Below are 60,948 nucleotides of genomic sequence, written 5' to 3'. Positions count from 1 at the left end.
AAGGACTTATTTTTCTAGAAAATATAGTATAACATAATATTTTGACTAAATATGAAAAAATTAAAAAATATTTCAATTTTCTTTTTATGTCAATAATTAATATAACGTTAAATCTGTCGCCGATATATTTAGCGATAGGTTATCAAAAATATTTGTTAGCTATAAGTAATTTAACAAAAGATTAGTGATGAAATTTATAGCTAATCGAGTACTTTTTGTTGTGTATGCTCAATTTCAAATAAAATATATGATAATTTTTCAAAGAAAATAGAGGCGGGTTATATTAAGATTTGGGCTTCATGTTCAATCTTAACCCAACAGCAACAGCCCAATTACCCCAAAATAAAGGCCCATGGTCGGGCAAGAAATAATCCATGTGATAACTCATGCTTTGGGTTTACTTCATTTTAATGAAATTTTGAGAAATTTGGGTTCGAAAACCATTGTTAAAAAGAAATATAATTTAGTGATGGAGCAAATTTTATAGTTAAACAATAAAATTTATCGCTAATTTTGTTTAGCTACGAATTAGAGATGGATTTTTATTAGCTACGAAAGTCTTCTTTATTTTTTTAATTTTTAAAATTTTATGCTAAGTTAAAAACAGAAAAACACAAATTGAAGTGAAAGAAATATACTGTGATCGGAAATTTTAAAATTTTTATCAAAACAAAAAAGTAAAATTAAAAATATGTTGTGTCCTACAAAGTGTTTGGCACGCTGTTCATAGTGTTTGGCCGGCCATCTTTGAAAGGACAAGTATGAATTTTTTTTGATAGAAATCATCAAGTGTTTTTTATTTTCGTTGACATTTAAATATGAAGTTTCAATCCATTTTATTCATTACTAGGTTATCCTCTTCAGTGTGTTAAATCTATAAAATTTAACTACTCAAAAAAATATGGTAAATGACTTACTATAACATATAAAATTACATCGCTAATGTAAAAAAAAAAAACTTATATCAATATATATGTCTTTTTTTAAAAAAAATAACTCCTATTGTAATTTGATCTGCTATTGCAAGTTGTCTACCTTATTTTTTAAAAGATACTAGTTCAACCAGCGACTACGTTAGAATTTCACTAAAGCATTCCAAAATATAATCTGGTAGCACTCTTGAGTGCGCTAAAACTATAAGATTTAACTAAAAAAAAATATTGTAAATGACTTGTTATAACATATAAAATTACATCGCTAATGTAAAAAAAAACTTATATCAATATATATGTCTTTTTTTTTAAAAAAAAACTCCTATTGTAATTTGATCTACTATTGCAAGTTGTCTACCTTATTTTTTAAAAGATACTAGTTCAACCAGCGATTAAGTTAGAATTTCACTAAAGCATTCCAAAATATAACCTGGTAGCACTCTTGAGTGCATTAAATCTATAAGATTTAACTAAAAAAATATTGTAAATGACTTGTTATAACATATAAAATTACATCGCTAATGTAAAAAAAACTTATATCATCAATAAATATAAAAAAAATAATTTAAAAATAACTTCAAATTTGACCTGCTATTGCAAGTTGTCAACCTTATTTCTTAAAAAGTACTAGTTCAACCAGTGACTAAGTTAGAATTTCACTAAAGCATTTCAAAATATAACTAGGTAAACTCATGAAGTTAATGAGATTTAACATCTGTTATATTTATATAAAAATATTTTTGATCTTGTATATGTAATATAGTTTTCCTCCAAAGAGTCTTCTGATTCCCTAGCTTCCACATATCCCTTTCCAAATATTATTTTATTTGATCAACAATCACTAATTTAAGTATTATTACTATACTTTATTTATCATTATTCCTATACATCCTATCAGACGAATCTAGATTGATGATAGATAGACCTCTATGGTTGTGGAATAGAGTGTGGAAAGTAAAAATGGGAAAAATTATGGGCTTTGTTAATGGCTATGCTAGTGGTCCTAACTTTGGTGATCAATTTAATTCTCGAAGAAAACAATTTTTATAGTAAATGAATGTGTTTGTTAAACATGAAAAATTCAATCTACTACTCATGATAATTATAATGTGCAGTTAACAAATGAAAATATCACAAATAGACAAAATTTCTTGATTTTACATTTTACTTGGAAGTCAATTTTGGAACTCAAATAATTGGAATATCATATGACAAGCCCTTGGATCATGATCATGTGAAATAGGACAGTTTTGGTGGCCTAGTCGAAATTTCCTTTTTAAACTTCAATAGGTATTTTGTGAAAATTATGATTGAGTGATGGCAACACGTGCACCAATGATGGATATATCAAACGATAATAATTCGTAAAGAGTACGATGTAAGCAGATCTTATGTCAATATTTATGGGGTAGAGTGATTCTTTCAAATAGACCCTCGACTTATAAAGAAGTGTAATCAAAGAGTGAAGGAAAAATAACGACAATAAAATAGCAAGATAAATAAAACAAAAGAAGCAACAGGTAAAAATGAAAGTGAAGAGTAAGGTGCTACGCGAAAACTAATTAATGCTACTAACTAAGGAGAAGATGAGAAGAGTATTCTACCCCCACATAAAAATACGACAACACTCAACTACATGATACTTTTTTATCCTAATTCTCGACCTCCAAACCTTTCTATCTAGGGCTTTGTCCTCGGTAAGCTAAATATATGTCATGTCCTATCTAATCAATTCTTCGTAGTTCTTTTTCATCCTACCTCTACCTCTTCCAAAACCTGTTATAGCCAATCCCCTCACATCTCCTTATTAATGTATCCTCATCGTCTCTTTACTAGCCAATACTCTGTTTGTACAATAAATTAGATCTAACCACCAGTATATATAACTTATCTTTAAATCTTGGTGACAGATTTATATCACATAGTACCCCGACGTGAGTCTCCCTTTATCCACTCCGCTTCAATATGATGTGCGACATCAATACTAATCTCCCTATTTTCTAAAATTATATACCCAAAATACTTGAAACTATCTCACTTAAATATAACTTGCGCATTAATCTCACTTTCGCCTCCATGTTATACATTACATCACTAAATTAACATTTCAAATACTATGTTTTTAATCTTTCTTATAAATTGGTATTGACCACTACATAGAAAAACTAAAAAAAAATAATCATTCCACATGATAATTTTGGTTGCATCACTCTAAGTAAAGGATGTTTTAACTCTAATACTTAAAAGTTAATAGGATAGTGGATTTCAAAATTTAAATTTATAATTTTATTTTAATTTTTTCTTTTTTAAAAAAAAAAGGAAGATCCTCTGGATCGGGGGATTGAACCCGACGTGAATCGAACACGCAACCTTCTGATCTGGAGTCAGACGCGCTACCATTGCGCCACGGATCCGTAGGTGACAACCACTGCACTAAATTTATTAAATTATTCTTCAAAACTGTGCTTTATTTCATTTTCAAATAAAATTAAACTATCAAACCAATGTTAGAAAATTAGAGAAATCCCATATTTCAAATAAAAGTAATCTCTCTCCTAAACTAAACAATTCGATAGCATTCAAAAATAAATGATTTTTGGTAGTAAATATTTGATAGACTCAAAAAGATATATTTAAAAGCAATCTTGTGAAATTAAATGATTATCATTAATTCACCAAGAAAGAAAAAAGGAGATTCGTATAATAACATTACAATTTAGTATTATTCTTTTCTTTTCAAATTTTCAAATTTTTATGATTACTATATGTTATTTTGTCTCAATATTTTACTATTTTTTTTTATTGTTGTTGATTTTTTTTCGCTGTTTATTTAGCTGAGAATTTTTCGAAAACAACATTTCTATCTTTTCAAAAAATAATTTTTTTTTGCGTATAATCTATCTTCTTCAAATCTCAATATTGTTGTTGTATAATAACATTATAATTTTGGTGGAGATAATGGATGAAACAAAGTTTATCGATTAGAGACAAAGTTTAGAATTTAATTTTTGATTTTTTTATCATAATTTTTTTATTTATCTTTCTGAATAAATTATTTATACATATTAAATAATATTTTAATATCTAATACAATGTTTTCGTCAATATTATTGAATTTTCCCGAACATGTAATTATGATTGTGGCTCTACTTCTACTATCCATAGATATGGTGTGAGATTGTTTCTCTCATCTTAAAAATTTGAATTCAATAACTATACATTAAATATTTTTGACAAAAACTATTTCATCTAATTAGTAGAGATCTACCCGATATAAATTCAAATTAATCAGACTAATAAATCTTTTAACACCAAAATTGTTTTTTCAAAAAAGTCTATGAAATTAGGTGCGGTAGATAGAAACTACAAAGAGGGTAAAATTAGTCCATGTTAAGCACACAAGTATAAATGCTTGCTAATAAAGTCAATGGTTCACTGTTTAATATAATTTATTTTCATACACAAGACTTGAACCTGAAAATTATTTATTGAAAATGAAAAACCGAATTACAAGTAAGGTCCGCGTGGACTTACATTTGTTTTTTTCTTCACTCTTTTTTTTAAAGATATTGTTAAAATAATATTTAACTATAGAACTTCATCTTCTATTTTTTTAAGAACATACCTAATGTAATTCAATAAGTATGATTTAAGGAGAATAAAGTATACACAGATTTTACTTTAAAGAAGTTGTTTCGATAGACCCTCAGCTTAAATAAAGTCCATCAAACAATTTGAAAAATGGGATACAAACATAAGAGCAATAACAAAATAACGTGAAATGGAGAATATTAGATAACAAACCAGAGAAAGAATAGTAGCGATAACGAAATAATGCAATGATCGAAGCACAAAAAACACAAGCAATAGCCAAAATTGAAGATCAAGAACTATGAGAATAATACTAGCATGAAAGAAAATCCAAGTATATCCATCAAACGTATTTCTCAAAAAAGCGAGAGAACGTTCAACTATCAATTAACCTTTTACCCTAATCAGCGATAGCGACCTCCCAATTTTTCTATCTTAAGTCATATATATCCCCGATAAAATTAAAATACGCCATATTCTGTCGAATAACTTCTCATAATATTTTTGATCAGCCTCTACTTTTAATTTTCCAAACATTGTTACCTTTAATAGGCATTTGGACATGAACTTTAAACTTTATTTGATCAATAAAGCCGCACCACAACTTACTAACCGCTAGGCTGCCTTGCTACACCACAACTTATTACATATTTATGTTTTAATTTTTTTTTAAAAAATTTAAATTCTCTAATTAAAAACGATAATATTTATTTCACTCATGATGTGATGAAGTGTAATGGTGGTGAAGTGGTGGAGTAGGTGTGTGGACACAAGAAATAATGAGATGTGGGTAATTTTGGTCAATGAAGCCACCCATCTTATTGGCCGCTACCTTCATTTGCCCACCGTACCATATCATATACTAGTGTGATAACAACAACGAAAATCCCGTAAAGCGAGATTCGAAAAGAATAGAATATACACAATTTTTTTTTGCTATTTTATATTGTTTTCGAAAAATTCTGACTCGCTATTATGATAATAGAACATTTCACTAAGCAATCTGTCATGGGCTTGTTTTTTATGACACACAACAATAGCTAGACCCCCTACCCCAAAACCACTAAGGGGTAGGGTGTGGGTGGGTCACAGAAATATCTAAAAAAGTGAGTCGTGAAGGGTGGGGTGTGGGGGGTGTGGTGGTGGATTGGTGGAGTAGGTGTAGGATGTGCACGTTAGCATTATCAAGACTCTCTCTATTCCCTTATCCTTTTGTGTGTCATCATTCATCATAATCCCCACCCACTATTAAGCAAACAACTTGCCAAAATTCAATGTCCACTCTCCACCACCCCACAAATACACCCCCTACCTCTCAACATCATCATCCAACAAATTCAATCTCCATCACTACCATCTCATCACATGTGCTATCTTGCGCCACCTACCCATTCCCCCCCTCCACCCCATTGTGTCTTCAACATCATCATACAAGTACAACAATCCCAACCACCTTTGCTATCTTGCTATTTATTATGGAGCATTTGGTAGCTTGATAAGATAAAAATAATTCATATATTAATTTTTTATATATTTTATATGATATTGGGCAAATAGATATGAAATGAGTTATTTATATATAAAATTAGTACGATATTTGATTGATAATTTAAAATCTCGCATAATTTTATAAATGAATCTATATATTATTTTATGTGATATAGAAAATGACATAACTAATACATATATAATTAATTTCTACATAAAATAATATATAAATTCATTCATAATTTATGCCTATATTATTAATATCTACGTAATTTTAACTATACTTAAAAACAATATGTGAATATTTTTATATTATTCTTTGATGATCCCAAAAGACCGAGGAGGCTGGATTAGCTGAGAGACACACCACACATTATGTCTCAACATCACCATACAACCACCTCAATAACTCCACCACCTTCGCTATCTTGCGCCTCTCTAACACTTCTCATTCTCCACCTTATTTTCCTAACTCATTGTCTATCTCACTCAACATCATCATACAACAACCTCCACCACCTCATCACCTTTGCTATCTTGCGCCTCTACCATCCCCTACCCCAACCCCCACCATTCACACCACCCATTATGTCTCAACATCATTCATACAACAACCTCAACCACCCCACCACCTTTGCTATCTTGCACCTCTATCTAGCACTACCCACCCATTCTCCCACCCACCATCACCACTCACCACCTTATTTTCCTCTACTCCTTTTATATCTCACTTCCTCATCAGCAATACAAACAACAAACTCCACCACCCCACCACCCCACCACCTTTGCTATCTTGCGCCACTCTATCACTACCCATTCACCACCCCTATTTCTCTTGTTTTTTATTTAAAAGCCACTCAATTTTGCTATAAACAAAGCCACACACCCTTTAAACGATGTCGTCTAACGTTGATTCCACCGTCGCAGTAGCAGAAGATGCCATCCCGGAGGAGAAGCCGCAGCCGGCGCGGCAGCCGAGGAGATTTCCACCGCCGTGTTGGACTCAAGAAGAGACGTTAGCTCTTATCGAAGCCTACCGTGAGCGGTGGTACGCGCTCCGACGTGGGTACCTACGGACGGCTGACTGGGATGCGGTGGCAGCTACCGTAACCAGCCGCTGCCCAGATGCTTCTCCGGCGAAAACCTCAGCTCAGTGCCGACATAAAATGGAAAAACTCCGGCAACGCTACCGTGCGGAGAAGCAGAGATCCCTTTCCTGCCCCACCGGTAGGTTTTTCTCATCTTGGTTCTTCTTTGACAATATGGACGCCATGGAAAATGGTACTACTGTTGCAGCAATCAGATCTAATAATCAACAAATCGCTGAGAAACAACAAGGGGTTCCTGCTGTTTCTAATGATGGGTATTCTTTAAAAACGATGATTGATCAGAATTTATTGAAATTGAAGATCAATCCGAAGAATAATCTAAATTCACCCCCGAATTTCATGTTTAATCATGTTTTAGCTGCGAAAAACTCCGAAAAGATTAACTTTGCTAGTAGGATTCCAAATGGGTATTGTTCTTACATGGATATGGGATCTAACAAAGAGGAACATCCACATGATCTTGAGTATTCAAGTGGGTATAGGATGAAAAATGGAATTTCAATGAAAGCGAAGCGAACAGGGAGGATTATTGGAGATGTAAATGGTGGGGGGAATTTTGTAATGAATCCTAGTTATGATTGTGATGAAGGAAGTGAATATAATGGAAGTAATGCTAGTGATGGATTCCATATTAGGAATATGGGTGTTGGTGTTTCAAGTTCAAGAAGAAGTTATAATAGTGGGAATGTTGAACAACAACCCAATCTTGATTCTAGGTTCAGTCCTGGTTTGTCGAAATTCGGGAACAAGGGAGGAGGTGGTGTAGGGATGAAGAGGGGGAGGGATCCCGTGGAAGAGATGGTTTTATCGATTAAGTTATTAGGCGAAGGGTTCATGAAAATGGAGAAAATGAAGATGGAAATGGCAAAGGAAGTGGAGCAGATGAGAATGGAAATGGAGATGAAACGTAATGAGATGATACTTGAATCACAAAAGCAGATTGTGGAAGCATTTGTGAAGGTCTTAGGTGAGGTTCACAAGAACAAGAATGGGAAGACTGTTTCACCTGAATCATAGCTCTCTAAGGCTTTATGTTGAATTCCATTGTTTCTGGAGGGCATTGGAATGACAACAGCGATTCAACGACTCAATCCCAAACAAGTTGAAGTACGCTCGTTTTGATGATTCTTGATTTCTATTCCCTGTGCTTTACATTTGCTATCTATGTCTGAGTTGTGTGATCATAGTAGTTGATCAAAGTTTTAGTCTTTTAGATCTGTTTGCATTTTCCAGGCAATCTGTAACATATAGTAATGTGTACAGCTACTAGTTTTAGTAGTAGTAGTTGTTATTTATATAGTATTGTGTTGTAGTAGGATTATGAGAATTGAGAAGTGAGGAAGGATTTATCTTGATCTAATTCTTAAAGAAACTATTTTGCCTTAATCAATTGGTTGACTGCTTTACTTTTGTTGGTATTTGCTTTGAATATACATATGCGGCTCCTTAAACTTGCTCGAATATTTTATTTAGTCATCTGGACTAAGGCTTTGTAGAACTTGAAGTGAGATTCATTAGATGAATAATGGAGAGTTCATGTTGATTTGCATTGTTTCTGGAGGGCTGGAGGGCATTGGAACACGAAGACAGCGACTCAATCCCAAACAAGTTGGATTATGTTTGTTTTGAAGGTTCTTGATTCCTATTTGTCTGTGTTTTTCCCCCTTTTAGGTATGTTTGCACTTTCCAGGCAATCTGTAACATATAGTATTGTGTACAGCTACTAGTTTTAATACTCCCTCCATCCCAAAATAAGTGTTGCTTTAGCTTTTCATGCCCATTAAGAAAATTAATAAATACAAAGTATAGTTACTAAGTTACTCTTATTTATTGGATGTTTCTTGAGAATTGAGCACTATTATGTAGTTCTTTAATATAAGATTATAGTTGGAAACAATACTACTTTTTGTCTTGAATTCCTAAAGCGACACTTATTTTGGAACAATTTTTTTTAGCTAAGCGACACTTCACTTATTTTGGGACGAAGGGAGTAATAATTGTTGTTATTTGTATAGTATCGTAAGAAATGTTATAACTCTTTTGCTTTCATCAATTGGTTAACTACTTTGCTTCTGTATGTATTTCCTTTGATGAAATTATTATTTGAAAAAAGCTTTCATAAGGAAAATATAATTTGCTTCAAATAAGGAAAAACAAGTCCATTTTACTAACTAATTTCAAGATTATTAATTGTAAGCTCTCAGTTCATTAATTTGAGCAAGCATTGTTAAAAAAAGTAATGTAATCTTTCTGTTTTTACAAATGTTTTGACTCTAAAACTCTCATGTTATCCTTAATGTGATAGATTTATAGTCATGTAAATATTTATGACTTATTTTAAATCATAAGTCTCAAATAATGTTAAAGTGATAAATTTATTCCCAGATACCACTATTGCCAGACCTGCAATCAGAGTCTCTTAGAACTACAAATGAATTCTATGTTGCATGGACCCTCCAATAACGTTGCCGTACCATGTGTCTAACTCTCCAAAAATACATAGCTTTTAAAAAATCTGATGCACATCTTGACAATATTTTTAAAGAGTCCGAACAATATAGAGTGAATTGACCACTCTTTTAACTTTGATTCTGTCAAATCAAAGCATCATTAACAAGATAAGATGCTTATTGATCAAAGTATTACAAAAACTGAGTATTACCAACCCAGCCTGAAAATGAAACTTGGGGAAGTTATATTTGCACTAAAAGGATTGGAAACAAAATATTCAGGATCAGCAAAAAGACTTTACAACAATGGCAAAAGAACTAAAAATAAAAATCATTGCCCAGAAACAAGAAAAGGCTCAATAAATACATGGCAGCCCGAGCACGATTAACATTTTTCCTTCGACTAGCATAGAAGAACTACTGTATTACATTCTTCCGTAAATATGAAAAACTAATGTTCTACGAGGAGCAATCTCAAGAATCCTTCGAACTGCTTGAGGTCTCGTCTTTCCAAGATGCTTGCCATTGCTTATCATAGAAAGTAGTCTCTTCCAGCAACTTTTTGATGGTTTCTAAATCCTCGTTTTTGCGGATTAGGAGGACACCAGCCACGGCTACAAACAATAGTGTTTTGCAAAAGAAATTCCCCATTTGGTCGACGAGGCCTACACCAGTCAAGCTATCCACAAAGTAGGCCATAAAGAAACCAACCATTGCAGCACGACCTGTACAGGATGCAAATTGCCCCTTAGTTGATCAGCTTAATCCTAATATACGCACTACTTTGTGTGTGAGAACAGGAAACGATAGCGAGCAAAAAGGATATGAACCTCCTTAAACTCTAAATGAGACAGTTCAAAGCTGGAATGGTCAGAAAACACAGAAAAAGTTGAAGTACTACTAAAATAGAGTCCGTTTATGTATATTTTTATTGCTATTGTCCCGTTACTATCTGTTATTTCTTGTACTTCTATTCTTTTTTTAGGACTGCTTAAGTCGAGAGTCTATCAGAAACAGTCTCTCTATCTCTACCCCACTTTGTGGAATTATACTAGATATGATGTTGTTGTTATGTATATTTTGGTCCTTAAAGGAATGAAAGAAATAGAAGATGTTTTGATAAAAGTCGTCAGCAGTGTGTGTTTTAAAAATTAGGATCTTGAAACTGTTATGTTCTAATCCTGGTGAAACACGCAGTTCCCTTTGGATGCAAATTCATCAACTTTTTAGATTCCCTGCGTATTTGAGGGGACAAAAGTCTTTTTGGTGTACATATTCGCAACCAGCTCGGTGAAATTAATGAAACTTCAATTACTTATCAAGAAAAAGGAAAAGGGACATGAAGCAAACCATTGAGACGTTCTGCTTCAGGAAGATGGAACCTCTTCATCCATGCCCACCAAGGAATAATTGAGGTGTCGAAAAGCACAGGGTCTTCATTACTTGATGACTCGGGGTTATCTTCTAACCATTTCCTTCTCCTAACCTCTGCAAATGAATAGCCATCAATTGTTAAATTGCGATAATTGAAAAGGAGACTGTTGATAATGTCTACTACTAGGCACAACTGATTAAATCTTAAAACCAAGCAAGCCAATGTATTATCAAGAAGGCATCACATGTAGGTAAACGACCGTAAGAAAGGATGAAAGATTGCAACTTTTTAAAGTGTATTAACAAATGAATCTAGCGGAGGAAAAGGGATCAACAACATGCAGTTAAAAAGTCATAACTGCATATAGTCTGAAATAATCCATCAATTCAAGAAAGTCCTCATTTCATGTGAGTAATATTTTGAATTGAGAGGCATCTTTAGATGAGCATCTTCTCATATTGTCTGTAATTGCATCAAACATACATATAACTCTAATTCAAGAGTTTGATCAAAACCAGCCAAAGTGCAGGAAAGCACATCTATCAATACCGTCTTGTCCATGGATACCCCATGTTGTGTGCAGCAAATCCTTCACAAGAAAACTTCATAAACAATTTTGCTCCATAATATTTTAGTAGCTTTATTTCAAGCTCATTCTCAATCTTCTAAAGTTCATCTCTTCCCCTACTTAAGGTTCAAAAGCATTTATGTGTCTTACTTTCCTTCTTAGTCTTTTTGAAAAAAGATTGCCTCTTTCTCTATCAAGTAACTCTTAAATTTCCATATCTCACATGACATGTTGAAGGCTCAAGGTTCAAAAGACAAATTAGTATATTAGACACATCTTTGGTTTAAGACCACATGATTCAAAAATACCCCTTATTTTCTTTAACTCCGCTTATTCAAACTAAGACACCTAAAATGAAATGAAGTAATGCCTTTTGACTTCTTCATTTGGTGATCAAAACTCACCATTACACCATCTCCAAAAACACTGGTTGACATCAAATTGAAAAATGATCCAAGTCATATATAAAACAATGTTATGGTAGTGTGAATGCACACCCACTTTCAAACCTATACCCGTGTAATAGAAAAGAATCATCCAATTTACTCTTAATGAAATGCCCTTACAGCTATAGAAATGATATGGCATGAGCAAGACCACAAGCTTTCTAATGCTACTTATGATGTGCCGACTAGTTCCTTTTTATACTCAGGCTACTAATGTTGCCTTAGACTTGCGTAATTTTGGTGTCGTTGTGCCTTGGAACTTCTCCAGCGTCGCTTCGGGCAGCTTAGCTCCCTGTAAACTTATATAGCAGACTAAGTCTGGGCCTTAGCTAGGAAGTAACACAGCCTTCGGACCTTATCCCCATAATTTCCTACCTTTCATCGGTTCTGTATCATTTGATTCTTGGTCCTGGAAGTCTATTCGTCGATTCTGGTTAGATATGGTTCGGGCTGGAGTGATTTATTGATGGCACTCGGATTGGAGGTACTCCCCATGATACTCGGTTGGGTGCTGATCCTACTTCTGATCGATTCACCTCTGCTAGTGGTTTAAGTCCCCAATTCACTCCATCGAAAACAGTTCAAGTCTTTGCCTTGGTATTATTTCCTCCGTTCAAGTCCCAGGCTTTTCTTAGCCATTGTTCAAGTCCATCATTGCTATCAGCCTTGGTTCAAGTCCATAGCTACTATTTACCTTGGTTCAAGTCCTTGGTCTCTTTTGCACGTTGTTCAAGTCCACGATTTTCTAAACCTTGGTTCAAGTCCTTGGCTACTTTCAAATCTCGGTTCAAGACCCTGATCCTCCTATACTTATTCGGTTGAAGTCCTTAAACTCTTTTATGCTTTGGGTTCAAGCTTCAGGCTTTTGGAATGGTTGGGTTTAAGTCCGCGGAATGTTGTAACACTGTTGGTACTACATCGGGTTTCTTCATCTCGTTTCAACTGTCCTTGTTCCTATCAGGCTCATGGTAGTCCGTTCGGTTTGTTGCTTTATATTTGTGCATGAGCGTACACGTCGGGTTTATGGGAGCCCGGCAGATTTAACTAGCTTCTCTTTTTCTCTTTGTGTGTGAGTATGCTCATGTATATACCTATTTTGATTTCTTGTTCCTGTCTCTGGTTGTGTTAAGTTTTTCACATTTTAGTTACTTTTGCTTTCCTTGCTCAGTAGGCCTATGATGCATACTGGATACCTGTTGTTTTGGTACTCATACTATACTCTGTATCTATTTTTGTGATGCAGATCTGAGTACCAGCTATCTACGTTGATTTTGAGCCAGCTGCAGTCTTGATCGGAGGCGAAGGTGAGCACACAGCGTTCTGGATTTACCCGTCTTCCTCTCTCTCTATATATATTTTGTCCGTCTTTTGCATTTTGAGACAATCTTGTTTCTGGCTATGCCATCATCAAGCCTAAAAGCATGCATATGTGAACTCGTGTGTGCCTTATAAACCTCCTCACTTTCCTCTCTCATTTCGAAGTGGGATTTGACTAAAGTATCATATGAACCACTTCTTCATATGTTTTCTACCTTAGAATCCTGTTAGTCCTTCTTTGTGACCCATCCTCACTCCTCAGTCACGGGCTTCACAGGTTCTGTGCAATCACTGACTTACAAAAACTATATATGCCTGTGCTTTGCAGCTACAAAGTTAAGTATAACAAGTACCAAATTTGTACCAAAAACATAGTTTGAGATTAGCCAAAATAATTTCTTTTAGAACATTGGTTACTTCTACTTGGTCATATAAATGAATCAACTTCAACAAAAAGCTGAACAAAAAAATCAAATTGGATATGAACAAGACACAATCTCACACTTGATAGTTGAGGTATGAAACTCGAAGAAAAAACCGGTGTACTTGACCCTTAGCACTTTTCGCTTCACAGAAGCTTAGCCAAACAGGGTACAAGTCTTAGCAAGTAGAGATAATTAGTACCAAGAACATAGCTTAAAATTGGCCAAAAGTAAATATTATAACTTTAATTACTTCTACTTTAGTCATATAAATGAATCAACTTCAAGAAAAAAGAATCAATTTGGAGATGAACAAGACTCTTATCTCACCTGCATCAATTACAGAATCCCAATGAACCTTCCCATCTTTCTCAAATTGCTTCAACTCCCAGGTCCCTCCAACCCACCTATCATCCTGAAACTTCCTCACCCACTCCGTCTCCGTCGCCGGAGCAACGGTAACCACCGCTGGCGACGACCCATTTGAGTTTAACGGCACCCCATTAGACCCCTCATCTTTAACGTCCTTTTCTTTCTCGATAATTACATCTGAAGAAGAAGAAGAAGAAGCATCAATGGATTTAGGGGAAATCAAGAAAAGGAAATAGGGTTTTTTGAGAGGTAAAGAGAGAAATGGTTTGTGGGTGAAGTGGGATTTTGGAGGAGAGAGAGATGGGAAATGGGGTGGAAGAGATGAGAATAAGGGCATGGACATTGTTGAGTTGTAGCTGTGAATTTGGTAGAGAAGAAGAAGAGCTCAGAGCATGGCGTGTGTTTTTTTCGACAATCCTCAGCCGCAAAAAATGGGGACTTTGTATAGCTATTGTTACTGTAATTTACTCCTTTTACATAGTAATGTATTTTGGCTTGACATTAAATTTTAAAATAATTAAAATATGTCAAATGTATTACTTTCTCCATTTAAAATATTGATTATAGAATTTGAGGAGATTAGAGTATATGTATATTTTATTTTTAATTTGTGAAGATAAAGAAAGATTGTTTTTAGAAGATCTTGACTCTAGTATAGAGTGTAGGTATACTTTATTTCTAATAGATAAATATATCTTTTAATTTGACCTTATTTTATAGTAAACTTTACCTAAATCCCATAATGGAAAAGTCTAATTACTATACATCCCTCATTGTACCAAAATTATCCGATATCCCCTTTTTTTTCAATTTTTCTGATACATTAGTGATGTATCTGATACATCAATTATCTATAGAGTAATTAATGAAGATCATCTATTTATGGATAGTATCTTAATATAAGGTATGATTGGTTCTTTAAATCAATTACTGATCTAATTAATGAGATTAATTTGGTTAAAAAAATAACGGTTGTGTACGTGAAGATTCAAGCCAAAAAACAGAGCAAAAATTCAAATCAAATTCGATTTCATTTTTTTTTCCAGTTTTGGTGATACATAAGTTATGTATTTGACACATCAATTTTAGATGTAGAATACTTAATGCATATCAGCTATTTATGGTTAGTATTTTAATGTAAGTTTTGATTGGTTATTTAATTGAATCACTGATCTAATTAATGAGATTAATTTGTTTAAAAAAGCAACTGTGATGTTCATGAAGATTCAAGCCAAAAAATAGAGCATCGTCTCGAATGAAAAAAACAGAGCATCAATTCAAACCGAAGTTGATTTCAATTATTTTTTCACTTTTGCTGATACATAAGTTATGTATCTGATACATAACTTTAGCTATAGAATAGTTAATGCACATCAGCTATTTATGGATAGAAAATTGAGATAAGGTATGATTGGCTCTTATAGTTTCGAATCTCAATGGGTGGGACGGGATCTTCTTGATGACGTATTTCATTCCCTACATTGACATGAAAATGGTTAAATACAACTTGAACTTTATACATAAATACGATGTATCATATGCATTAAAATATCTGATGCATGAGATGAGATTCTGATACATACAGAAGATGTATCAGAAGCAGTTATATATTATATTCTGATACATAAATGTAGATGTATCAGAATCATTAAAACTTGAAACAACAGAAAATGACACTTAAACATGATGTATCAGAAATAGTAAATCTCCAAAAAATTGTATTTGAAAAAGACATTATGTATCTGATACATAAATGTAGATGTATCAGAATCATTAAAATTTGAAACAACAGAAAATGACACTTAAACATGATGTATCAGAAATAGTAAATCTCCAAAAAATTGTATTTGAAAAAGATATTATGTATCTGATACATAAATGATATGTATCAGAATCATTAAAACATGAAACAACAGAAACTGACACTTAAACATGATGTATCAGAAATAGTAAATCTCCAAAAAAATGCATTTGAAAAAGACATTATGTATCTGATACATAAATGATATGTATCAGAATCATTAAAACTTGAAACAACAGAAACTGACACTTAAATATGATGTATCAGAAATAGTAAATCTCCAAAAAATTGCATTTGAAAAAGATATTATGTATCTGATACATAAATGATATGTATCAGAATCATTAAAACATGAAACAACAGAAACTGACACGTAAACATGATGTATCAGAAATAGTAAATTTCCAAAAAAATGCATTTGAAAAAGAAATTATGTATCTGATACATAAATGATATGTATCAGAATCATTAAAACCTTCACAAAATTTTCATTCTAAAAAAAAAACTTAATTGAACCCATACCTTTGGAAGATTAGGGCGTGTTGTAACCCCTTCAATCTTGTTGTCTATTTCTTTGGGTGCATGTTTAACTGTAGCTTTCGACTTCAATTTCTCACTTAGCTTATTCATCACTGCTGGATCGTTACGATGTTTGGATCTAACCTCGTTGTAACCTTTCCAAGATGAATCAGAACCAGGTGAAATAAAAATTCCTTGATTTTTATTGGACTGTTTGAGACCATGAACGGATTCCATATGTATCATTGAAGGTATGAGACACAAAAATAGAAAGATTTACAGAAGAAAGCAAATGATAAAAAATTTAGAAGATTTTTCAAAGATTTACAGAAGAAATCAAAAGATACAAATTTTAGGAGAAATCAGATTGAATGAGGATGAAGTGAAATTCCATATAAGGAAAGATTAAAATATACATTAGTTGAAACCTTGAAATTGATTAACGGTTGAAGAGGATCAAATTAACTAGAGCAAATTAGGGCGAGGATGAAGGAAGAGGCGGATGTATTAGTGAGGGAGAGAGAGAGAAAGGAAAAAGAGGGATTTTGGAATTTTTTTGGTGTAGTAGGGAATAAAAGTAAATATAGCATCTTAATATGTGTAAAAGGGTAATTTTTCCTATTTTATATTTATGTCATCCAACTTTGAGTGTGCACAAGTAGTTACTTAAACTTACATAAAACTGAATAAATAGACACACGTGTTCTACTTGGCACAATACATGTAGGGCACCACGTAGGACATAAATTTGCCATATAGAATGCCACGTAGGATGATGTGTCTATTTGTTTAAATATTGAATAGTTAAAGTGTCTACTTGTGCACTAGTAAAGTTAGAGATCATAGTTGCCAGCTGATGTCAAGTTTAAATGTCATATTTATGTATTATGTCAATTAGAATAGATATAGAAGGGGGAAAACGACAATAAAAAAGCATAGCAATTAGTTAAAAGAGCAATAATAACAACATAATTTGATAACTGGAGTACAATAAACATATATGATAAAAGAAATCAAAAGTGATATACTACAAGAATTGAGGCTATTAGTACAATAAACAACATTCCGCTACCCTCTATCCTTCTATCATAATCTATAATTTCCCCAACCCTCCCCCCTTCCTATCTAGAGTCTTGTACTTTTTTTCCCCACCAACTAGAGTCTTGTACTTGATAAGTTAAAATCGTGTCATTTTCTGTTTAGTCACATCTCTCCAATATTTTTTTGGTTTACTTCTACGTCTCCTCGTATCCATTATAATCCAATCTTTCGCACCTCCTTAATGAGGCCTACACGCTTCTGCTCATCACATATTCAAATCATTTCAGTCTCTTTTCCCTCATCTTATTCATTACGAATGAAACTTCAATCTTGCCGGGATATCCTTATATTTTATCATATATCTTCTAGTAAGTCCATACATACATTTCAACATCTTTATTTTCGCAACCTGCATCTTCTAAAGATGTCAGACTGGCCAACACTTCTTCCATTAGATCACCCCTATTAATGATAAGTTATCATAATATTGGAGAATGAATAAGATTTAATAATAAGGATAACATAGATACAAATGGTAAATTATCTCTTGATTTTTTAAACTGGACAACTATTTTTAGTATACTGAACAAATAAAGATGGAGAGAGGAAGTACCAAAATCCCCTCTATCTTGTGGTCTTACATATGTCAAGTAAAAAGTTGGAATCAAAGAATTGTTGAAAAAGAAGAGATGCATTCTTTTTTAAGTGGACTAAAAAAAGTATGATAAACAAATTAAAATTAAGGCGGTATTATATTATGACGCCTTTGATAGTTCTCATGTGTCGTTTCCCAACATATATTATATATGTTATATTGTATTACTCGCTTCATTTTAATTTATTTATCTTATTTTAATTTAGACACAGTATTTAAGAAAGAATATTTTTTAATTTTGTAATCCTAAATTAAAGATACGTAGAATATACTAAAATGTCATTAAATTGTATGGTCTCAAACATAAAAAATTAAAACTAAAAGTTGTCCAGAAAAAAATGAAACTCTTTTTTTAAACGAATTAAAAAAATAAGACAAATAAATTAAAACTATAAATATAATTTTTAGATAGATTATATCGATTTTCATAATTTCACACATTAGCAATCCAAAGGATAAACTTATAGAAAAAATGGAATACAAGATAAATCTATTTAAGAGTTACGTATAGAATAAAATACAAATAAATTTCTCTATATATATATAATTTGTGCAAAAGTTGTTATGTTCTAGACATGCCAAAGTCAGATTTGGTCTTGTATAAATGCTTTTGAATGTCGCAGTGATAAACTAGACATTTTTTTTTGTGTGTTTATATCAATTTAATAAATAAATGACACATGATTTTATATATATTCTTATTACTAAACTATTATTAATTAAGATAAACAAAGACATTCGTCAGAGCTTTTTTAACCTTATGTGAGGTGAGGTTGGGTCTGATCAGTTGTGATACAAATGGGAGTGCATGCTACAACTATATGGGATCCATGCTATGACAAATATGATCGAGTTCAATACATTAATTGTCTATTCAATATCCTCGCACGATTCTTTTATTAATTCCCCTCTTCTTTATGATCGATCTTTTTCTTTGCTTAAGTCCATTGTTCCTTTCCTCGTTGTTCCAAAGGTAGGGATAACAACCATGGGCGGAGCTACCCTTGCCCGAGGGGTGTCAAGCGACACCCCTTCGTCGAAAAATTACATTGTATACATAGGTCAAAATTTGGTTTAATAACTATATATATAAGTATTGACACCTTTTAACACAAATTGAAGATTTAGTGTAGTGATTAAGGTGTTGCAAAAGTTGCTTGAGGTTGTGTGTAGGTTAGCAGAGCCAGTATGACCTTACGCAAGGTAAAATTGGGTCTGATCAATTGCGAAATGAGAGTCGAGTATGATACATCAATTGTCTATGTCTATTCAATATCCTTGCACTATTCCTTTGGTAATCCCCTTCTTCTTTATGGTCTCCTTTGCTCAAGTCCATTTATCCTTGTTTTGGTTGTTCAAAAGGCAGGGATAACAATAGGACGAGCCAGAGCCACTATGACCTTATGCAGAGTGAGGTTTGGTCTAACCTTACCGGGGGGATGCAAGATGTGTTAAAACATTTCTTTGCTGGTTTAAGACTTAACGCAACCCACCCCGCCCTGTTGTCATCCCTAAAATTCGTAAGGAACTCCACTCCCTCCATTTAGAGAGTTGATGCCTTTAGGAGGATAGAATTCACTATCAATAGAACTAATACATAGAAGTATGTCCACAATTAAGCCAAACATTTCATTGCATACAATATTTTTAGCCACTCAATACAACCTCTGGCATTTTCAACTAATATTATACAGTGTTCATCAAGGGGAAAACAACCATATCCATATGGTAAATCCAAAAAATTCCGGTTTCAATATAGATCAACCGCGAAAAGGTAAAAGGCAACCATCCGAACCCCTTTGACAAATTCCATCTATAACGTTTGCATGGGATATGCAACACTACCATATTGTTTGGCTTTTAACTAGCTTTTCGATATCCTAAAAAAAAGCGAGCAAAGTATGATGGTATTGTTAGGGACGGACGAGATGTGGAGGGTACATTGAGCTACTACTAGTACTTGCTTGAGTAGTAAAACTTGATGTAGGTAAGAGTAGTTCCGCCTGAGGGAAGTAGCTATTGGATGGCACGTCAAGCAGCAAGTCCTGATGGGAGTTTTCATTTGCAGAACGGAAAGAATCCAGCACGAGGGAACTATTCTCAGAAGGCAAGGCGAACGAGCTTCTTGGACTGAAGCAAGAGCCATCGTTGTCTATTAGTTCCTTCTGCTCATAGATGCTTTTCATCACCACCCTCTTGGGGCTCTTCATTGTCGTCTTTGCACCTGAAGCAAGAAAAAACTCATAAATCTTAATTTGTCGGAGCTAGCAAATATGTAATCAAAGAACACATTGCACATGGAAATGGAGCAAAAGCTTTTTTTTCCTTTTTCATTCAGAGTGGGAGAGGGGGTGAAGCTAGAGTTCAAGGTACGGGTTCAGTCGAACCTAGTAACTTTGATCCAACAGTGTTTGTCTTAGGAAATCCATTTAATATGTACAAGTTATTAATTTAGAAGCCAGTAACTTAAAAGGGCTAGAATCCCAAAGACCCGAACAATAAACTTCAAATCTTGACTCCACTTCTATGGGATGAAGATTCTAGATTCTTGTATATTCGCCCATGAATTTGAACAATGGTTTAATTTGAGAAAGGTCTATGGAGAATATATCAGATAGACAGAATTGATGTACTACAAGGAACTACAATGTCCTATCCTTCATCACATTTAAGAATTTTCCCTTTTGTGGTGGTAGGGAGGAGGGGTGAGATTTAATGTTAGTCGAAAATCAAAAGTTATCGATCTACCTTCCAAACAAGTTCTCATGCTTACGCTTACAGCTTACCTATTCAAACAGCCATGATTTTCGTGAATACTTACCTATCCGCTGGTAGGGAGGGGGCTCGTACAAAGAAATAATATAAGACATATATATATATATAGGTAGATTTTTATTATACCAATTCCTTACTTCTAACATCTCTCATTTTAAGCCAATTTACACCAAAACGTTATAAGTCATAAGTCAAGCTATGTGGTTGCTCATTTGTGAAGAAAATAAGCCATTGCATCGTAAGGAACATTTTCTAAATCCTACGAGTTATATGGCACCACAGAAAATTTAGTTGTGAATGCTCAAAACTAATGCAAAGTTTAGTTGTCTCCAACAGAAACAAGTGTACGGCAAAATAATTGTCAAATGTCATAACGGAAAAAGTAAAAGAGGAACACAACTTACCCGAACACTTTGGATGTTGCCCCTCCCTTGGTTTCTTCACATTCGCTGAATGACATGTGCCAACAACATTTGGCTCTCCGGCAACTTCAGAAGCGCTGCTACTATTCTTACACTTTGTTTCCTACCAAAGAACAAAATTAGCTTCAATAAAGTTGCATTTCACATTTAGCAGATGTAACATAAAAGATGGTGTGTCACATGCTCAATATCTATGCAGCGAATCGTTCGTAACCAAACCTTGAGTAAATTATATTGTTGCACCCACTTCGACTTTGCTAAATAGCACAATATAAGTCTCTTCAAAGTTCTACAATCTTCTAATTTCACTCCTGGCAATGAATTATCAAAAACACCTTCTGCAAGAAGTTTCTGGAAGGAAGAGAGGTTCTCCTCGAATTGAGAGCTCTCAAACACACTTCTAAGACTGCAGATAGAGAAAAGAACACGAAAACAATCAGCTGGTCGAGCTACCTATATCGAATTTCCTTTAATGTTCAAGGTCAATATAAAGCCAAAACATGACCGAGAAAGTGAACAACAGAGAAGATGGACAAACCTATCTGGAGGCGCAAAAGAATCGACAGGTGGTAAGTACTTCAGTAGCTGCTTCTGTTCATCACTTGACAAATGATTCATGAATTCTTCATAATTAAGTACATCCTGTACCCAAGTATTCACATGATCTTATCAACTTTTGATTCATATGAGTAACATTCAAAACTGAAAATCAATTTTGGAAATGGCTAAGACATGTATTGTGGAAGAGGAAGCCAATCCACTCAAGTCAAAAGTTGTTCATCGAAAGATGAAGATCATTTTAAGTTTATAAGAACACTCAGCTAAAAGGCCCAGGACATAGGAAAATATTGTGGATACAGAGTCATATTCCAGCAGCACCGATAAGTTGGCATTGCCAGGATATGCTATGTTGTATTAATTGAAAGAAAAACAAAATTTCTTCAGAGGAAATACAAGAGAGAAAAATATACCTTCAGGTCTATATAGCGAAGGGGTGAACTATGATGTCCAAGAATTTGTAGCTTTTCAAGGTGATCTTTGTTTCTGCAATTTTTTTTAAAAAACAATCAGAAAGATACTTTAGTAGATATGATGCATTTAACACCTTATATTCTGTCTGACCACATATTTGGTGAACTTTACGTGCTATCAAGACTAATAGAGAGAGCACCTTTTAAACTGGTCTTGTTCCAATGCTGGACCAGTAGGCTTCTTGGTTCTCTCCGTACCCATATTTGGTGAATTGACAACCTTACTAATATTTACAGGAGGGGTAGTCAATCGTGAATAAGCATCACTGACAGAACGGTTCTTGTTGTCAACGGAAAGAGAGCTGGCTTCTGATTCTTCTTCTCTACCTATTGAATTAGGATGCCGAATTAGTACACTTCCGTGTCCTATCTCAACAGAAACCATAGGCTTGTCACTCTCAAAAAGCAACTCCTCTTCAGAGGATGCAGACAAGTATGAACTTTGTTGTTCATGTAAGATGGTATATAGGTCTTTGGTGAGCTTTTCGACTGAAGATGGCTTTGGACGATTGAAACAGGTTCTCTTCCTTGAAGGCACAGTTGTATCCCATATATTGGATTGCGCTGGACCTGAAAACCAAAATTAACATGTAAATATTTCATGCAGCTATAGAAATCAAACGGGATGGAGAGCACAAAAACTCAAAAAAGCAACATAAAACATAAGAAAATGCTAAGAACAACAAAACTCTACCAAGCTCAAGCTTTGGCCCCAAAAGTTACAGTTTTAGAAGAAAATGCAGCCGTAATACTAGAGAAGGGGCAACTATTATCCAAAAATATCTATACTAGAGACAGAAATAATTCTGAGAACAACAACATACTAGTGAAATCTCGCAAGTGGGGTCTAGGGAGGGTAGTATGCAGACCTTACCCCTACCTCATGGAGGTACAAATGTTGTTTCCGAAAGACCCTCGGCTCAAGTGAAGCAAATCAAAGTAGTAATGAAAAGGGAAACCGACAGTAAAGAAAACATGACAACTAGTAGAAAAGCAGTGCAAAGCATACAAGCAACGAACAGTAACATCAGCAAAATAGAGCGATCACCTAAAATAATAAATAACAGATAAGAAAGCTAATAATATGACAGACACGGTGTTCTAGACCACCACCAATCCTAATCTCGTCGAAAAGCAAGACAACACTCAACTATCTACCTAATCCGCGACCTCCATACCAGATAATAGACGTCAAACAGAAACAGTACGCATCAACAAATATGAGTCTCTGTTAATTTCTCAAGTAGCTATTAGAACATCTACACATGTTATATCTATATCTTCGATAAACAATTAATTCAGTTTCCATATGAAAGAGAATGACCCCAACTGTAACACAATAATCCTGCCTCTTCTGGAGAAGGGAAAAGTAGTTCACAGTTTAATGTATGCAGTTCTTGGCTTTTGTTTACCTGTCAAATCACTTGCTTCAGCACTACCAAATTGCACACAGCTCTCGGAGTTTGAGACAGCAGAGCCAGAACTTGACCTATTGCTAGTATCTTCATCTAAACCCTTACGGAAACCTAGATTATAATCAGGAGGAGTTCCAACTTCAGCATTATCATAACTTTGTTTCCGTTTCAGAATCTTTGCCTCTTTGTTCTTCATAGACATGTTTTTGAACCGAGAAACCCTGTGTTCCTCAAAGTCACAAGGTTCTGCTCTTGCATGCAGAGGAGTATAGTTTGCCAAGGTCCCTTTTGTTCTCCACCGAGATCCACAGGCGTTACACAGTATTGGCTTCTCTGGAGGTCCATTACGCCAAAGTGGAGTACCTACAGCATGATTTTGATGGTTAAGACTTAAGATTGTACTGAAAGTAAATGATCTCGGGAAGAATGAATGGTATTTAACAAACTGAGAACTTGGAAAAAATGGAAGCATCTAAGAAATAGAAAAGAAGAAACTAACTAGCAGGCTGACATCTCTTGTGAGCAAGGAGCATGGAAAGAGAGTATACATCTTTCAGGAAACATAGAACGCAGTAAAATTGGCCAATGATGGTCACTTTGTATGCAAATCAGTGAAATGATATACCAGCTTTCTTTCTCAAGTTTTCAATGGCAGAAGGTAAAAGTATACTGGCAGCTAAAGTAGACGGATAAAGAAAACTGAGGAAGCTGTTATTGAGTGGAGCAACCAGATGAGCAAAAGAAAGTCATCCACTCAACAACTGAGCTAAGAGTAGAATAAAATAAAGGAGCAACGAACTCCTTAGAATTTTCCATCAGAAGTCATGCATTGAATGACTTAAAAAGCCAAGCTTAAAGATTAATACTTCAAAGAACAATAAAAGGGCAGCCTCGTGCACGAAGCATCACATTCACGCAACGTAGGGGAAGAGCCGCAACCCAAGGGGCAATATGACATCTTTAACAACCTCCTGTAAACCTACTTGAACTCATGGCCATTTTACAGTCCAAACCAGGCTATCACCTTTGTGTGCATGAATAATTTGCCACACAAGTCAAGATCAGGCGAAAAAGCATTTCCCATATCCAAGATTAATTTAAGAAATATCATCGTTGGAGAGTTTATCCAATTCAAAGGCAACCTAAAAAATAGTCAAAATGCGCCAACTATCACAATGTCGGGAAAAGCCCAAGCAGGAGCTGGAAACAAGAAACTCGGTTCATGGGATAAAGAAACTATGAGATGAAACTTCAAGCCTTTTCTTAGTGAATCGCAGATAAAGGAAGTGCTATCATACAACTTACGTGAATCCATAATTGTAACAAGAGCATGAATGAGCAGCCAAGCAACATTAGTTCCACGAAGGAACTTGTAATATTAGAAAGATCAGAGCAACATGAATATAGATCAGTCATTATCAAATTGTCTACTCCCACGGTAGGAGTAAGGTTTGCGTACACTCTACCTTCTCTAGACCCTACTTGTGGGATTACAGTGGCTATGTTGTTGTTCTTGTATTATCAAATCATCATTTTTTGTGCAGCCTTTGCTCCACAAAGAATCATATCAATGCCACATTGAGCAAGAATTCAACTTGCACCAATAGCAACTTAAAATATAAGCTCCCAACGAAGTACATTTCTACATTAAGAACCTATGTTACATGGACTACTTATAAGTATCCGATACGGATATGTGTAAGCATCTGGTCTTGGTACGCGCAATGTTTTGCTAATTTTGAGTAGATTTTGAAGAGTTTGTACAAAGTACCCTTTACCCATGTCTAACGTATTCGAGCGAATCCTTTTGTTATCAAGACAAATGAAGGATCCAAATCACATAGTTTAGAAAGGGAAATCAAGAATTCAACACAATCAGAATACCCCCCAATTCTGTTGGAAAATAAATTGAACTCCTAGATGTTTTATCAAGATTTCTGCACACAAATAAACTACAAGAGAGTCAATGGTTGGCAGAAATCAAAAGTAAAATAGTTTCAGAAATGAATTCTAACTCAAACCACAGTATTGAAATTCAGAGATTTAAGCAAAACACTAAACAGTACAAACAAAACAAACTCAAAATCAAATGGCTAACAGGACATCAATATTTATTGTTCAATGTGCTAGTATTTTTTTCATTTTTGAATCAACAACCATATGGGTATCAAGTTCCATTATTGAACAACTCATCTGAGCAACAAAAATAAAATTACAAAACAACAAGAATTCTACAGGGGGAAAAAAAACAAAAAAGACTCAACCTTTCTTGAAAATTCACAAAAAAAAATACATTTGAAGAATCAAGAACTCACTTGTAACACCACAGTGATAGCAAGGTCCTTCCTTTCCCATCTTTCCAACTTTTTTTTCTTAAAATTTTACCAAAAAAAAACAATTAAATGAAAAAAGGGAAGGAAAAAAAAACCAGTCTCGTGAAGAAAAAAGCTTCTTAATTTTTTCTTCCTTAGGAAATGAAAATAGAAAAAAAAAGTATAAAAATATAATCTTTACAAGTTTTTGATTATTCTCTAATAGCAAAATTTATATAGTTTCTGGGATATACTTTTTTCTGCAATAGACTCAAAACAAACTTCTGCAGAAAACACCCAAAACTCAAGAAAACACAGAGGAGTCTGTATCTTAAAGTCCCAGAAAACCCCCCACTGGAAAACAGCAAAAATATATGAACAAATTTATCAAGAAATTGAGATGGGGTTTTCTTTTTCTACTTCTTTTTTTCAAGAATCAGCTGAAAATTTTGTACAATTTTTTTTTTTTAATGGGCAAATGAAAGACCCATTGGAGGAATCTAATAAATGGTTGGAAAATAAAAGGAAAGGATGGAGTTGTTTCTGTATGACCTCTTTGTAAAATTTGTATATGAAAGTAAATGTTTTAGCTTTCTTTACTTATGCTTTTCCTTTTTAAAAAAAATAAAAAATAAATTTGTAAGTGTAACTCAAAAGGAAAATATATAATATATAATAATTACTTAATTTACATATAACTTTTTTTTTTCATTTTTATTATAGCGCGGTTTGATATTTGATATTCACTTACCTTATTACTCTAGATTCGTATTGTATAGAGTTCATTAACTAATTTGCATTATAAGGTTCATATATTGATTCAGATTCACACCTATTAAAGGAGAAAATGTTTTGTCTGACTCATTTGCGTTAATCAAAAGTTAAAATGACTTCTTTTTTTTCAAGAAAAAAAACTTAATTTTTAGTCATCAAATTGATCCTATTATTTTAACTCTAAATTTAAAAATTTTAAAAGTGGATGTTAAGGATTTCTTTTGTTTAATCTCAAATAAATAATAAGAATCTATCTCTTCTTCTTTGTTAGATGTTTTTGAAATGTTCCAAGTCCTAATTTATTGGAATGCATATATAGAAAATTATTTTCTTTTTAAAAATATATGGACTTCATGAGTTTGAAACATAATTATTTTATTGCTTAATATTCTTGTTGACTTTAGACTTTTTTTTTCCTCTCTTCAAATTTAACATATTTCCAATTTTACCCTGTGCTCTTTCCACGATCCCAATTTGAGTATAGTTATATTTTGTGTTAAATACTTTTCTTAAATTTGCATTAATTAAATCAAAACAATCAATTTATTTAAAGAGTAGACCCCCTTTCAATTTTTAAGCATTATGATGACATGATGTTGATTAATTTTATTTTTAACCCTAGTGGTTTCTTCCTCGAAAGACATCTTTTACATCTAATATATTCACATACCTTTGCTAAAAAATTATAATGTATAAATAGGTAAAAAAAAAAAAAGTATTATGTATATATTATATACTATGTATGTGTTTGGTATGAAAGACAAATAAAAAATAATTTTCAATTTTTTCATATTTGGTGGTCAAAATATTTTTTCTAAGAAAACAAGTTCTTTAAATTTAAGAATGCGATTTTTTTAGTGGAAGTAGGAAAAAATAAGTTTTATAAGTGGCATTCTAAATACATTGTCTCCTCCCACCATCCAACAACCCTGATCCCCCCCTCTTAACCATCGTACCCTCGAACCTCCACTCCCCACATGTTGAAGAGTCTCACATACAATGAAAAAGAGGATGGGTGATTTTCTTTTATGGCATTGAACAATCCTTCCCCCTTGAGCTAACTTTTGAGGTTGAGTTAAGTCCAAGATCCATTTATTTACCATGATATTAGATCACGACTCATCTCAATTATTGTTTATTTATGTTGGGTCCTCATATTAAATTGTCTACACTCCAGATATTCAGCCCTGGACTTGATATGGGGTATTGAAGAGTCTGACATCAAATGAAAAAGGAATGGGTGACCTTGTTATATAACCTTGGGCAATTAATGAGTTAACTTTTAGATTAAATTAGGTCCAAAATTCATTTATTTACACCACCCTATCCACGCTCATAATGTGTGCATTATTATTGATTAATATACATGAGAGTATTAAATATGAATTAAGAAATTGTATTTATAACAATGTTACATTTATATTTAACAGTCAAAAGGTATTTGTATAGAGTAAAGTACAAAATACATAGTAATATCAATGGGCAATTTAAATAGGGAGATACTCCACATATCCAATCTAATTGCCATGTTTCAAATTATTCAAGCTTGATTTTTACAAGTTTTTTGAAGATGATAAATTGTAATTGTAAAATTAAATTCTTGTACAAATAATAATAAAAAAAATTCATCTTGTATAATGAAAGAAAAAAGAAAGGCATATTTTATTAAATTGTATGCTTAATGCCTGAAAAGGGTTGTTTGATTGGTGAGATACGATATAACAATCTTGAGATACATCAATTATTTTATCTTGCATTCGATTGTTGATATTAATTATTTTCTAAAATCATTTTGTATTAAAATAATGAAATTAGCTTATTTCATAAGATATTTTTGTTTATCATCTCGATAACTAAACAACCTTAAAATTATTAGTATTTTTTTACTGTGCCACATGGCACCAAATTCACCTACCTATCATGGTATTGGTCTTTTTCACTGAAAACACATCATATGGGATTGATGTGAGGACACCTCAAACCCCACTTCAAAGAGAAAAAAAAAATAGAAAAAAAAAAAATTAAAAAAAAATTAAAGCAAGAAGTTAAAATCTAAATTAAATAACGTCTTTTAAGAGGAAATGATTTCCTATAATCAATAACAATTTGAAAAAAAAAAAAACTTACGTAAAATTTCGTGGGACATTTTTTTTCTTTTTGCTTGATAATATGTCAAAAAGGATCATATAAATTTGTAATTAATCACAAAATCACATATCCGACAAATGAATTTATACAATTTATGGCGAATCTAGAGCACAATATATGAATTTAAGAAAACACAATAACTTCTATTTAAACACCTTATATATTGTATAATTTATTAAATATTCATAAATATTTTAATAGTAATTTGAGGTTGATACAAAACACATATTAAATTTCAGATATTAAATTCGCTAATTGTTAGTGTACATCTATTGTTATTAGTCTCTTTAAACTTTTACTATATTAGTGGAAAATTTTAAAAACTCTATTTAGTTTATACTTAATTTGAAATTTATTACGTTGATTAATTAAATTTATGTCATACAAGAAGTAAAATGTTTTTTTTTGGTCGAGAATAGAAATTCTATATTTAAAATAATTCTTCATTCTCAAATTAGATGCAAAATAATATGACCTTATACTATTTTGTGCTTTAGCCATTATCATATACATCACATGCATTGATGAGATATGAGTTAAACAGAATTTAATAGTTTTATCTCGAGCTTTGTTTAAGCACGAAAAAAAAGTATCATAATTCATAAATTTTAAATATTAAATTCACTATTTGTATAATATTAAGTTTAGGGGTTCGATTAATTTGAACTCATGCCGTGTAAAATCCATTGAAAAGGGACACATTCTCTTAAAAAAATCATTCTCAAAATTCGAATAAAAAATTTATGAATAAAAAGAAATAGAACCAGAAAAGGAAAAATAAATAAAATACAATTACTTTTACATAATGAACGTGGTCAAGAGTGGTGGATGAATAGATCATGGCCATTGTCTCCATAACAACATAACTTGTGTCATAGAATATAATTTAATGAGTAATAAAAGTTATCTCAAAATGTTTATAGTTTTTTTTAGAATTTATTCATATTTAATTACTAAAGATAGAATATTATGAAATTTAATTGAACATATGCTATACTCATGTTAGTACATTGATTTACTCTTGTTTAATGTCTTTGAGTAATTTTTTGGTTATGTTAGAGATTTTTATGTGGTATAGAATACGCAAAAGGGCCTAAAATATTCTTTAATTATGTGAATTGGTATAAAAATATCCTTCGTCTATCTATCGGGCCTAAAATGCCTCACGTCAATCTTTGGGGTCTGTTTTACCTTTATCTCTAACAGTAAAAAATATTCAAAACGAAAAAGAGCCCAAATACCCTTAAACTATAAGAAAAGGTTTTAAAATATCATTCATCTACTTTTTGATCTAAAAATAACCTTCTATTCATCATTTAATCTAAAAATACATTTCCATTCACCTTTTTAGCTCACTATAGCCCTTGAAACTAACAGCCCTCTCTTTAATTTTAATTTTTTTAAAATATTTATAATGTGTCATTTTTCTTATTGGATGAAATAAAAATTCCACCTCCACTAAAAAAAATTATAATTTATCTAAGCCAAAAATAATATACCTCTTCAAGACCAAATATGTGGAATTTTTATTTCATCCAATAAGAAAATGAGACATTATAAATATTTTAAAAAAATAAAAAATAAAGAGAGGGTTGTTAGTTTCAAGGGTTATAGTGAGCCAAAAAGGTGAATCAAAATGTATTTTTAAATTAAAAAATGAATAAAAGGATATTTTTAGACCAAAAAGTGAATGAAGGGTATTTTAAAACTTTTTCATATAGTTCAGAGGTATTTTTGATCATTTTCTATTTTTAGTATTTTTGACTGTTAGAGATAAGGGTAAAACAGACCTCAAAAGTTAACGTCGGGGGCATTTTAGGCCTGATAGGTAGACTAACGATAATTTTGTACCAATTCGCATAGTTAAGGGGTATTTTAGGCCCTTTTCCATATAGAATATAAAGAAATTCTGGTACGTTTTATTTTTATTTGGGATCGTAATAGAACTTTTGATCCTTCAATTATAAATATATTTTAATTTTGATTTTTGTGATATATGATTCAATAATTTAATATTTAGTTAATTAAAATATGTATTTTAAGATTAAATGTGCTTTAATCAACTATATATGATTAGATTTTAGTAATAATTGACGGATGAAAATGTTTTAACTATTTTTATTTTTACTCTGAATAATATTGACCAAGATGAATTTTAACTGAAAAATCAATATGATTAGTGAGAATTTATAATCGACCTTAACTTATTTGTAATTGAGACATATACAATAATTATTGTTATTGTCTTCATGATAATGATGCAATGTAGATTTACTTAAAACATTATTATAAACCTAAATTAGTATAACTTTTAAACATACATATATAAATAAAAATTGTGTTATTTCCAAGAAAAGATGGCTTCTCTTCTTCTCATTGGTTGTTACATTTTCTTTTCATACAACTCTTAAGAAATTTTAAATAAGAAGTATTTTTTAGTAATTTATATTTAACTCTTTTTAATGAAATTAATATCTTTTACTTTTAAAAATAATTAATTTCAAGAATAAATTAATTTTATAAATTGATAAATTTTTTGGGATAAATATTTTTAATAGTATTATCGACTAATATAAGACAGAGAAAGCATGATCCGAGCATTGAAAAAAGCTCCATTTTCACTTAAATATGATTCCGTGGATGAGGTTATGGAAGAGTATAAGTAGGTCGCATACCACCAAAAGATGCAGTTAGTTCAAGAACAAATTTCGATTTCGAATTTTAGATATGAAATTTTTTTTAGTAAAAATTCACTATTTTCAATTAGATCCTATCAAACATAAATTTAAATTAATCGAGTTTTAATATGAATATACGATAAAAAACAAGGAAAAAATGTAGGTGGCATTATTGGTTTTCTCTTGATCATTTATATTTTGTTAAAAACTCATTTTCATTACATTACATTACACCACTGATATATATGCCTATACTAGTTTGTGTCATTCATTTATTTATTTATTCAAAATTAAGCACCGGAGTATGTTTTTTTTTGGTCAAGACGTTTAAATTTAAATGTACATTTAAATATTAAAAAATATATTAAAATTATGAAGTGTAAATCTAAAGATATATTTAAAATATTCAGCTAAAAATATTAAATAATTAAGACAATTAATTTTCTAACCATCTAATTAAGAAAATTAATTTTCTAAACATCTAAAAATATATAATTTAATTTTATTTAAATATTAACAAATATAAAATTCAAGTAAAATATTAATTTAATTTAATTTTATAGTACTGCAACAAAATATCTAAAAAAAAATTATGTCATTGGTTATGTGATGGCTAATAGTGATGATTGTGCATTCCGATTAGAGGTTTATTGTATTGGTTAATGACGTTGATTGTGAGAATTATCTAATAATAATAGTGATTGATGGACTAAATAGCATTTTAACTATTTTAAAAGGCGCCATATTAAAACTTTATGAACATTTAAAATAAACTCTAAAACCAAATGGATATTTTTGTTAATTAAAGTCCTTCAAAAGCCATTTAATAACTCATGACGTGTATGTAAAGAAGATACAATTAAAGTCAAAAAGGGTACCCCATTGATATTTGAAGTAAAACACGTTTGCTTAACCCCAAAGGCTAAAGAAATTAAGAATAATCACTTTTAAAATTAACCACAAACACCCTTATACTTTTGGTAAAAATCTTTTTCTTCTTTCTGCTTGAGGGTCGATTTATTTTTATTAAGATTAACAAGATAAATTAAAATGTGTATTACAATTAAAATATTTAAATTTGAACATATTCAAATATATTAAAATTTGAGTATTAAATAAATAAGTCTGATTGATTTTAATAGTTGAATATGTAAAAAAATTGGTCTTAGTTTAAACTTAATAAATATATAAATCAAGTATAATACTAATTAATCTAATACTATATAGATAGAGTATTTTTAAAAATTATATGGTAGCTAATAGTGATACTATGTAATGATTAATAGAGATGGTTGTGCGTGCCGATCAGAGGTGGTAATTGATGTTGGTGGTTATGGACAATAGCTAGTGATAATGTTGGCTGACAGTAATGGTAAAAAGTGGTGATTGACGGTGGTCATTTGGTGGTAGTGATTGATAATTGTAGTGAATAATATATGATATATAAAGGTGGTGGTGACTTACAATGATGATTGATGATATATAGTTATAGTTGATCACAGTGATTGTCAGTAATAAATGATTGATGATTGTTTTTGTGATTGGTGGTAACGATTATAAATGATAACTAGTTGTGACGACAATTAGTTATAGTGATTGGAGGTAGTATTGGTTGCGACCAAAGATGATGATTGTGGGTGTTGACTGGTAAGTGATTTATAATAATAGTTGATAATAATGAACAACAGTAGCAGTAGTTGACAGTGGTGGATGTGGCAACAATAATAAATAAATGCAATAATGATGAAATCTCATTTTACAAAAATTATTAAATACATAATATCATTAAGTACAAACAAATGATGTGTTAATGTGATCTGATTTATAAATGTCAAAAGTAACAACTTTTTCTAATGTTGAAAGACAAAAAAATAAAACAGGTGAAGAAAAAGAAATTAGGTGGAGATTATCAAAAGGATTTAAGTTATATACATTATTTGTAAACATCAAAATTTTATGGGCCTGTATAAAAAGTGTTTAATTTCAATTGGAACTCTAGAAGACGTGATCAATTCTAATTAGGGTTCTTGGAGGTTACTCTACCCTGACCCTAGTTCATGCTTATATAAAAGGTATTATATTTTCTTGAAAAATCATCTCAGATATCCTATAAAATTCTTGGGTATTTAGATTATGTATACATTAAATATTTCTTTTTCAAAAAAATGATCTCGAATATCCATAAACTCTTGAGTATTTATAAAGATCAAAATCTCGAATATTTCCACAAACTCTTGGGTATGAATAAAGATCAAAATCTCGAATATCCCATAACTCTCGGGTATTCAAAAAGAGATCACGAAAACATCAAATATTGTCTTTCTGGAAAAAAATCTCAGAAATCCTATAAACTCTAAGGATATTCATAAAGAGATCAAAATATGCCAAATTCTTCTTAATAATCAGATACTTCAAGAAGATCCACAAATCATTTCATGAAGATCAAGTTCAAACCATCCTAACTAGTTCAAGAAATACGCCACTAACGGCCCTTGAATCACGATGGAGATCAAATTCAAATCATCCTAGTTCAAGAAATACACCACTAACGGCTCTCGAATCAAAGAGAAAATTAAGAGAGAAGAATTAAGGGAGGAATAAAATTGTACCCGTACTGTTTATCAATTAACTATTCTTATTTCTTCATATATATTTTTTGTGATTGCAATTTATTTTTCATCACTTTAAAATTTGTTGCAAACAAATAATTAAACTCTTGAACCTTATCGAATTTAATTATGTATTAGTATGTAATTAGCATTTTTACTAAATTGTTTAATATTTTTCTTAAGAATTTATTTGTATTTATCTCATAAGTAAGCATAAATAATTTAAGAAATTTATTTATAAATATCTTATAATTAGAATAAATAAATAAATAAATCGTTAATACATTTTTTTGGGGGGTGGAGGCGCGGGGGCGGAGGGTGGCAATGGAGACGAATTTGTTGTGTGCTGAATTATATTCAAAAGATTAAAGTAGTAGATGAGGAAAATATAAGTGATTAGACTAAAACAAGTGCTCTAATCTATTAATTAGTGGATTGCTAGAAAGGGAATTTGAAATTGAAAACCAATAAAAAGACATAAGGTTGTGGTGGGGACTTTTTGTTTGAATTTTTATCTGCTATTCGATATTTGTATTGAAGCTCAATTAAATTTGTATGTTGCAAGACTCCTTTTTAAAAGCAACGCTCTCCATACATTTTCTTTTTTCTAAAAATTCAAATCCAAAATTATCACTATGTAATTAAAAATAAAATATATCTCAAACCATTCCAGATTTGATTGTAGCGAGGACTAATCAAGATCATAAGAATTGCAAGTTTTTGCTATGTTCCACAATCCCCCCACCCCACCACCACCACTATTTTCCAAGTTGTGGAAATTTAGCAATGTTACAAATAACTAACTTGACTAATATTCTATCTATTTTAACTATATGGCGATATTTGAATAATAACAAAATTAATTAAAATTTACGATTTTAAACATGACATAAAATTTTTGAAGTCATAAAAGCATAATTGTGATTGATGAGTGGATATATAGGTTAGGTATACCTCTCTCCCAGTGAAAAGTAATGAGGCTAAAATAATTTTAGTCCAATAGATGGAAGAAAAAAGATTTCAAGGGGAAAAATTGGTGGGATGTGTTGTTATAGAACCCTCCTCTCTTCTTATCTTTTTATATTTATATATATATTCCTTAAAGAGATTATCAGTTTATCCTCCATAGCCATTTAAATTCTTTTCATCTACAAATATAGGATAAGATAAGATATCTATTCCTCTTTTCAATAATGTTGTATATTAAATTTTTGTTACATTTATTCATTTTTTTGAGTTTTTTTCTAAAAGAAATAAGAACCCAAAAAAATTATTTAAAATATAAAAAGAAGAAGATGGATTGGAGAATATTAAGGGTATAAATTTGTTCGATTTGATTAATTTTTTTAGCAATGATACAGAAAATGTTGCCATATTATGATATCATTTTCACGGTAAAAGTTCAGTACCACTTTAAAAGGGCAGTCCGGTGTACTAAGGTTCCCGCTATGCGCAAGGTCCGGGGACCCGACCACAAGAGTCTATTGTACGCAGTCTTACCTTGCATTTCTGCCAGAGGCTGTTTTCAAGGCTTGAACCCCTGACCTCCTGATCACATGACAACAACTTTACCAGTTATTTCAGTACCACTTTAGAATCCGACTAATTCATATTTGCATCGGTAAGTTCCTCTCTAAGGTAAAGCACTTCCTACTTTGCATTTTCATCTCTAGGATTCGAACCCAATACCCCTAATTAATGATAGACGGATACTTATTATCACCCCTAACCTTTGGTGGTAATGTTTAAAGAGCTCATACTTATATAGCAGGCTAGTGGCTGCTATATGCTTCCACCAACTTTTTGAAGGAATGAAACTTTAAAGAGAACAATTCTATGTATATATTGTTCATTAGTGGTGTTAACAGAAAAGCCTGTGACAACAGAGATGATCATCATCAACAACATATCCAGTACAATCCCACAGGTGAGACGACAGAGATGATCATATGCTCAGTAAATTTCGATGCAAATCCAACTTTTTCATGTTGCAACAATGCAAACTGTCATGCATCAATATGATACACTAAATGTTAGAAAAGAAATATGATGGCCTTATATTCCAGCCAAATCACCTATGCCATTGTCACCAGAAAACTAACAAAGCAAAGGGTTCTCAACACAGAGAGAGGAACGAGAAGTTAACTGGTACGTTCTCCATATATTGTAAACATGTATGTTATATGAATGGCCAGAACTACACCAGAATGCAGCATAATATACGGCCTCATAGCCTAACCTGAAGCGGTACAAACTATCAACAACATACTTGTTGAACGTCAACAGAAGTATCATGAACAAGAAAATGCCAGATTCTAGAGTTAAAAAGTTTGTAACCCGCTTGAACCCATTTTAGTTTCTCTTCTTCTTCTTCTTCTTCTTCTCTTCCTTATCAGATGCATTCTTCAACTGGAAGATTAAAAGAAAAGAGTCAGAGTGACAGCCAAAATATAAAAAGGGGAGGTAGGACATGTCTTGGAATACAACGATTGAAATGGTTGCTTACCATTATCACTAATATGCGCACAAAAACAGCAACAAAATCTGCAAAGAGGGTCAGTGCATGCTTTATGTAGTCCAAATCCCCATAGTGTGCCATCTCAATTATATCCTGGGTGTCGACAACAATATAGCCCACAAACACCAAGAGCCCAAAGTAAACCTGCCAGGAAACAGGCATTCAGAACCAAAATAGTCTCCTACAGAGTTAGCTACCAAGTTACGAATGCTATAAGACAAACAGAGAAAGTTGAGTTCATACCTCAAACTTGAAAAGAGCCATGGAACCACCAAAAATGGAGGAAGCAAAGTGCAACCAGAACAGGATGGAGAGACCAGATGAAAGAAGGCCTCCAAGGTACAAGTACTCTCTGCGCCTTGCCACCATGGCAGCAGCTGAGAAGCAACCAAACGCCATAGCACATCCAACAAAAGCACCTATCACAATGCTGCAATACAAGAATGTAAGCATCAGAAGCACTTTAACAATCAAGACTCTGAAGTGTTAACTAGTCAGTCTCAACAATAATAATTCTCAACAAACAGTTACACAAGCAGGAATGCAAAAGAAAAAGAAAGTAATTCTCAACAACCAGATACAAGTATGAATGCAAAAGCTACCCAGAATTGAGATAGGAAATTATTAAATGGAAGAACAGATCGACATGGTAACTTGGCTATCTATCTTAAAACAGCAATCAGTACCAGGCTGACACGCCCAGCCACTACTTGATTAAAATCCAGACCTTCAAACATATTGTTTTTTTATTCAATTTGTGTTGCTTGATAGGAACAAATGTGTATTTAGGAGTGGTCCTCCTAGTTAGTTTTGTTCTATTACACATCTAATCGCCTACCTTTTTGTATCATACTGGGCATGGTCAGTCTTCAGTAGGATTTGGGAGGGCATGACGTAGCCCTCCTCCTATGTACATTTTATTTTTTATGGTTAATTCACGAGGTAGAGGCCAATGCCAAAAATCCCATGAACACAGGCACGTATAGCCTGTGGAATTGGCTTTTCTTGTTATTTGTCTGTAAAGTTGCACTTTTTCGACAAAGATGGGAAAACCTTAGTGTGCTTTTGTATTTCCTTTAAGAAAAAAAAAACCAGCAAGATTTCTTTTAAAACCAGAAATCTTAAAATACCAGAATAAAGAAGTTCAAAATAGTCATTGCAGATTTGGAGAGCATATCCTACACCTACAGCAAATGATAATAACGAGGTTCAAAATAGTCATTCAAAATTAGAGGCCATATCCTATACCTAGAGCAAATGAAATAGGTTCTACTTGCAATTATAGCCAAATGTGGGGGACCTATATTACTAAATCAAATAGTTAAACTATAACAGGAAAAGACTAAGGGTAGAAACTAGAAACAGTGGCAATTGATTACGACATGAAATAGAGAAAATAAGAAAGGACCAATAAACCTTGGGTCAAAGTCAATGGCCAATTCAATTAGAGGGCCAATTGATGCTCCTTTAAATAATGCAGCTGCCATCAGAAGTGCCATCCTCTTTTGCTGCTCACCACAATTGACAAATATATCGAGTTAACATCAATTAAACAGATAAACTAATTATACAACGGAAGGATGTGTCAGGAACAAATGAGATCTATCAGGAAAAAATATAAAGAGTACCTCTTCATATAGAGGAGTTGACATCAACCACGCTATGCTTCCCACACATCCTAGTGTTGTAAGGAGACCACCAATGTTCCAGAGAATGTGAAGGTAAGCTCCAGCAGCTGATGCTACTAAAGCACAGCATAATGAAAGGTAGACCTACAATCAAGATAGAAATGAAGTTCATCATAATATTCTGAAGCCATATTAAAACCCCATGGTTCAATCCAACACCGGAAGAAGCTGGAAAAACAGAAATGAGGAGATTTGACCAAATTAAGTCACATCCATACAATTCAATGCCAAAGTGGAATCAAAGTCCCTTGACATATATATAAGTTCTAGTATTGAGACAAAATGAAACATCTAGCTCTAACTTTAACTATTCTCATGTGAAACAAGCAGAATGATTGTTGCAAACATTACAAATGAATATAATAAAGTGTCTAACACAGGCTTTTAGATGAAGCAGTTAGCATCGGGCATACATCCTGGTCCAACTCTCACCCATCATCTCAACATCAACAACAACATACACAATGTAATCCCACAAGTGGGATCTGGGGAGGGTAGAATTTACGTAGACCTTACCCCTATCTTTGAGGGGTAGAGACTTTGTCTCCGACGGTTCAAAGGGAGTGTAATCAAAGCAGGATTGAAAGAAAAATAACGACAACAAAATAGCAATAGCAATATAAATAACACCAAATGAAGCACTAGGTAATAGTAAAAAAAATGAAGAATAAGATAGTACGTGAATACTAAATAATTCTACCGAATAAGAAGAGGACGAGAAGAGAAGACTATCCTCCTTCTCACACACAAAGGGGTGGTTATGTAGAGTGTATTAACAAAAATAATGCATGCATTTTCTTTACGTATTTGTAGTACCTTGTTTGGTAAATTTTTCATGCTATTTATAATTAATGCTACTCTATTGTGTATTACTAATACATGGAAATCAATCGTATAAGTAATGCAAGGGAATGTAATGCATCCAAACATGGTTAAAGACCCAATTGTCACTCAAAACCTTTTTTTACATCTTTTCCACCATATTTTGGAGCTATCTTATAAATAAATATTTTTCAAAAAAATATGCAATGCATGTTATTTTTAATACACAAAACCAAACAATGCATTAGAAATAATCTCTGCATAATTAATGCAAGTATTACTAATTTTCAAGGCAAAAAAAAGGCCATAATTCTGGCTGTTCTCGACAAATAATTCAGAATCCGAAAGAAGCGCAGAGCAGATCAATTGAATTTAACATAACGCAAACTAAGGATAAAACAATTCAACTTTCACGACTCTCAGTTCTCAATCCCTAAAATAATCCGTCCTTTCACAAAACAACAGATAAAACAAATTCCTTCCAATTTCTACGTTCTCAAAGCGAAAAAAACAAGAAGTCGACATTATTTCATAAGAAAAAAAGTATAATCACGATGAAATTCAACTGATATTATACTTCATAGAGCAAAATGATCCTATAAACAACCGAAAAAAAATAAGGGAAAAAATATGGACCTTTTTGAGATGAGTTTGAACGACGGGAGAGATCTGCCGGAAGTTCTTCAATGATTCGTAACTCCACCGATTGCGAGACGACGACGACGACGATTGCGAGTCGAAGAACGATGTGAAGGACTCCATCTCTCTCTCTCTCTCTCCTTCTTCTTCAATACGCCAAACAGTTTTTCTCAATTATCAGTAACTGTTTGTTTTTTTGTATGGCGTTGAAGATCTACTTATATACTTGTACAAATTTTCGCGCTGGAAGTCAAAATTAAACCCAGTCAGTACCAATCCAACCCAATCGTTTAAGTTTGGGTTAGTTATTGATCAGCTAATTTATTAGTTCAATTTATTTTAATTCAATTTATTAAAAATTGAATTGATATATAATTCGAATTAGCTCATGAAAAATCTTGTTAATTTTTTTTTCAATTTGATATGTTATATATAACCATAATAAAGAAAAAATAATTTTATTAGGTACTAAAATAATTTAAAAGAACACATAAAATAAGTATCTTTTACCTAAATCCCATTATGAATCAGTCCAATTACAACATATCCCTACTATTTCTAATATTACAGGAATTCCCTCTTTTTCCCTCACTTTCGGATACATAAGGGGTCTTCATGCTACATAAATAGCTGATACGAAGCATTAATTACAGTTGAGGTTTTTTATGTAAAGAAAACGTAAAATAATTTAAGATTCCTTATTTCAAGCAATCACGTATTAGAAGCAGTTAATTGCTCACATCAATTCAGTCCCTCATTTGTCGTAACAGCTTGAGTGAATTCAAAATTCAAAATTGTAAAAAGCAGAGCATCGAAAATCCTTCAATTTTGGTTCAAAATTTTTTGAGAAATTTGAGAAGATATATAATGAATATCTCGATTTTGCAGAGATATGAGAATTTGAAGTGAGGTATGAACGATAAAAAAGTGATGGAATCGTTGTTGACGAAAATATTTCTTTCATGAATTTGAAATCTGGTCTTCTTCATCAATTTCAATTTCTAAAAAAGGTAATAGAATTTATCCATCTCTATATTTTTGTTGAACTTCTTCTTCTTCAGTTTTCGATTAATTTTCTTCCTAAATTTTGTGTTCTTCATCTCTAATTTCTAATACATATGAATTTTGGTCCGTCTTTTAGTATTGGTCTTACCCAATTAAATTCTCAACAACAAAAAATTATTTCTCCTAGATCTGATTCAAGTGGTGATGGTTATTATGAAATTAGATTCAAACACCACAATGATCCTTTAGTTATGGAAATTGCGTGAAGAGTATTTAGCGAAGGACCATGAGACAATAAAAATCTCCAGTTGCACAATCCCAAAAAAAAATTGAAAAAAAAGTTGAAGGTGTTTACAACACGCCCTTCTCTGCCCACGGTATGCATTTTCTAATGTATCTTGTGATTTTTGATTTTAAATTCCATGAATAATCATTACATTGCAATGTATCATGTTTACAAATCTTTTTTGATACATAGTCTTAATCCATTGATACAAAATTTAGCATGTATCATATTCGTATTTGTATTGTTGATACATAACTCACTGTGTTATTAATATTCTGACTGATTGTATTATATCATGACACATAAATTTTTTTGTTTATAATGTTAATTGTTGATTTTTTTCATGATTCATTAATCATCAGTGAACATTTCAATGTTGATACATTACTTACCAATGTATGTCATAGTTAAGAAACAATAGATACATTTAAAGTTATATCTGTTAGATTATTTTTTGATATTTTATTCATTATACAACATGACTATATGTATCTAGTACATTTAAATAACTTTTCCTGATTTTATGTACATTTCAAATTCTATCTGTGAATGTTTCTTAATTTTTTATTCATGATACAAAAGAGTCAGTATGTATCGGATAAAATAATTCTGCACATTTTTTATTCATGATACATTTGAATTCTTATGTCTTGCCATCAAGATACAAGAGGATGCCCGAAAGACCAAGACAAGGAAGAAAGAAGAACTATATTGAGAAGCTAAGTACGAGCACAAACTGTTGTGGACGTTATGGACATGAAGGCCACAATAGAAGAACTTGTAACATCTTTCCCAAAGAGAAGTAATACTTTGATTTTTCTAGATACATTCAACTTGGATTTGAATAAATGTCATTTAATCGTTTTAAATAAAAATGTATTGTTTTTTGAATTATTGAGGAATTCTATATAGATTGGTCAATTATTTATGTATATGGTACTTTTTTTTAAACTGAAGTACTTGTTATTTGAAGTTTTAGAAAATGATACATATAATTTTGGGGAGAAAAAATCAATGTTGTATCATTTTATTGGTTATATTTTATATTATGTATAAGAGATTTAATTGGTAAAGAACACAACATTTTGATACATTACATATTATCTTTATTCACTATGTATCTTCACTGATCATGTAATGTATCAAAATGTTTGAACTATTGTAATGTATCTTCACTGATCATGTAATGATGACACATAAAGTGTTCACTTTTTCAATAATTATTTTTCTTTAGAAAAACTACTATTTCAGTGTTATATCCAAAGCATCTACATTTTACTACTATCAAATTCATAGTTACATGAATACTACTCAACATCAATCATTTCTTTTTGAGCATGAAAGATGGAGTCACCCTTAGGCTTTGGTGGATCGTCATTTTCACTAACACAACTCTCCTGTACCTTTCGACATCCATATTTCCATAAGAGAGGCGTATCTTGAATGGAGGTAATCGGCCTGTAGTCCAATAGATGAGATAGGAATTCCATCACTGAAATATTCAGCGAAAGCGGCCAAGAAAGCACCACAATCCCTGCAACACATAATTAAATAACATTTAAAAAATAAAGAATTAAATATATATAGTGGATTTATGTATCAAATACATGATCAACACCTTATGTATCATAAACATAGTAAAAAACAGTAAAGAATGGATCTTGAACATCAGAAAAATTTATGTATCAATCATTAAACTTTATGTATCCATTACATGATCAGTGAAGATACATAGTGAACACCTTATGTGTCATGAACATCATTAAAACATATAAAATTGTTTCCTGAACATAACAAAAATAAGAAAAACTTATGTATCATGACTAATACGTAATGTATCATGAACAACAGAAACACACAGTAAACACTTATGTACCATAAACATATTAACAACAAGCATTGCATGACTTTATGTATCATCGACATTAAAAATACAAATAAATATAACTGATACATTTATTCTATATCAAATATGGTTATTTATCATTAAGGAATTTCAGATTGATTCATTGTAATGTATTCGAGAATACGAGATTTAAGGAGAAAAATTACAATATACATTGAAATAACTGATACTTTTGAAAGAGTAGGACATGTTGTAACACCTTCAAAAAATTTCTCTGCTTCTTGGGTGGGTTGTTGAATTGGAGATATTGACTTTTCAACTGGAGATTTTGATTTCACACGTAATGTAGCCACAACTAAGAAATCGTTACAAAATTTGGATCTAATCTCCGTATAATCTTCCCCAGAAGAATCAGACCTTAGTGAAACAAGTATTCCCTGTGGTGCAATGTATCAGATACATTACAATCTATGAATTGTGTAGAAGATACATTATTAGTAATGAACAAAATAAATCTAACATGTAGAATTAAGTGTATCTTTAAAATGTATCAGATACATTACAATCTATGATTTGTGTAGAAGATACATTATTGGTAATGAACAAAATAAATCTAACATGTAGAATTAAGTATATCTTTAAACTGATACATGAAAATGTGTATCATTTTAATGTAGTTGATACAATATATGGTGTTATGTATCATATGCTAAAAAAAGTCATCTGTAAAAATATATCAGATACAAATAAAAAATTAAGAATTCAACAGCATGTAGTAATTAAGATAAACGGAATCAAATTTATAAACATTATGCATTCATAGAAGTTTCAAGCAGTACTTTTCCAAAATATTGACTACTAGATACAAAACTAATGAATGGATCAACTAGTAAAAACAAAACTACAGATCACTAGTGGTGACATAACTACTCTACATCAACCAAATCCTCACGAGCTGGGGGACGAAATCACTCTTAGGCTTTGTGGATCGTCGTTTCACTGACATATCTTTTCTTTGCCTTTTCAATATCATATTTTCATAAAAGTGATGTGTATCGAGCACGAAGGTAATCAGCTTGGAGTCCAGTAGATGAAATCTGAATTCTTACAGGCTGTCACTTCCTTGTTGAGTAATGCCTTAGACATATTCAACATGAAAAGAGTGTTATGGTCCAAGCAAGCTTATATAAGACTTATTTATCATGATATGAGATATATTAATTAAAGGTCTTGGGTTATAAGTTGTACCAAACCTTAATGAGTGAGTGGAGATTTTTTGATAACATATTTCATACCCTGCATGAACAACACAAGAATAAATAGTTAACAAATTATAGATACATAGAAACAAGAGAATAAAAATATTGAATACTAAAAATCATTTTAAGTGTAACTGATATATAATAATATACTGATACATATATATATAACTGACTAAAACTATAAATTATCAGTCATGGTATGAATGATATATTAGTATGCGAATGATAAATTTGAATACAATTGATATATTAGATATATCATGATACATTATATATATTTTGGTAAAAGGCAATATGACTGATACACTAAATATGTATTGATACAATAGTTTAAGACTGATACATTGAATAATACATTGGATTGTTTTTGATACATTTGATTAAGTCTTGATACTTTATATTTAAAACAAAGTTAATAAGATTCATGATAAAAAAAGGTACTGATACATTGGTTTGATGATGATACATTGGATTAAGACTCATAATAACAAAATAAATCTATTATTCGTGACACATCGTATTTAAAACAACAATAAAAAGATACATAACAAAAAATTAAACCCTTTGAAGCTTTGGGCGTGTAGTTACAAAAACAACTTTTTTCCCTCCTTTCTTAAAGCTTTTTCAGAAGGTTCATCAACTTCTGACCCAAAATTCGAAGATTGAACATTCTTTCTCTTCGCCATTTGCAGATTCGTTATCCCTGATAAATTTTTCCTCGGAATGAACCTATTTTCTTGAAACCCATGAACATCAACATCAGAAACAAATGATATTATAGCTAAGATTATTTTGAGAAATTAGTTGGATAAGTCCAATACTAAATGATGGATCATTTTCTCTAGTTATCAGTAAACTTAAGATGATTTTGAATCAAAATTTTGAACATTAAACAATTGAAATTGAAAATAACAATTGCAAAACAAGACTTGAACCCTTAGATAACTAAAAACTATGAAAATAGAGAAAGAATGCAATTGAGATTCAAAAGGAGATGATATCTTATAACCTCTAACTCGTGTGAGTGATTTTAGGCGAGAAATTAGGGATATGATCAGTAAATTCCTTAAATTTTTGGATCTTGAAAATGAAGAGAGAACGAGAGAAAAGGATTTAGAGGAGAGAGAATATTTTTTGAATTATGTATTCGGAAGATGAAGGGGAAAACTGAAAATAAGGGATTTTGGTAATTTTTTTAAAGGGTTGGGACTTTCAGTAAATATGATAATAAAAGATGTGTAGTTTGATAATTTTTAAGCTTAGTAAAAATTGGGTTGGGTTGGGTTGGGTCTTGACCGGTTATAAAACTAATTACCTAACTATTTTGACCCAACTCGTTTTAACCCTAACTAATTTGGGTTGGGTTGAATCTTGACCCAATTGTTATCTGAATTCATTATGATCCGTCTAAGCTTACCTCAACCCGCCCAATTGTCACCCCTATTTTTGGGGTCACTATTTGATTCCTCCAACTTTATCAAGCGTCATTTACTTTCTTATTAAGGTGTTAGCATTCAAAACGGCCCATAAGTTATCCGATGATTTGAATTTATTTATTATTCATGTCCCCATGTTTTATGATAAAAAAAAATCTAAAGTATCTCTTACTTGTACTATCGCCATTTTATTTGTTAAAACACACCTTCACTATTAATGCCTTGTTTGGATGATTGTTAAATGTTGTATTGTAACTTTGTTTGGATGGTTGTTACATATTATTTCAAAATGTATCGTATTGTATTGCTTTGTATTGTTTTAATAAATGCAGTGTTTGAATATATTGTATCGTTCTCTGTCGTTACATAATGTCACACATCCGTGATTTGAATGATAAACTTATAAGAAAAGTAAGGTACGGGGTAGAACTATTATGAAATGGTAGGGTAAAAAATGTAATATAATTATTAAATAATAAAGAAAGATAGAAATGAGAATAAAATATTAAAATCATGATGCGATCACAACAAATTGATCATCATAGAAAATACGTATTTTCGTCGTTACCTAATAATAGTTTTAAGTGATACGATACAATAAAAATTAATTAACAATCAAAACATACCATTTTCCTAAATTAATTGTAGAAAATTTTATTCATTGTAGATATTAATTCGCATTCACTGAATGCGATTTATTAACAAAATTTGTAGCTTTCAAAGATATCCAATCCAACATAAAGATTACGCTGTGTATCTCAATATATAATATTATATAACATTATATCTACGAATATCCATATTGTTTTGCTAGATTAGATATGAATTATCTTACATAATTTTTTTCTTCATCCAAACACACTTTTTATGTACAATATGTGTTAGTCGTATGTAATAAGTGTATGTCTACATCTATTTTATCTTAATAACATGAACTTCCTAACTTAAATGTTAAATTACTATGATACCTTCAATTAAAAACATCCCCTAACTTAAATGTTAAATTACTTTAATACTCCAAACTAAAAGCACTCATCTATACCTACATTAGTTATACACTGACTATACATTATAATACACTCAAAAAACTAAATATAGTTTAATTATACAAGGAGCATACACATTGAATATTCAATTTCGACCAATACAAAATCTCCTCTTAAAAGTCTCAAATCATAGGCTGATATTTTAACTAATTACTTTTTTAAAAAGACACGGATAAATTGAAAAGTATGCTTACTCATGAAGACTTTTGACTCAGTATTCCTAACTCTACTTTACTCTGGTCTCAAATATATATAAAAAAAAGGAAGCAAAAATGAAGAGATTTATGAACAAATTTTGTAGCTTTCAAAGATATATAGTCCAACATAAATATTACGATACGTATCTCAATATATACAATTATATAATATTAAATCAACGGAAATTCATATCATTTTGGTAGATTACATATAAATTCTCTTGACATAATTTTTTAATTTTTTCAATCCAAACATACTCTTTATGTATAATATGTGTATAGTCGTATACAATAAGTGTATATCGACATCTATTTTACCTTAAATACACAAACTTCCTAACTTAAATATTAAATTACTATGATATTTGTAATTAAAAATATTCCCTAACTTAATTGTTAAATTACTTTAATACTCCGAACTAAAAACGCTCATCTATATCTACATAAGCTATACATTGACAACAAAATATGATATACTGAAAAAGCTAAATATAGTCTAACTAAACATGAAGTATATACACTGACTATTTAATTTCGACCAATTCAATATCTTCTCTAAACAGTTCCAAATCATAAACTGAATTTTGCATCATTTACTTTTTTAAATAGACACCGATAAATCGACAAATATGCTTACTCGTAAAGACTTTTGACTGAATATTTCCAAATCTACTCTTACTCTTGACTTAAATTTTCAAAAAAATGAAGAAAACATGAAGATATGTATGATAAGGAATAAATCTCGTCCCATTAATTCGATTTATGAACAAAATTGTAGTTTTTAAAGATATACACTTCGACATAAATATTATGATATGTGTCTCAATATATACTATTATATAACATTAAATCTACGAAAATTCATATCATTTTGCTAGATTACATATAAATTCTCTTGACATAATTTTTTTCTTCATTCCAAACACTCTCTTTATGTATAATATGTGTATAGTCGTATATAATAACTGTATATCGACATTTATTTTACCTTAAAAGCATAAACTTTCTAACTTAAATATTGAATTACTATGATACCTTCAATTAAAACATCCCCTAACTTAAGTGTTAAATTACTTTAATACTTTGAACTAAAATCACTCATCTATATCTACATGAGTTATACACTGATTATATATTATGATACACTCAAAAAATTAAATATAGTTTAACTAAATATGAAGTATATACACTGACTATTTAATTTCGACTAATTCAAAATTTCCTCTAAACCGTCCCAAATCATAGGCTGATATTTTACATAATTTTTCTTTTTTAAAAAGACACGAATAAATTGACAAGTACTCTTATTCGTGGAGGCTTTTGACCCAATATTTTCAATTTTACTTTACTCTCGGTTCGAATATTAAAATAAAAAAAAATCAAAAATAAAGAGATGTATGATAAGGACCCAATATTATTTTGATATATTAAATATAAATTCTCTTGACATAATTTATTTTCTTCAATCCAAACACTCTTTATTTATAATATGTGTATAGTCATTTGTATTAAGTGTATATCTACATCTATTTTACCTTAAAAACATGAACTTTCTAACTTAAACGTTAAGTTACTATGATACCTTCAATTAAAACATCCTCTATTTAAGTGTTAAATTACTTTAATACTCCGAACTAAAAGCACTCATCTTTATCTATATGTGCTATACATAGATTATACATTATGATACACTCAAAAAGTTAAATATAGTTTAACTATATTATTTAGGAGTCACTCAAACGAAATTAGGCAATTTTCTATATTTTTTTCCATGTATTGAGTTAGTTCATGAATTTTTTGGTGATATAAATTTTGGTCAATGTTTTTGCAAAACCTTTATGGGATTCTCCGTAAGTACCTATAGGAAAAGTACTTGTAGCCTTGTCACGATCCACGACATATTTATAGCATTTAGGAACTGCTCAAGTGGAATTATGCAAAAAAAAAATCGTGTATGTTAGCCCATGAATCTTTTGGTGATATGACTTTCGGTCAATTTTTTTGTGAAACTTTAATGGGACCTTCCGAAAGTACCCGAAGGAGCCTCATCACGATCCACAATATATTAATAACATTTAGGGGCCACTCAAGTCAAATTAGGTGATTTTCTCCTCTTTTTTTCATATGTGTTAGCCCATGAATTTTTTGGTGATATGATTTTCGATCAATTTTTTTGCAAAATCTTTATGAGACCTTCCATAAGTACTGGGAGGAGCAATATGTACAACATCAACACGATTCACGACATATTTATAATATTTAGGAGCCACTCAAAAAGAATTGGGTGATTCTCTCATTTTTTTCGTGTGTGTTAGCCCATATATTTTTTGTTGGTATGACTTTCGATCAATTTTTTTTGCAAAACCTCTATTTAGATATCCGTTTGTTATCCCAACACCGGAATCACTTCACTCCAGCACCTCTTCATTCTTCTTACATCTTTCCAACTTTTTAAATCGACTAAGCGTCAAGCCTACTTGTGAAGAGAAATGTCATCGGGCTATTGTAGAGTGAAGGAATGTGGAAAGGTGTGGACCCTCAAATGAATTTTTTGGTGATATGACTTTTGGTCTATTTTTTTGTGAAACATTTATGGGACTTTCCGTAAGTACCCGGAGGAGCCTCAACACGATCCACGATATATTAATAGCATTTAGGGGCCACTCAAATTGAATTAGGTGATTTTCTATTTTTTTCGTATGTGTTAGCCCATAAAATTTTGGTGATATGTTTTTTGATCAATTTGTTTTGCAAAACCTTTATGAGACCTTCCATAAGTACTGGGAGGAGCAGTACGTATAACCTCGACACGATCCACGATATATTTATAGCATTTAGGGGCCACTTAACCAGAATTAGGCGATTCTATCATTTTTTTCGTGTGTGTTAGCCTATATATATATTTTTTATATAAATTTTGGTCAATTTTTTTGCAAAACTTCTATTTAGATTCCCATTCATTATCCCAATTCTAGAATCACTTCACTCCAGCACCTCATCAGTCTTCTTACATCTTTCCAGCTTTTCAAATCGACTGAGCACCAAGCCTCTACTTGTAAAGAGAAATGTCATCGGGCTATGCAGAGTGAAGGAAGGTAGAAATGTGTGGACCCTCCGTAAGTATCCGAGGAAGCAGTGTGTGTAGCCTTAGTACGATCCATGATATATTTATAGCATTTAGGGGCTACTCAAGCGGAATTAAGTAATTTTCTTATTTTTTCGTGTGTGTTAGCCCATGAAATTTTATGTTGACTTTCGATCAATATTTTTACGAAATCTTTATGGGACCTCCGTAAGTATTCATGGAAGAAGTATGTGTAGCCTCGGCACGATCCACAACATATTTATAGTATTTAGGGGTCACTCAAGCCGAATTAGATAATTTTTTCATTTTTTGTGTGTGTTAGCCCATGCATTATTTTTGTGATATGACTTTTGGACAATTTTTTTTGCGAAACCTTTATTGGACACTCCGTATAGCCCATGGGCTGCACAAACGGAATTAAATGATTTTTTTATTTTTCGTGTGTTAGCCAATGAATATTTGGTGGATTGATTTTCGGTCAACTTTTTTTCTGAAACCATTATGGGAACCTTTGTAGGTACCAAGGGGATCGTACGTGTAGGCTCGGCACGATCCACAACTCATTCATAGCATTCATAGACGGCACATTCAAAATTAGGCGATTTTCTCATTTTTCGTGTGTGTTAGCTTATGAATATTTTGGTGAATTGCTTTAGATCAATTTTGTTCTAAAACCATTATGGGACCCTCCGTAGGTACCCAGGGGTTAGTACGTGCAACCTTGACCTGATTTACGATGCATTCATAACATTTAGGGGATGCATAAGCGGAATTAAGTAATTTTTTTATTTTTTTTGTGTGTTAGCCCATGAATATTTTAGTGTATTGACTTTCGATCTATTTTTTTGTGAAATCATTATGGTACTCTTCGTAGGTATCCGGGGGTTCAATATGTGTAGTTTCTGCACGATCTACGGTGCATCCATTTCATTTAGGGTCCGCATAAGCGAAATTAGGCGATTTTCTCATTTATTTTCGTATGTGTTAGCCCTGAATTTTTTGGTGATATAACTTTCAGTCAATATTTTTGTGAAACCTTTATGGGACCCTCTGTAAGTATCCGGGAGAGCAGTACATGTTGGCTTGACACGATCCACCAAATATTTATAGCATTTAATGATCATTCAAGCGGAATTAAGTGATTTTGTCATTTCTTTGTGTGTGTTAACCAATTAATTTTTTAGTAATATGACTTTCAATAAAAAAAAATGTGAAACCTTTATGGAACCCTCCGTAAGTATCTGAGAAGAAGTACATGTGGCATCAACACGATTTACGATATATTTATAGCATTTAGTGGTTACTCAAGCCAAATTAAGTGATTTTCTCATTTTTTCGTGTTTGTTAGCCAATAAATTTTTTGGTGATATGACTTTCGATCAATAATTTTACGAAACCTTTATGGGACCTTGTCTAAGTACCCGGGAGAGCAGTACTAGCCTTGGCATGATCCACGGTATATTTATATCATTTATGGCCGCTGAAGCGGAATTAGGCGATTTTCTCATTTAGTTTTCGTGCGTGTTATATCATGAATTTTTTGGTGATATGACTTTTGGTCAATTTTTTTGCGAAACCTTTATGGAAACCTCCGTAAGTCACAGGGGGTGTAGTACGTGTACCTCGGCACAATTCACGATATATTTATAATATTTATGGGGCATTTAAGAAAAATTAAGCGATTTTTTTCGTGTATATTAGCTCATGATTTTTTTTTGGTGATATGGATTTCATTCAATTATTTTGCCAAAACTTTATGGGACCCTCCGTAATTATCCAGGGGAGTATTGTGTGTAGCTCAGCACAATCCGCGTCATATTTATAGCATTTAGGGGTCACTCAAGCGAACTTAGGCTATTTTGTCATTTTTTTCGTGTGAGTTAGCTCATGAATTTTTTGGTGATATGACTTTCGGTCAATATTTTTGTGAAACTTTTATGGGATCCTCCGTAAGTACCCGGAGAGCAATATATTTAGTCCTCGAAACTATCCATGGTATATTTATAGCATTTAGGGGCCACTCAAGCGAAACTAGATGATTTTCTCTTCTTTTTTTTTGTGTTAGCCTATGAAATTTTTGTTGATATGAATGTCCGTCAATTTTTTTGTGAAATCTTTATGGAACCCTCCGCAAATACCTAAGGGAGCAGTACTTGTAGTCTCGACATGATCCACGACATAGCGATAGCATTTTGGGGCCACTTAAGCGGAATTAGGCGATTTTCTCATTTTTTTTCGTGTGTTAGCCCATGAATTTTTGGGTGATATGGTTTTCGGTCAATTTATTTGCGCAACCTTTATGGGACCCTCCGTAAGAATTTTAGGTAATAGTACGTGTAGGCTCGTCATGATCCACAACATATATATAGCGTATAGGGTCCACTCAAATGGAATTAAGCGATTTTCTCATTATTTCGTGTATGTTATCCCATGATATTTTTAGTAATATAGATTTCGGTCAATTTTTTTGCGAAACCTTTATGGGACCTCCGTAAGTATCCAAGGGAGCAACACAGGTAGCCTCGATACGATTAACGGCATATTTATAGTATTTAGGAGTCACTCAAATGAAATTAGATAATTCTCTTTTTTTCCTGTGTATTAGCACATTAATTTGTTGATCAATATTTAGAGTTCTCACCTAATTAAACTATTTTACACTAGTATTATGTAGCACAATTTATTTATTTATCTAAGCTCAAGAATGCGAATATTATAATTAAGTTTCAATCGCATCTAAGTATGAAATATGAGGTTTAAAGTTTTAAATCCCAACAAAGACGGGATGATGTGTGATTTCTTTTCAATTGCCTAAAGCCTTTGATAGAACAATTTTTAGTATCTGTGCTAATAAAAGGTAAGAGATATCCAGTAGACCCTCCTGTCTAAGCCTAGGTAGGCGTATTTACGTGATATTCTTGTAGTAGAGGTAAGATGTATCCCATAAAGAAGTCGAATTGCGTGGAAGCTGACTCAAATATCACCCGTTTGTAACAAAAATTTGCAGTTACATTAGTCTGAACTCTTGTAATAGAGCTTCTCTATCTCCAGCAAAGAGATGGTATATATACAAAACATAAAATGGGAAAGGATTATAAGAAAATTATAAGTTAATCAATTTACACAAAATTAATAGAGCTAAGCAAGCTCTTCTCTCAGGCTTCATCAAAAATAGAAAATTCTACAGTCAAATCCGAGAATGAAGAAACTTGAGCTATTCTACTGAAGGTAAAAAAGGGTAGCCCGGTGCACAAAGTATCCCACATTAGTTGGGGCGGGGGGACGCACCCCAAGGGGAATGATGTAGACAACTTACCCTAATGGAAGCTATTCTACTGAAGGTGAAGACAACAATTTCAGCAGAAAGCCAACCATTAGGCCAATGACTCCCACAACAATTGCAAACCTTAGAGAGAAGCCTGGATCATTCCGATTTCTTCGTCTCTTCATCATTTCCTGCAAGTTAGAGAAGAAGAAAATATGAGAAAGGTGTTCCATAGATTCATGTGTAGAAGTTGATACAACAACAACAACTACGCTTCAACACAGGCGAGTTTGGATAGACTTTCACTATTTCATCATTTTCTTCTCAAAGAGCTTATGTTCCAATTACGTCTACCCAAACCAGACTCTCCTGGACTAGCTTCTTTACCCTCATCCGTCCAAAATACAGGAAGACTTTCCTATTTTGCACCACATCCGTGCAATGTGTTGAAGATGATATGAGTTCAAAATTGAAGCACATACAAGTCATCATCATTCTCGCTTCCCGAGAGACAAGAAATATCAAAATGTTAGATACTTGTTTACTATTGTATACGTATACAAATTATAGTGGCCAAGTTTCCTATCCCCTTTTTTTTACATACTTACTGCCTGCTCCTAATAAAGAAAGAAGTATCTAAGAAAGTTCCTATTCACCAGACTTATCATGCTTTCCCTGCTAAAAGAGCAACTTCGAGATTTTTTCCTCCCAGAAACTACCATATTTGAAATCCTATAAACTGCAAAATAAGGTGGCTTACATGGACTATTACTGAGACAAACGTACGCTTCGAATGTATTATTAACCAGTTACCATGTATTAATGAGGATTACTCTTAACTAGTTAATCTCTGCAAATTGAGCCAGCTTATGTTTTATTATTTACTGATTTAGACTAGCATACACCTATATAAGAATTAAGTTGCAACTATACACATTACAGGGAAAACATAAATAAGTAAACTGACCAGATCCTGTATCAGCTGTTGTGTTTGTCGGACAGCTGCATCCCTTTCATCTTTTATACGCTGCAACGCTTGATTCTATACCATCAAAGGGAAAGTTTTAGCATTAATTGGCACTTAGCTACTAGTCTATCCTCTATCTTCATGTACATAGTTGGAGTAGATCATTGCAGAACAGAAAATAGTATACAAGCAGAATTTTTCCCAAGTCAGACACACACGGCACTTAAAATTTATCCTCTTGTAGCATACTAGAATATGCAATTTTGATTAGAAAAGTTTAAAAGATGCAGACACGTGCGTGCAAACTAGAAATGCACATAAAAGTTTCCATACCATCACAATCTAGATATTTTCTCAATTCCAACAGAATATTCGTTGACCGACTATAAGTGGAGGGAATTGAACACTGTCATTACAGATAACTAGACCTTAAAGTTACCAGTTTCTAGGCTATGGTATTGCATATTTGCCTTAAAAGTGGGAAGCAAAACCATCTGTTTTCAGAATCTTATCGTTAAATCAGGATATCAGGTAATTACTGCTTTAGAAAAGTCACTTCAATGTACTTTTTATGTTTTTGTATTGCATAAGTGGGAAATAAAGTAATCAATTCTTTTGAAAAGTTACTCAAGATGGTACATGCTCTACGCGTTTGCCCAGACTTCAGAGAGGATAAACTCTTTGTTGCAAATGAGGCAGAGGGAGAGTAACTAAGCTGAGTAAATGGACTTTCTAGTGACTGAACTTCTTGGATAAATATTCCAAAAAAAAAAAGGTCCTGCTTCAAACATGGGCCCTTTAGGTCTCCCTTTGCTACCCGATATGTCTTATATGGACATCTCCATATGGGTATCATAGGAAGTGTTCTACATTGTAAATCACTTCCCAACACTGACATCCAACCAAAAGCACAAATCATATCACAAAAGCGAGTAGTCTCTGGCTTTTCAATGTAGGATGAGAAAAGTAGAAAGGCAAATGTGAGAAATTTATCAGTGTACTAAATAAGCCAAGTTTTCGAAAACGAAGAGAATATTAGCTGCATGCTTATATAAATCTCACCCACTAGCCATCATCTCCCAAGAAATTCAGCATTATGACATCTGGGAAGAAAAATCTATCTCTCGTGAAAAACGTGAGGTTCAAATAAGCACTTGAAGTGGTAGACTAAACTGCTAGCTAAAGTTAGAACTTACAGAGGTGAAATCAGTGCTTTGTCGAAATACATCTTCATAAGGTCCAGGAGATGAATGAGAAGACATGTAAACAACCCTAAGCTTGCACTCTTCTACAGTTCTTCCACCATCCTTATTAAACTGGATACATCAAGATAAATTAATAGAAGTATAGAACATTTATAAAAATAAAAAAAATACTAATATCATAAAATAGGAAGAAGATTGTTCTCTCTATAAGCACATTACACAGATTCTCTCCACATAAAATTCTTACGGTATCTGGAGGAAGTTCATCAATATCACTAGTCACAATTGTGCTCTGTAGGAGGAATTTGTCCTTGCATTGCATATCCGGTGGGTACTCCTTTTGAGCTTGAAGGGTGACTACAGACACATTAAAAATTTAACATGTAATTATAAAATGCCAACACGCCCTACTGAAAAGATAATGATCTCCGGATTACAATAATAGATGATTACGGAAGTAATTTTGTTGTAACCAACAACACGATAAAACTGTAACTATCATGATAATTTTTTTTGACTCCGTATTTTCTTTTAGAAACAGGTGGTCTTCCCTATTTGGTGTTAGAGTGGGTTAGAGTCTCACATTGGTTAGGGAATGGACTTGTGGTCTGCTTATATGAACTTGCGCAATCCTCCCCTCATGAGCTAGCTTTTGGAGTGTGAGTTAGGCCCAAAGCCTAAATTGACAGTTTTTTAACTATCACTTGTTTGGTAATAAAATTGTTACTTTACCAACAAAAAGAAAACACGATAAAAGGACATAGATTGTGAAAGAAGGTACGTCTAGTTGACATCCCTTATGGACCAACTTCACTGATCTGGTCAAAGTGAAAAGAGATATCATATAATGTTTCCCAATTTACAGATGACTTTAAATTGCACAAATGTATGTGAATAATCCTTGATTCCTTCCCTTTTTATTGGTTAATTAGTATAGCGATCCCCATAGTGGTAACATTTCTGAGAAAATCAATACATTATAAAAGAAAATTTGTGCAGTGTGACACTTTAAGCCATTGAAGAATCTCTTCGTCACAATCCTGAAGGTTTATAGTCTACCTAAGTGAGAGACAATTAAAAACTTATGTAAATCAGTCTAAGCCACCACTCAATATTTGTGCATAGCTCCAGACTCTAGCTATATATAATCTAATGCAGTAATCCCAGTTTGCTTTCAGGCTTGTGGTATGCTTTGATTCGGTTTCTGTAAAATTTTAGGATCCAACAGTATCTTGCGCACATATTCTTCCACAACAAATAACACCATTTGTAATGTAGAAAAATTTATGTGAATTGCAAAGACATTCAAGCTCAAGAGCGGCACCTCGAATGAAACCTGAATCCCAAGGCTGTATAATACCAGTGTTTGGTCGGACAAAGTACTTCTTTGGAGAAGTAGTTTTCACCTATCAAATAAAAACAAGCAGTATAGGTAGAGTGAACACATGGAAGTGAGTTATGATAGTCCTTAAAGAAGAAATGAAGGATTAGAGGAATTTCTTCCAATCGAGATGAAGCAGACCTTAAAAGCAACACATTGATCTGAGCTGTTTGTGACTTTAAGATCACAGTAGCTTTGTTTGTCCAACTCAACTGAGACAAGAAATACCAGAACCACAACCAAACATGAGCGTCGAGTAAAAATATTCAGAAAGTATTTGATTCTCCTAATAGTAACATTGCCACATAGCATGAAACAGGATAAATAATATGACTTTGAACAGTTCCTTCACCATATCCACTTCTCAAACATATTCTTAATGTTGTACAATGAGATTATTTCAAAATGTCTATTAGCTCTTAAGCACTGTGAGTATCAGAGTTATCCAACTTCTCAAGCAATAGGCAGTCACTTTCGATCAAATGAATGGAATTACACGTTTCCACATCACAGGAAATCCTATAAATGAGAATAACAAAAATAGCACAGAGGTGAACTACTAGGTACCATTTTTCCACCGGGAAATTATTGAAATCATACAAAAATCTTGCAAAACGTAGTTGCTTAAGGTTTTGCAAAAACTTTTCTTTTTGTCATAAGCAAAATAGTTTGAGAGTGTTTTCCCACTCAATAAGATTCTTAAACAGAAATTCTTGTACATTCAAATCGTCTTAGCAACAAACAAAAATGAAGAGAGCAAGAGAGAGAGAGAGAGAGAGAGAGAGAGAGGTTACATTGGAATTTGAGCTCTGGAGGACTAACAGATATCAACTGGTTGGTAGCACCAGCACTCATGGTGAAAGTCGAAACCTGATCAATCACTCAAATCAAATCAATTACTACAAAAAAAACCATAATCAGATCACAAACACTAGCGCCTATGTTAATCACAACAATGCATCTCAAGACAAACAAACAGATATCAATCACGATAACAAAACACACACACGAAAAAAAGAAGAAGATAAAAATGGACCTTGATTAAACAAAAACTGATGATCAAGGAAGGATGCAAGGGGTTAAAAAACTCAAATCAAACTCACATAATTTTTTCTAGAGAAATTTAGAGGTGAAAATGCATTACCTCAAAGCTCACTTAGCTATTCCAATTTCCGAGCCGAGAAAAAAAAGAAGAGAAATTTCCGTTGTGAAACCAAAACCTGATCAATCACTCAATCAAATCAAATCAACACGATAATCACTCAAACCAATCACAAAACTCTAGCGCCTATGTTAATCACAACAATGCATCTAAAACAAACAAAACACATAATCCATTACAACAAAAAAGGGACCTTAATCAAACAAAAACTCAGTATCAGGGAATAGTGTAAGGAAGAAAAAAAAAACTCAAAATCAAACTCATTGAATGTTTTTAAGTGAAATTCAGAGATCAAATTGCATTACCTCAATACTCACTTAGCTTCACCCAAAAAAAGTGAAATTTTCCGTTCTGACACCAAAATCTGATCAATCACTCAAATCAATAACCAAATCACAAACCTTAGTATCTATGTTAATCACAACAATGCATCTCAAAACAAACAAAACATATATCAATCGCAACGAACAAAAAAATCAGACATTAATTAAACGAAAACCGATGTTCACAGAACGGCGTAAGGAAAATACAAAACCATAAAAAATCAAACTCACAGAACTTTTTAGTGAAACTTCGGCAGTAAGAAATACATTACCTCAAATTCAATATTTCGAGCAAAAACTGAGGAAAAAATTGAAAAACTCTCCACAGTGAAACAGAAACCTTATCAATCAATCACTCAATCAAATCAATTACTACGGAAATCTATAACCAAATCACAACAATGTATCTCAGAACGAACAAAACAGATATCGATCGCAAAAAAAAAAATTAGAAAAATGCCGGACCTTAATTGAACGAAAACTGAGGTTAGAGAAATGGCGAACGGAAGGAAAAAAAAAATCAAAAATCAAAATTTACAGTGAAATGTGAATGAAATTCGGAGGGGAGAAAATTGCATTACCTCAAAATTTTCCGAGCAGAGAGAGCGGAAAATGAAATTTTCGGTTGTGGAGATAATTTATAGAGGTGACACGTGGAGGAGAGAGAAAGAAGCCCGAGTCAAAAGGAGCAATTAGGTGGGAGTGGGCATTTCAGGATGTGGGGCATAGCTCATCTGTCAAACACAACTGGCTTAACACCATCAAATGATTATTTCCATCTGTTGATCGTTATCAATCATCACTATCAACCATTATCGCAAGACACAAGAATTATTATTGATCAATTGCTATAATTGATTGTTATTATTATTAGCCATCATTTATAATTACTATCGACCATTATCGTTATCACTAAAAGTTATCATTTACAATTATTCTCATTAATCATTATCAATAACCATCGCTATATATTGCCAATCAGTATCATCGCCACCATTAGCTATTACTTTCATTCACCATAACTATCAGCCAATAATCATTGTTATCACTACTAGTCACCATTTATAATTATCATCATCAATCAGTATCAACAATTACTGATCTCTCTCTCTCTCTCTCTCTCTCTATATATATATATATATATATATATATATATATATATATAGATATAGATATATATATGTAATAGGCGTAAAATTAACGTTTACCCTTTCCAATAGTTGCTCCGATTCATATTTGATCAGTTTACGAGGTTGGTTTTGGAAATTTTTTGAACAGTTGTAATTTTTGGAAGTTTTGAGTTTTAAGAGGGGTTAAGTTGTGAAAAAGTAGTTTTCGGTGTCTTTAAAATTTAAAGTCTCGAAATGAAATTCTGTCGATTCTATCAGCTCCGGAGTGTGGAATTTGGTCTAGGAAAGTTGTCGATTTCAGATTTGCTATTGTATCATGAAATTGAAGTCCTAAGTTGGAAATTATTGGAATTTTGGCCTTTGAGTTGACTTTGTTCAATATCCATAGTTCGAACGCTCGGAATGAATTTTCAACGATTTCAATGTATCAAACAAATGATTTTAGGCCTAGCTAAGGTCCTGGATGATTTTTCAGAGGTCCCGAGCTTGTTTTGATATTTTTGAGCGTTAAGTTAGTCTTATTGCGACTAAATAAATTTTGGGTCAAGGAGACCTTGAATCCGAATTTCGATGATTCCATTGAGTTCGGAACGTTGAACTTAGTGGGTTGGCATATATGATTTGTGTGTATGGGGTTCCAAACGAATCTTGAGGATCCAAATTTGGTGCCTAAGCGTCTAAGCACAGTTCACTCGCGTTGTCTCCACTCTTTAAGGTTATATGTTGTATCATACACTTCTTGCAGGACCACACAACAATGGCTCATAATTGGAAAACATAACAATAATGTCTCATAACTGCAAAAGAATGGCGTGGCTAATCTCAAGTCTCTTCTCTCGATCGAATGGGCCTATGTCACTAGAACAGGTGAGGAAGACATCTAATCACCGTACTGGCAATTCAAGATGAACTCAAGTCCTTTCTTCTTCCAGCTTTTCGATCTTCCTATTCATTCCTTGTGTGCCTTTCTTCTCCTGATTCTTCCTAGAGACGACGCTACACCGAGATGGAGAGAATTTTTTACTTACAAGGGTAATAAAGATAGGAGGCAAAAGTCGCTTCCTCGTGAACTCCGTTACCTAGGCGCCCCTCTCCAAGTAGTCAGTCTGTTCTCTCGTGTTATGTAGATGCCTGGGTTTTATGGTGCATGCTGATATCTTCTCTGTGATTGTGAGGCTTGTGATTCCCTTATATCACGGGTCATTATGAAGGGGCCTGTAAAGTTTTTACAAAAAAAAATAACGAAAATCATATCACTAAAAAATTGGTGGGCTAACACACAAAAAAATAGAAAAATTGCCTAATTTATACTGAGTGGTCCCTAAATGCTAAATAAATGGTGTGGATCATGCTGAAACTATACGTATTGTTCCCTCAGGTCTTTATGGAGCGTCTTGTAATTTGTAAAATAAGACTGAAAATAATATCACTAAAA

General features: G+C 32.4%; 6 protein-coding genes and 1 non-coding gene across 10 annotated transcripts in view; 1 reads left to right on the top strand and 6 right to left on the bottom strand.

Moving 5' to 3' along the window:
* Positions 1-3,274: 3,274 nt before the first annotated feature.
* On the bottom strand, positions 3,275-3,346 carry TRNAW-CCA (transfer RNA tryptophan (anticodon CCA)). The gene has a single exon. It is a non-coding gene; the product is annotated as a tRNA-Trp (tRNA).
* Positions 3,347-6,907: 3,561 nt separating this feature from the next.
* Positions 6,908-8,137, top strand: LOC129889755 (trihelix transcription factor ASIL2-like). The gene has a single exon (XM_055965179.1). The coding sequence runs from the start codon at positions 6,908-6,910 to the stop codon at positions 8,135-8,137; it is 1,230 nt and encodes a 409-aa protein (XP_055821154.1).
* Positions 8,138-9,792: 1,655 nt separating this feature from the next.
* Positions 9,793-14,534, bottom strand: LOC129888745 (light-harvesting complex-like protein 3 isotype 2, chloroplastic). The gene is made up of 3 exons (XM_055963738.1): positions 14,029-14,534; positions 10,921-11,058; positions 9,793-10,295 (listed from the first exon to the last, which is right to left on the bottom strand). The coding sequence occupies exons 1-3, from the start codon at positions 14,411-14,413 to the stop codon at positions 10,045-10,047; spliced, it is 774 nt and encodes a 257-aa protein (XP_055819713.1). The 5' UTR covers positions 14,414-14,534; the 3' UTR covers positions 9,793-10,044.
* Positions 14,535-19,669: 5,135 nt separating this feature from the next.
* On the bottom strand, positions 19,670-26,579 carry LOC129888744 (GATA transcription factor 26-like). 2 transcript variants are annotated; one of them, XM_055963737.1, is made up of 8 exons: positions 24,229-25,782; positions 23,727-24,092; positions 22,455-22,884; positions 22,255-22,327; positions 21,822-21,925; positions 21,503-21,689; positions 21,266-21,386; positions 19,670-20,310 (listed from the first exon to the last, which is right to left on the bottom strand). In XM_055963737.1, exons 1-8 carry the CDS (start codon positions 24,260-24,262, stop codon positions 20,000-20,002), a joined length of 1,626 nt encoding a protein of 541 aa, XP_055819712.1. In that variant the 5' UTR covers positions 24,263-25,782; the 3' UTR covers positions 19,670-19,999. The 2 variants fall into 2 exon arrangements, with proteins under 2 accessions (XP_055819712.1, XP_055819710.1); XM_055963735.1 differs by lacking the exon at positions 24,229-25,782 and adding an exon at positions 26,045-26,579 and having other exon boundaries at positions 19,671-20,310.
* Positions 26,580-36,386: 9,807 nt separating this feature from the next.
* LOC129890325 (bax inhibitor 1-like) lies at positions 36,387-40,101 on the bottom strand. The gene is made up of 6 exons (XM_055965893.1): positions 39,915-40,101; positions 38,397-38,540; positions 38,185-38,276; positions 37,012-37,198; positions 36,757-36,912; positions 36,387-36,659 (listed from the first exon to the last, which is right to left on the bottom strand). The coding sequence occupies exons 1-6, from the start codon at positions 40,038-40,040 to the stop codon at positions 36,603-36,605; spliced, it is 762 nt and encodes a 253-aa protein (XP_055821868.1). The 5' UTR covers positions 40,041-40,101; the 3' UTR covers positions 36,387-36,602.
* Positions 40,102-53,170: 13,069 nt separating this feature from the next.
* Positions 53,171-59,458, bottom strand: LOC129888743 (vesicle-associated protein 2-1-like). 3 transcript variants are annotated; one of them, XM_055963734.1, is made up of 9 exons: positions 58,965-59,458; positions 58,043-58,118; positions 57,693-57,768; positions 57,040-57,110; positions 56,842-56,923; positions 55,765-55,874; positions 55,509-55,628; positions 54,313-54,387; positions 53,171-53,536 (listed from the first exon to the last, which is right to left on the bottom strand). In XM_055963734.1, exons 3-9 carry the CDS (start codon positions 57,751-57,753, stop codon positions 53,408-53,410), a joined length of 648 nt encoding a protein of 215 aa, XP_055819709.1. In that variant the 5' UTR covers positions 57,754-57,768; positions 58,043-58,118; positions 58,965-59,458; the 3' UTR covers positions 53,171-53,407. The 3 variants fall into 3 exon arrangements, with proteins under 3 accessions (XP_055819709.1, XP_055819708.1, XP_055819707.1); XM_055963733.1 differs by lacking the exon at positions 58,965-59,458 and adding an exon at positions 58,366-58,919; XM_055963732.1 differs by lacking the exon at positions 58,043-58,118.
* Positions 59,459-60,574: 1,116 nt separating this feature from the next.
* LOC129888741 (hydroxycinnamoyltransferase) overlaps positions 60,575-60,948 on the bottom strand; it is a 4,706-nt gene continuing 4,332 nt past the window's right edge. The window contains exon 3 of the mRNA XM_055963731.1: positions 60,575-60,728. The gene's annotated coding sequence lies outside the window, so the exon portion shown is untranslated. The remainder of the gene's footprint in view (positions 60,729-60,948) is intronic.

Source organism: Solanum dulcamara, chromosome 5 (assembly GCF_947179165.1).
Source record: "Solanum dulcamara chromosome 5, daSolDulc1.2, whole genome shotgun sequence".
Classification (NCBI taxonomy): Eukaryota; Viridiplantae; Streptophyta; class Magnoliopsida; order Solanales; family Solanaceae; genus Solanum; species Solanum dulcamara.
The sequence above is the reverse complement of the archived record's forward strand: the minus strand, read 5'-3'. Positions and strand labels throughout refer to the sequence as shown.

Bases quoted from the DNA above. Each gene is read 5' to 3' on its own strand.
- LOC129889755 (XM_055965179.1), top strand. From the start codon at position 6,908: ATGTCGTCTAACGTTGATTCCACCGTCGCAGTAGCAGAAGATGCCATC.
- LOC129888745 (XM_055963738.1), bottom strand. From the start codon at position 14,413: ATGTCCATGCCCTTATTCTCATCTCTTCCACCCCATTTCCCATCTCTC. The intron at 11,059-14,028 runs GTGAGATAAGAG...ATTCATTTGCAG, and splicing joins GGATTCTGTAATTGATGCAG to AGGTTAGGAGAAGGAAATGG. The intron at 10,296-10,920 runs GTTTGCTTCATG...CATCCTGTACAG, and splicing joins TGAAGCAGAACGTCTCAATG to GTCGTGCTGCAATGGTTGGT.
- LOC129888744 (XM_055963735.1), bottom strand. From the start codon at position 26,084: ATGGGAAAGGAAGGACCTTGCTATCACTGTGGTGTTACAA. The intron at 22,885-23,726 runs GTAAACAAAAGC...TTTGGTTTTCAG, and splicing joins TGAAGCAAGTGATTTGACAG to GTCCAGCGCAATCCAATATA. The intron at 22,328-22,454 runs GTGCTCTCTCTA...AAAAAATTGCAG, and splicing joins GAACAAGACCAGTTTAAAAG to AAACAAAGATCACCTTGAAA.
- LOC129890325 (XM_055965893.1), bottom strand. From the start codon at position 40,040: ATGGAGTCCTTCACATCGTTCTTCGACTCGCAATCGTCGTCGTCGTCG. The intron at 38,541-39,914 runs GTCCATATTTTT...TCTTGATTGTAG, and splicing joins TTCAAACTCATCTCAAAAAG to GTCTACCTTTCATTATGCTG. The intron at 36,660-36,756 runs GTAAGCAACCAT...TTAATCTTCCAG, and splicing joins TGCGCATATTAGTGATAATG to TTGAAGAATGCATCTGATAA.
- LOC129888743 (XM_055963734.1), bottom strand. From the start codon at position 57,753: ATGAGTGCTGGTGCTACCAACCAGTTGATATCTGTTAGTCCTCCAGAG. The intron at 56,924-57,039 runs GTCTGCTTCATC...TTTATTTGATAG, and splicing joins ATCAATGTGTTGCTTTTAAG to GTGAAAACTACTTCTCCAAA. The intron at 55,875-56,841 runs GTGCCGCTCTTG...ATGTGTCTGTAG, and splicing joins GGATTCAGGTTTCATTCGAG to TCACCCTTCAAGCTCAAAAG.